Genomic DNA, 72,089 nt, shown 5'->3' with positions numbered 1-72,089 from the left:
AGAACAGCTGAATTTGTTGTATATATCAATAATATAGAAAAATTATGCATATTACCATTTATTGAAAACTTACTTTGCAGTAGACACTTTACTAAGAATTCATGTGGATAATATTGCAAACTAGAAGCATCTCTTTAATCTCATCAGTGCTTATAGATTATAGAGTTCTAGTGAATTTCATATAATCTTTATATTTTTATATAAAAATAAGCAATTAGTTTTCAAACAGGATAGTTACAAGAAGTTGACATTGTTATGATGAATTCCTGATAATTCCTCTACAGCACTTTATGGGCTAAACTTGCCAGAAAACTTCCAGAAGCATAGTCCAGATGTGTGTGTGGCTAAACCTCCTGTCTCTCATTTAAGTATTTGTTTGATGAAGCCGTGAGATGAAATACCGCCCTTTGTGACATATCATGCAAAGCAAAATAAGTCAGACAGAAAAAGTCAATAACCATATAATTTTGTGGAATATAAAACTGAAAGCAACAAATGAACAAACAAACAAAAACTCGTAGACACAGACAACAGTATGGTTACCACAGGAAAGGGGAGTGGGGTGCAGTAGAGGGGGTCAAATATATGGTGATAGAAAAAGATTGACTTTGGGTGGTAGGCGCACCATGCAATACACAGATAGTATGTTATAGAATTGTACACTGGAAACCCTAATAATTTTATTAACCAATGTCTCCCCAATAAATTTAATGAAAATATTTGTCTGATGAGACTTTCAGGCGTCTTGAAATTTATAGTAAGAAGGAACTTAAATAATATTGTCCTCATTTTATTGATGAGGAAACAGACGATCAGAGCAAATGATTCATTTATCCATTCCATTGTCAGTCACAAAAAACCATCTACATGCTTGATTATCTATTAGCTCCTGTGATAAAAAGCAAATAAGTCATGGCTCAGTCTAGTGTCCAGAATTTAAGAATTATTTCCTTTAGTCGGGGAGGGAGCAGAGGCAGCATGAATATGTTGTCATGGGATTGGATATAGCCTAATTCTATTTGGGGGTAGAAGCCACAATTCACCATTAATTTTTTGAGCCCCTACTATGTGTCAGGCATAGGAGAATACAGGGTAAAAGAAAAACATGTCAGGCCTCTGCCCTCACTCAGCTTATAGTTGAATCGAAGAGAGAGTCAAAAGAAGCAAACAGACAAATGAAAAATTACAATTTGTGAAAATAAACAAGATGGTATGATTGAAAACTAGAGAGCAGTTTCTAATTAGATGGTTTCCCTGAGATGTCATTGAAGAAAGCTGAGTCCAAATGATGAGAAGTATCAAACCAGGACTAGCATGTGATCGGGTGTCCAGGTTGTGGCAAAGAAAAGTATACTGACCAGAGCAGGCAAGGCCTAGAAATCCATGCCATGGAGTCAAAATTTCATTTGAAGAGCAATGTGAAACTGTCAGGAGGTGTTTAGTAATGGGAGACACACTTTGTATTTTTAAAGGACACCCTGCCTGTTGAGTGGGGAATGAATAGGAGTGCAACATGCAGGAAGGAGGGTCTATGCAATAGTCCAGGTGAGAGATTGAAGTGAACTGACAATGGCAGCGGTGAAGAACAGTGCATGGGTTGAGATATTTTGGGGAGCCTTACATGAGAACTTGTTTCTGGATTGATTGTGGGAAATAAGGGACGTTATCAAGGTTGATATCCAGGTTTCTGGCTTTGAAACTAAATGGATGACAATGCTGACGCATTTACTAGAAAATTAGGGAAGCCAGGGGCTGATTAGAGTCTTTAGAGGTCTGATACAATAAAAATATTGCATTGCTTTCTCTCTCTGAACATAATAGAAAAATAAAAACAACACTAAGAACAAATGAAAAGATGTCTAATCAAGTCCTAATCCTGATGACTACTTATAGTTTTTTTTTTTAATATTAAATTCTTTGCTTAAAAAATGGGTGTGTTTTTTGTTTGTTTTGTTTTTTGGTGAAGGGGGGTTCTCCTGTTTTGTTGGTGCTTTATCCATTAGCTTAGTTCTCTCATTAAATTACCAAGCCCTGGGAAAAATCTGGAGTTTTATTTTGGAATGTTGAGATGCATGTAGAACTGTAAGAGATATCAAATAGGTAGTTGGATATACAACTGTGGAGGCTTAGAGGGTGAAATAGTTACATAAATTTGGAAGTTGTCAGCAAATAGATGGTTTTAAAAGCTACATAAATAGATGAGATCACCAAAAGAAAATGTGCTGAGAGAGGAAAAGAGGTCCAGGTGAATTTCTAACATTCAGATGAGGAGCAGACAAAGGAGATTGAAATGGAGGGGCCAGACTAGGGTCAGATAATGTCAGGGAAGCTAAGAGGAGAGTAATTCAGAAATGAGACAGCCTACAGTGCTGTCAGTGCTTCTGAGTGGCCGAGTAAGGTGTTGGAGAAGTGGATGTACTGGTAATTTTAGCATGAAAGAGTTTGAGGCTATTGTTGAGACTAAAGTAGATTGAGAATGTAATAAAAGGTGAAGAAGTAGAAATTACATGTGTAGAAAGTTTTTATAATCTGTTTTGCTGTGAAGGAGAAAATAATATTGGTGTAATTGTTGGAGGGGATTATTGGGTAAGGGGTGTTTTATTTGGTCTTGTTTTTACAGTTGAATGGTCATAGCAGATTTTTGCATGGAGGAATAATGCAGAGAGGAGAAGTTGATTGATCAGAAGAAAGAAGGGATTACTGAAGGAACTAAGTTCTTGAGAGGGTGAGAAGAGATGGGATTCAGAGCAGGAACATCAAAGAAGATGGGGATCTTAGTGTCTGATGCTTAAGAATAGGAAGAAAATATCTTAAAATATTGATCTTTATGCTTCCCCCCCCCCCCAGCCAAATTCCTTGTATGAAATATTTTTCTTGATCGGAACATCCAGGTTGCCTTGAGAAATAAGAATTTTATAGCATAAATAAAATGCTAGTAAATCATAAAGAGTAAAAAAGGAAAATGTGAAGAAGGGTACAGAATTTATGTCAGAAATTTATGTCTTTCAACTGATGTCAGAAAGATGTACCTGGACAGTAGTAGATGATGAGCCTGAGTTTCTCCATCTTCCTGAGGAAATAAAAAAAGGACTGAAGCCTGAGAGGAGGTCTGTGGGTAAGACACAGGAGAGGAGACCTCAGAGAATCACATAGAAGAGGAGCAGGTTAGAATTAGGAGACTGCTGAACCCGCGCTAACAGCCAGCATCAAAGAACTTTGTGGAAGCTTAGATAACACCTACTAATAATGATAACTCATATTTATTAAGCATTTGCTATGTGGCAGGCAGTATTCTAAGTGCTTTTACATATAATAATTAATCCAACCAGATGATTTAGAGTGAGGTGTGAAGAATTATTTCTCCATTTTATACACGAGGAAACTGAGGTGTAGAACTTTCCCAAAGGCACACAACTTTAAGCGGGGTCAGAAATTCAAATCCAGGCAATCTGGGTCTGGAGCCTCATTCTAATCACTGTTGCAAATGTTTGCAGATCATTTGTTAACAGAAGGAAAAATTTCTGCCTGATGGCCAAGCGATAACTAAGGTTAGCCATTCATCATTTTAGTGTTGGGTGAGGACTTTCTATCAAAAGTTACTTATATGAGCTCTAGCTCATATAAGTAATATGTTTTTTGTTTTCCAAGCTGTCTTACCTGGGAATAAATATCACAAATATAAGTGTTTAGGGTCCAGAAAGGTTCAACTCCCTTCCTAAAAATGAACGTGTTTATTTTTCAGGTGCTAGACAAGGTGATATTTACTTTAGGTAGTGAAAGAAGGAAGGAAAGAAGGAAGGGGGAAGGGAGAAAGAGGAAGAGAGGGAGGAAGAAAGAAAAGGGTGGGTAATCCTATCTAATAATAGACAAACATGGTAATTGAGCATACCTTCACTATACCTCCCATTGGCTAATCAGCACCATATGCAAATTAACCGCCAACAAATATGGTGGCTAATTTGCATACTGTAGGCAGGGCGGGTCAGTGCCATCCCGCCTGCCCCTCTGCCATCCGGGCCTGCTATTTGTGACCCAGGGCAGCGGGTGTCCCTGGGCGGCTGGGCGGAGCAGCGGCGATTGGCTGGCCCGCCCAGCCTCTATCTGGCCCTCCTGCGGGGGACCCAGGGCCACTGGGTGGGACCACAGGGATTGGCCACCCACCCGGCCTCCATTTGGCCCTCCCACGAGGGCTTTGAAGGCAGCTCCAGCCAGCACTGGTTTTCCTCCGGCACCCGGGACATAGGCCTAGTGCACAAATCTTTTCGTGCAACAGGCCTCTAGTGAAGTTATCTACTTATATAAAAATCCTGGGTGTAACATCATGGCCAGAACCGCGACCAATCGGAAGGAAGTCAGTCCTGCAGGGGTCATCTTAGAAACGGCTGCACCCTCCCCCAGCTGTTTCCTGGAGGGTGAGGTTTCAAGCAGGAACCTGCCCTCAGGATGAGGTTTCAGGCAGGAACTGGCCCTCAGGGCAAGTTTTCAGTCAGGAACCCGCCCTTGGAGTGGAGTGTGGAAGTGAAATGATTTGTAATGGATCTATTATTGAAGCTACCTTTGGAAATACTATACCTATACCTATAGATCAGTGGCTGCACATTAGAATCACCTGGGAATCTTTTTAAAATCCTGGTTTCTGGGCCTCATCCTCCAGAAATTCTGTTTCTTTGTTACTAATGTTGTGGTCCCACCCCATAACAAAGAAACAATTTCTGGAGGATGAGGCCCAGGAATCAGGATTTAAAAAAGATTCCCAGGTGATTCTAATGTGCAACCAAGGTTGAGAACCACTGCTATAGATAATATTAAAAATATATCTAAACATGCAATTCTTTGTCCAAAAAATGGGCATGTTCAAAAATTAAATGAAGAAAATTTGGATATACTCAATGGAGATTTTCACACATATTTGAGTGATGATTCCATTGATTCCACAGATGATGCTGAAAAGGAAAATTTTCCCATTGAATTTCTTAATAGTATTACTCCTTCGGGAATGCTGTGTCATAAATTAAAATTGAAAGTGGATACAATCATCATGCTATTGAGAAATCTCAATAGTAAATGAGGTCTTTGTAATGGTACCAGGTTTATTATCAAAAGATTATGACCTAACATTATCGAAGCTGAAGTATTAACAGGACCTGCAGAGGGAGCAGTTGTTCTTATTCCAAGAATTAATTTGTCCCCATCTGACCCTGGCCTCCCATTTAAATTGATTCGATGACAATTTCCCGTGATACCAGCATTTGTGATGACTATTAATAAATCACAAGGACAAACTTTTGACAAAGTAGGCATATTCCTACCTGAACCCATTTTCCCACATGGTCAGTAATATGTTGCTTTCTCTTGAGTTTGAAGAGCATGTGACGTTACAGTTAAAGTTCTAAATACTTCATCACAAGGGAAATTAGTCAAGCACTCTGAAAATGTTTTCACTCTTAATGTGGTGTACTGGGAGATATTAGAATAAGTTTAATCACTTCATCAGTCATTGTTTGCATCACTGTTGTTTTTATATCATGTTTCTGTTGTTTTCATATCATGTTTTTGTTGTTTTTATATCATGCCTCTGTTGTTGTTATATCCTTTTGTTACTGTTTATTTATTAATAAATTTATATATTATTTTCATATATATTTTACTAATTTCCTTTCATCTCTCACAGTTCTATTATAGAGAAAGGGCAAATAGCAATATGAAAATACCTCCACTAATTAATTCCCTTTTTTTAAAAAAAATATATTTTATTGATTTTTTACAGAGAGGAAGAGAGAGGGATAGAGAGTTAGAAACACTGATGAGAGAGAAACATCGATCAGCTGCCTCCTGCACACTCCCCACTGGGGATGTGCCCACAACCAAGGTACATGCCCTTGACCGGAATCGAACCTGGGACCCTTGAGTCCACAGGCCAATGCTCTATCTACTGAGCCAAACCAGTTAGGGCAATTAATTCCTGTTTAATGTACACGAATTTCATGCACCAGGCTACTAGTATATACATAATTTCTAGTTTTCAGTACACCAGGCCTCTAGTTATAAATAATGCTGCTATGAACATAGGGGTACATATACTCTTTCTGATTGTTGTTTCAGGCTTCTTGGAATATATTCCTAGAAATGGGATTACTGGATAGAGAGTTAGAAACACTGATGAGAGAGAAACATCGATCAGCTGCCTCCTGCACACCCCCTACTGGGGATGTGCCCGCAACCAAGGTACATGCCCTTGACCGGAATCGAACCTGGGACTTTTCAGTCTGCAGGCCAATGCTCTATCTACTGAGCCAAACCGGTTAGGGCAAAAATATGTTAATTTTTAATAAGTATTGATAGCCAACAAAAGTATTTTCATGAATATTAAAATTCTTGGAAAAAAATCACATGTTACAATGTTTTTCAATACTTATACTTTGGCTTTAATTGTAGTTTTGATCTTGTACTGACAAGAAATTAAAAGAACGTTTTTGAAATAAATCCATCTTTTATCAAGCTAAATGAAATAATAGTTTTAAAATAAATACACACCAAAAACTCTTTTCTTTTCATCTTCTAAGTCATGTGTAATAGTTGAAATTACAAGAATCTAAGCTAGAAGTGTCCAGTCATATTAACATGGTCTTTTATGTAAACATAAATCGACATACCCAACAGACTGTAATATTCAATTTGGAGAGATGAAAGTTCCTGTTTCAATGGATGAAAGATCCATGCTTTTGAAAAATTCAGGGTAATGTGAACTTTTTTGTTGATAGTCTAAAGAGGAATTTCTTCTGATCTAAAAAAATAGCAAAGAGTAGGTTAAAAGTTTGCGTGAGAATGTACACCAACTCTTTAAAAGGCAAAAACCACAGTTGATAAAACATGGTTTTTAGAGAGAAAACATTTATTGTACAGCCTTGTGATTGTTTCAATTCACATGGAACAACTCCAGCTGCTTTTAAAAATCAACACATGATAAGCAGAATGAAGATGGGAAGAAACAGTAGCATTTTTATGTCCAACTGATAAACACTGGGCTGCATATATATTATATTAAGCATAATTAAGTACAAAATTAACATCATTTGCAATGCAATAAAATGAGGCAGCTGAGACCATTGCAAAAGCATCTCCAACACATTGCTTTATCTAAATTGACACTGCCATCTGGGATGGGAAGGGGTGGGTGGAGGGGGCAGGATAGAAGGGGTCAATGGGGGACAAAGAGGGACATATGTAATACTTTCAACAACATAGATTTTAAAAAATAAAAATAAATTGACACTGCCAAGTTAAATATTTACAAAAATATGTACAAAAGGTCACTTTTCTCTGAATATATGTGCATAGTCTATGCCTAAAGGTCTGAAGCTATTTTCATCCCATTATTCATCAAGTTTGATAAATTTTATCCTTCCATGAACCAAGCCTATCACAGTATATCTAATTGCCTAGAATGGATCCAAAAACAATCCTAACTCTGCATTTTAGTAGTTAAAGCATCACAAGCAAAAGATAAATCTTTCCCTTGATAAAACTTTGGTGACATAAATTTGCAAAAGAAGTCAAGAACAAATTATTGGCCCTAGCTGATTTGGCTCAGTGTATAGTGTTGGCTTCTGGACTGAACAGTCTGTTTCGATTCAGGTCAAGGGCATGTACCTTCAGGGAGCATCGGAAGGTAACCAATCAAGGTGTTTCTCTCACATCAATGTTATTCTTTGTCTCTCCCCTCCCTTCCACTCTCTCTAAAAGTCAATAGAAAAATATCCTCAAGTGAGGATTAAAAAATAAATAAATAAATAATAATAATAATAATAATAATCTCTATATATAAAAGCCAAGCAACTGGAACAACCAGAATGACTGGAACAACCTGTTGTTATGATGTGCACAGCAGCCGGTCAACTGGCCCGATCGGGGTGGGGCTGGCCAGCCAACCTCCTGTGGCCCCTCCCACCTGACCCGCTAGGCCCCTGATCAGTCCCTCCTCCCCAATTGGGGCAGGCTGGCCAGACCCCACCTGTGCATGAATTCATGCACGGGGCCTCTAATAATAATAATAAAAGAAAATGAGAGGGAACTATTCTTAGAGTATAGGAGATAAAAGCCAGGCCAGTGTGGCTCAGTGGGAGCATCAACCTATAAACCAAGAGGTCACAATTCAATTCCTGGTCCAGGCACATGCCTGGGTTGTAGGCTATATCTTCAGTAGGGGGCATGCAGGAGGCAGCTGATCAATGATTCTCTCTCATCATTGATGTTCTATCCCTCTGTCCTTTCCTTTCTATAAACAAAGGTGATATGTCCATACAATGAAATATTATTCAGTAATAAAGAGATATAAAATATTGATATATTTTAATTAAAAATAATTTTATTACAGTATCATTTACATGCAGTAAAATTCACATATTTTACTCTACAGTTTTTTGAGTTTTGACATGTGTATGCCTGTGTGACCACCACCACAATCAGGATATAGAACAGCTCACTTCTCCCAAAAATCCATGTCCCTTTTGCCATCAATTGACTTCCATCTCTGTGCAAGGTAACCACTGATGTGATTTCCATCACTGGAGATTAGTTTTGCCTGTTCTAGAATGTCATATAAATTCAATCATACAGATGTATCCATTTATATCTTACTTCTTTCACTCATATAATATTTCTGAGATTCATCCTTGTTGTTTCACGTACCTGCAGTTTGTTTCTTTCTGTTGGTCAGCAGTTGGTGTGGGAATTATATATCAATAAAGCTGTGTTTTGTTTGTTTTTAAATTTTTTTGAAGAAATACTTAACTACTCACCCTAGACACTTAAAATAGCACCCCTGATAGTGTTAGTCAAATAAAAACTTTTCTGTCTCCTCATCCTGCATCAGTCCCCAGGAGCTTAAAACCCCAGTTAGAGAGCTGAGTAATGGACAGGTAGAGGCATTAGATGAGAAGATAAGCCAACCATGTACCTCTTCTTGACTGTAGGCTTTCCTGCCTGAAACAAACCTCAGGAAGAGAGGGGAGAACCTTTGATTTTTAACTCAAGTTTGAAATTTGTACTATTAAGTGGAAGTAGACATGTTAACTTCTGAATGTATTACCTATGAAGGATCAGAAATACTTTAGTGCAACCAAAACTTCATTTAGGGGAAGGGAAAGGAGAAACTTTAATGAATAAATGTAATGAAGTAATTGAAGACAAATTAATAAAATAATTGAAGACCAATTTTGGTTATATCCTCTAGGTTATGCTGCTTCAATGTCCCACAACTGAAAGACGTAACTGACAATTCAGCTGTCAAATAGCATAAAACACAATAGTCTTTTACTAGACTTGCTCAGAGACTCTCTTCTGCGCATCTTGGTTATGATTCTACTTCCTGGACTAGCTCAAGACAGTCTCTCTAATGAATTCTGTAACAATAAAACATATACACAGTGTGGTGATGATGATTATACTAACACTAGAGGCCTGGTGCACACAAATTTGTGCACTCAGGAGGGAGGGAGGGTCCCTCAGCCCGGCCTGTGCCCTCTCACAGTCTGGGACCCCTCGGGAGATAACGACCTGCTGGATTAGGCCCGCTCCCTAATGGCAGAGGGCAGGCCCAATCCCTAGGTGCAGCCCCTGGTCGGGCTCAGAGCAGGGCTGATTGGGGAATTGGGCGCCGCCCCCTGTCATGCACAGAGCAGGGCGGATTGGGAGGTTGCGATGCCACCCTCAGTCATGCTCAGGGTAGGGCTGGTTGGGGGATTGGGGCACCGCCCCTGTCACACTCAAGGCAGGGTCGATGGGGAGGTTGTGGCGCCACCCCCTGTCACGCACAGAGCAGGGCCGATCAGGGGGTTGAGGAGCTCCCCCCTGTCACTTACAGAGTAGGGCCGATAGGGGGGTTGGGGCACCGCCCCCTGTCACACACAGAGCAGGGTAGATCAGGGGGTTGGGGTGCCGCACCCTGTCACACTCAGGGCAGAGCCGATGGGGAGGTTATGGCTTTACCCCATCACACACAGAGCAGGGCCCGTGTGTGGGGGGGGTTTGGGGTGCCGCAACCTGTCACACACAGAGGAGGGTCGATCAGGGGGTTGGGGAGCTCCCTCTTGTCACGAACAGAGCAGGGCCCATCAGGGGGTTGGGGAGCTCCCCCCTGTCATGCACAGAGCAGAGCCGATCAGGGGGTTGATGAGCTCCCCCCTATCACTCACAGAGTAGGGCCGATAGGGGAGTTGGGGCACCGCCCCCTGTCACACACAGAGCAGGGCGGATCAGGGGGTTGGGGTGCTGCACCCTGTCACACTCAGGGCAGGGCCGATGGGGAGGTTATGGCTCTACCTCGTCACACACAGAGCAGGGACCGTGGTGAGGGTTGGGGCGCCGCGCCCTGTCACACACAAGAGCAGGGCCGATCAGGGGGTTGGGGAGCTCCCCCCTATCAGGCACAGAGCAGAGTGGATAGGGAGGTTGTGGCCCCACCCCCTGTCACACACAGAGCCACAGGGCGATCAGGGGGTTTGGGCGCTGCCCCTTGTCACACTGATCCCGGTGCTGGGAGGCATATTACCCTTTTACTATATAGGATAGAGGCCTGGTGCATGGGTGGGGGCCAGCTGGTTTGCCCTGAAGGGTGTCCTGGATCAGGGTGGAGGTCCCCACTGAGGTGCCTGGCCAGCCTGGATGAGGGGATGATGGCTGTTTGCAGCTGGTCACACACCCTTCAGGGTGGAGGTCCCCACTGCAGTGCCTGGCCAGTCTGGGTGAGGGGCTGAGGGCTATTTTCAGGCTGGCGGGTGACTGAAGCTCCCAACCACTTCTTTTTTTCTTTTTTTTTTTTATTCTGGGCCAGCTTTAGCTCTGAGGCTTGGCTCCAGCTATTAGGCCTCCGCTGCTGAAAGCAGATTTCTGGCCTTTGTTTACCTTCTGTATTTGAAACAATGTTGCGATCCTCCTGGCTGAAGCCCAGCGACTAAAGCAGGTTTCTGGGGTTTTGTTTAGCTTCTATATTTGTAACATAGTTGCTTAGAGTTGCAGCTTAGAGGCCTGCAGCGGGGAACGTTGAAGTCCTCCATCACTGAAGCAAGCAAGCCTCATGTTCGCTTTAAGCTGCCTGGCTGCCGGCCGCCATCTTGGCTGGCAGGTAATTTGCATATTGCCCTGATTAGCCAATGGGAAGGTTAGCGGATGTACGGCTAATTACCATGTTTCTCTTTTATTAGATAGGATATATTCTAACAAATAGAATGGTCAGATATTAAAAATTCATCTTTTGATTAACATAAACATTTTGACATTTAATATTTTCTCTATCCACTTCAAAAAGGGAGTTTTTAAAAAAGTAATGATTACAACAGCATGTGCAAATTGCTATAGGGGAGAAGTTGTAATGAGAAAAAAAATCTACTGCTAAACAAGACAGACTTGGATTCAAATCCTGCCTCTGATTCCTAAGAGAGTGGCCTTGGGCCAATTCTCTGTCTCTCTGACTCAGCTCTCTCTCCTGTAAGCACAACATTCCTTGTTTAGTTCTATCCTATATAGTTCAGGTTTGTTACAGACTTTTTTCTCAGAAACAGTTTCAAAGAGAAGAATGTATTTACTACTTCACTGAGCAGTAAAATTAATATATATATTCTCATGACCCATCAACCAGCACACAGAGTAAGCAATATCATATGCTCCAAGCCAGTTTATTTGCTTACTCTGACATGATATTTCTTTCTGCCATTTTATGTTTTGTTGAGCAGTGTGAACTCTTAATGGCTGATGAACAGCAAGCAAATTGGTGAGTGTTGGCGCTGCTGCAAGACGCTAAGGCAGAGTTTCACAGTAAATTTTAAAATGCACATTTTATGGCATTGAAGCACCTTCAAAAGTGCTGATGGTAACTAATGGTAAAACTTGGTGGTCAGTCAGGGGTTCGTGAAGGTCCTTTGAGTTGAAGTTAATTTTAAATAGCCTTAGAGAGAGTGGCCAACAATTAATTATATGGTAGTCTGTAGAAATTATGCTTGGAGATATGTCACAACTTCTGATTTGAAAGGAAGTAAATGATGATTACCAATATATGATATTGGGAAAAACATTCCTGTGGCCCTTTGCTGTTCAGATCCCGTATAGTACAGATTCAGTTAGCTTCTCCTTGTCAAGTGGCATTACCCTGTGCTAAATGGAATTTGTCTGTAATAATTCTTGTATTGCAGTGTTGTGTACATTAAAGAAAATAGTCTAGCCCGGCCGGTGTTGCTCAGTGGTTGAGTGGCGACCTATGAACCAGTGGGTCACGGTTCGATTCCCAGACAGGGCATATGCCTGGGTTGTGGGCTTGATCCCAAGTGTGGGGCATGCAGGAGGCAGCCCATCAATGACCCTCTCCTCATTGATCTTTCTGTCCCTCTTCCTTCCTCTCTGAAATCAATAAAAATATATTTTTTAAAAGAAAGAAATAGTCTATAAAATATCCAACCTAATGTCTGGCACATAGTAAGTTCTCAATGAAACACTTTTTATTCCTATAACAAAGGATTTTGCCAAGAGTTATGGCAGGAGGCAGGAAAACAAAGACTAAAGAGGCCTAACACACTCTAAGAATCAGGTGACAGCCCTGGGCTGTGTGGCTCAGGTGATTATCATCCCGTGCACCCAAAGGTTGCCAGTTTGATTCTAGTCAGGGCACATGTGCGGGCTGCAGGCTCAATCCCCAGTAAGGGGTGTGCAGGAGGCAACCCATCTCTCTCTCTCTCTTTCTCTCTCTCTCTCTCCCCCTCTCTCTCTGATTAATCATAATATTTAAAAACTTTTTTAAAAAAAGAATAAATAAGAGTTAACTAAAGTAGCAGGCCCTGACTGGGTAACCTGGTTGCTTAGAGCATTAGGCCAAGGTTGTGGGTTTGAACTCCAGTCAGGGCACATACAAGAATCAACCAATGAATGCATAAATAAGTGGAACAACAAATCAATGTTTCTCTCTCTCTCTCTCTCTTTCTCTCTCTCATAAATATTTTTTAAAAGTTTACCAAATAAAAAAGCTGGGTGACTGCATTCAGTGGGTGTGGAGAGAACAGCATGAGCTATGGATGGAATCTGAGAGCACCAGACACATTGAGGCACCTGCAAGTAGATTGGAATGGCTGGACAAGTGGCAATGAGGAGATGAGTAAAGGGAAACAGACCATGGTAAGATAAAAAGTATTGGGTCTTACGCAGAAGGGCCTGAGGAATGGTAGAAATATGGTAAGTGGGAATGATCAACTTCATGTTGTACACTGGCTAGAGCCTGGAGATTGTATGGAAGTGGAAAACATTGCACATTGGGAAGTCTATAACTCAGGTAAGATGTAAGGAAGGCCCCTTTTTAAGGTCACGTGAGTAGTTGGGTGAATGAACAGATATATACAAAGGATATTTTAATAGAATCGTCATAATTTGGTAGCAGTATATAGGGGGTGAGGGAGAGGCCAAGGATGACCTCAGGATCCTGGCTCATTCTACTGAGCTGATGCTGCAGCAACTATTGAGAATGCAGGATAAACCATATGCATACGGTTGGAGTTCACAGGTACATTTGAGGCTGGGCAAGATTCTTTAGCACACAAGTCTTACCTACTCCATGTTGTCTTCTCTGTAATTCCCCTGGATCCATTTGCCTCTCTAATTCCTAAGATACCTCCCAATTTTATCAATTGGATGTAATTTCTCTGAACAATTCTCTATCTGTTCCAGGCTCTGAGGAAGGTCATTTCCCTAACAGCTAGTGCTGTCTTTCCCTTTAACAGAACACCAGTTTTGTTAGGGCGGATGACGTGCTGAGCCATTTTCCCTTTCCCTCAACTTGTCCCTTCATTCCTGCTTGAGGTGCCAATGGTGAGGATGATTCTTACAACTGCAGAAGCCTTATTGTCAGCATAATAAAGCAAGTGAAAGCCATGTGCTCATAACAGCAAAGCAGACAAGCATAACATACTGATACCTCGATACCCTGTTAAGTCTCTGCCCCTAACTGGGAACTACCTACCTCCACATTGTTGATGTCATAAGATAATGAAAGATGATGATTGACAAAGGCACTGGGTGTTCTGATATTTACAACGAAAAACATTCCTAAATGATACAGTTGTCTAAATCTATGCCTCAGACTTTGGAGGCAAGAATCAGGGGCTTGGAATCCTTCAATTTGGACTTAACTAACTTATTGACATGATTCCTATTTCCCTTTCCCATGAACATTTGTCTAAATTTACCTCCAGAGGACTGCATGGAAAACCATCTAGTGAGTCTTGGGTATATTCTGAGGCAGAAATTGGCATCTTTTCAGAGGAAGCATGGGAAGTAGTTTTGCTTCCCCACAATGGCTGAGACTCAAAGAAGTCAAATACCTCTATAAACTAACCATGTCTGTTTCCCTACTTTCTGGCAATAATGAGTACATCTATAAGGCTAAAATGTATGCAGCACTTTCAATGTGCTAGTTCTTCCAAATTTTATCTTCATAACAACATAATGACATCAATATTTTTAATTCTTCCATGTACAATGATAAAACTGAGGCACAGGGAGGCTAAGAAACTTGCTGACGTCACATGATTGATACGTGTTAGAGATGGGATTTGAGCCTAGGCATTTTGAAACTGGGTGCTAGGCCACATACTGCTCAGTTAGTTACAGAAACAGCTTCCTATCTGTAGACTCCAGTTTAGGGGAACTAATGCAACCAGTATTTCCTTTCACCCAAAATACACACTGAATAGTATTTTCTTTTAAAAAATATATTTTTCTTTATTTTAGAGAGGAAAGGAGAGGGAGAGAGAGATAGAAACACCAATGATGAGAGAGAATCATTGATTGGCTGTCACCTGCATGCCCCACACTGGGAATGGAGCCTGCAACCAGGGAATGCACCTTGATTGGGAATCAAACCATGACCTCCTGGTTCATAAGTTGACACTCAACCACTGAGCCATGCAGGCTGGGCCTGTATAGTATCTTATAAGAAAATCCACAGCACACATTCATAAAAGAGGACCAGTGAGAAATTGAACATGACATTATTGCTAAATAGGGGAGCTCAATGTTGTTCAAATCATAATTTACATTACATTTATAATTATTTTGATAAGCTTTTATGATGCTACAGCATTATTCTGAGAAGTATATCACTTGTAAGAGGAATATACAGATATATGATCTAGTGAGCCCTGAGCATATTCTGAGGCAGAAATTATATATCTATCTCTATCTCTATCTCTATCTCTATCTCTATCTCTATCTCTATCTCTATCTCTATATCTATCTATTATCTTAATAGATAGATATAGATATATTTATTTTTACACTAGCGTCCCTTGCAGCTAGAGGTGGCCATATGTACAGTTTTCATCAACAACTAATAGGCAGAAATCTGTTGTAATTTTTATGATCGTTTTATCACATAGGCATATATTAACTCCAATTCCACCCTCGTCCTCTTTCTAGAGAATGGGGTTAGAGCTAAATGTCCCAAAGTTGCAATCATGGTATGGTCTTTCTAGTGACCAGACCCCATCTGGGAGCCCACCAAGTGACACCTTATTAGAACAAGAGGAAGTAAGATGTGGATACACATCCTTCGATTAAATGAGCTAATTACTGAAACAGAAATCTCAGCACATCAGGTTACAGAAGACCGGGCAGGCAGCCCCAGGGGGTCACAGCCATTCCAGTGGAAATGGTGATTGGTCTGGGTCTTTAAAAAATCACCGGAAGTTAATAAAATGGAAGAAAACCACTTTTCACAAAGCAGCTCTGCAATGGCCTTCTTCAGAAAAGGTCTTTCCTACACAATCTTATTTATGCTTGATAACATCAATCCCATTCTGCCTCGAAGGTTATTTAAGATTGTGTCTTCCTTCTTTTTTTTTTTTTTTTTTTTTTAGATGTGTGTGTTTTTTTTAAATTAAATCTTTATTGTTCAGATTATTACATTTGTTCCTTTTTTTTTTCCCCCCCATAACTCCACTCCTCCCAGTTCCCGCCCCACCCTCCGCCCTCACTCCCCACCCACTGTCCTCATCCATAGGTGCACGATTTTTGTCCAGTCTCTTCCCACATCTCCCACACCCCTTTCCCCCCCAAGAATAGTCAGTCCATTCCCTTTCTATGTCCCTGATTCTATTATAATCAACAGTTCATTCTGTTCATCAGATTATTTATTCACTTGATTCTTAGATTCACTTGTTGATAGATGCATATTTGTTGTTCATAATTTGTATCTTTACCTTTTTCTTCCTCTTCCTCTTCTTAAAGGATACCTTTCAGCATTTCATATAATCCTGGTTTGGTGGTGATGAACTCCTTTAGCTTTTCCTTATCTGTGAAGCTCTTTATCTGACCTTCAATTCTGAATGATAGCTTTGCTGGATAAAGTAATCTTGGTTGTAGGTTCTTGGTATTCATCACTTTGAATATTTCTTGCCACTCCCTTCTGGCCTGCAAAGTTTCTGTTGAGAAATCAGCTGACAGTCGTATGGGTATTCCCTTGTAGGTAACTGAGTTTCTTTCTCTTGCTGTTTTTAAGATTCTCTCTTTATCTTTTGCTCTTGGCATTTTAATTATGATGTGTCTTGGTGTGGTCCTCTTTGGATTCCTTTTGTTTGGGGTTCTCCGAGCTTCTTGGACCTGTAAGTCATTTCTTTCACCAGGTGGGGGAAGTTTTCTGTCATTATTTCTTCAAATAGGTTTTCAATATCTTGCTCTCTCTCATCTTCTGGCACCCCTATAATTCTGATGTTGGTACGCTTGAAGCTGTCCCAGAGGCTCCTTACACTATCCTCGCATTTTTTGATTCTTTTTTCATTTTGCTTTTCCGGTTGGATGTTTTTTGCTTCCTCGCATTTCAAATCATTGACTTGATTCTTGCGCTCCTCTGGTCTGCTGTCGGGCCTCTGTATAATATTCGTTATTTCAGTCCGTGTGTGCTTAATTTCTAGTTGGTTCCCCAATATAAGATCGAAGGTCTTATTAGTTTTCGTGTAGATCTCATTAAGTTTATCGGCAGCTTCTAAACAGTTCTTGAGAGACCTTAAAAGTGTGGTTCTGAACTCTATTTCTTCCATTGACAATTTTGTCTTGTTTCTTTGTCTCCGCATTTTGTTATGCTTCCTTGGTGCACCCCCTAGTGGTCTTTGTTCGCAGTCTTATACATAAATCTTGATTGTTGTAGCTAATTCCAGGGAGGGTTTGACCTCCAGGCCAAGTGGCTATGAGAATCAGCTGTGTCAGCAGTGAGAGAACTTCTGTCCTCTAGGGAGGTGCTAATCTAGCCTTTGCCTGAGGCTATCCGGCAAATGCCTCTGTGCAGGGCTTGGGCAGGGCGGGTCACACAGGATCAACAGGGTGGGCCGGAGAGAGCAGTTATGGCGGCTCTCAGTCCTGTCCCAAGGGGCTCTGCCTCTCTGAGTCCCAGCACCCGCTGCAAAGCTCGGAGAGAAAGCTGCACTCGCTCTGACCGAAGCCAGACAGTCCCGCTTCTCCCGTTTGAGTCTGGGTCCCTAAAGACTCGCCCGGATCTGGTGCTCAGAGTCTGCGACTCCCTCCCGATTGAAAACAACAACCACGCCCTCCGCCGCCAGCCCGCTCCGCGCACTCCGCACCTCAGAATTTGACTTCAGCACTGCGCCTCCTCTGAGTGTCCGTATGCGTTTCTCTTTCCTCCTAGTTGTAGGACTTCCACTCAGCCAGCGTTCCTGTGGTTCTGGGTGATGTCCCTTCCGTTTTTTGGTTTCACTTTTGAAGTAGTTGTTCAAAGCAGCAAACTCCGGCGTTAACCTATGCCGCCATCTTGGTTCTCCTCTGTGTCTTCCTTCTTTACAAAACTTAATAACCCTGAAGGCAGGAACTACAGCTGACAACCTCTTATCCTCCTGTGGTGCCTGGGACATCTTAGATTCATGATACATTATTAGTAAAATTTAATTTAAGAAAAAGGAAAACAATAAAACAGTTGAATGGGCATTACTGATCTGCTCATTGATATTAGACAACCAGTCCCTCAGGTGCAGATTCCCTCAAATCTGGCTTATTCCTTGGAGGAAATGATCTCTTCAACTGATGTGTGTTAAATTAATAACCTTTGTCAAATTAAGAAAATCATTAAAAATGCAAAGCATTTTTGTTTTGCACGTAAGTATTTAGAAGAGTGTTACCTGTTTACTGACAATACTCTCTCCTGAAGAGAATTGGACAGGAAGCAGAAAGAAGGTGGACCCAGCTGGGTGGGGGCTCTGCTGGGGAGAAACTAGGGCAGTTATGTATTAACTTCCTATGGATACTGTAAGAAATTGCCGCAGACTGGGTACCTTAAAACAACAGAAATGTGTTTTTTCGTAGTTCTGGAGGCCAGAGTCTAAAATCAAGTTCTTGGCAGGTTTAGTTCTTTCAGGAGGCTCTGTGGAAGAATCTGTTCCATGCCTCTCCTTTAGCTTCTGGTGGCTGCCCCCAGTCCTCGGTGTCCCCTGGCTTGTCTGCATTACTCTGATCTCTGCCTCTATTATCACATGACATTCTCCCCAGTGTGTTTCCTCTCCTTCCCCAAAACTTATAAGGACACTTGTGATTGGATTTAGGGCCCACCTGAATCCAGGATGATCTCATCTTGACATCCTTAACTTAATTACAACTCCCAAGACCCTTTTTCCAAATAAGGTCACATTCACAAGTTCCAAGTTGACATATCTTTTAGGGGATACCATTCAACCCACCACAAGTTCTGCTGCTACTCTTCCTCCCCCAAGAAAAGATTGACAAGACTAGATGTAAAGAAGGATCTTTCCTCAAATAATCATCTTTTAAAGCTCTGAAGGGAGCAACCACAAGGCTCCTAGGATGCAACCAAGGAAGAGAAGTATTCTAGAAATGGGTGTCATCTCTGCAGAAACCCAACCAGACAAGGTTCTTTCCACTGAATAACTTTCTCTATCCTAATTTATTTCAACTGCACAGAAATAAATAGGCTATAGGAAAATTATCTACCTAAACACAAACCATCTCTCTTTCATGATTTTTAAAAGAAGTCATTTTTCACACTAAAATTCTCAGACCTAAATTGGGGGCAGGTGTTCAAATCTGAGTCTGTGTGCTCATAGTCTTCAGTCTGCATTTCTAGCGTCCTGTGTCAACATTCCTATAATAGCACCAGACACAGTCTTCTAGGTACATTATAACTTTAATAGGTCACCTCTGTTGGATGACTTTTTCCTCATTAAAAATGAATTCTCTAATATAAGAGCTATGAAATTACATAGTTCCTGCGAGAAAGAATGATTTTTCTCAAGGGGCTTTTAATTAAAGAAAACACATTTTCTTACAATAGGCCTGATTATAACCACAATGTGTGTTTATTATAAACCAGATTGGACTAAGAATGGGGTCTCTGAATTTACCACTAAGAGATAATTGCAAATAGCCTGAAATTGACCAACTGCCATTTATTATGACCGAGGTACCATATCCTCCCAGTTAAGCCTGCCTATGGTCACATCATTACCTTCTGAGGTTCTGTCAATTGACACATGATTATTTTTATAAAGATTAATTAAATACAAAGCACTCAACCTTTCCACCAATTCTTTTTTAAAACACTCTCACATTAAAGCAAGGGTTTGGCATCAACACTGAGAAACCAGTACTGAAAACTGAATTGTTTATTTTAATAATATTGTCTAATCTCTCTTTTGCCTCATTTCATTCTTTGTAATGTATTTACATTTTAGTAGCAATACTTCTATATGGTTCATTATGAAAAGCAATAACCTCTTTTCTTCCATCCTCTTCTACAGAGGCAACCATTTCCAACTCTAAATAATATATTTATAATGATAGTCAATGTTTTCAGTTTTAGCCATTATTTATTGAATTTTCTTTGTAGGACATGAGAACTTAACTCCTTTTTATGTTTATTCATCCCCTAAGCACAGACTTTTCCCTTTTATCCTTCCAATAATTTTAATTACATATTCAGTATCTGCATTATGACTATGTAAACACTATCCAAACCTAGAACATGATGCTTTTAATTTTTGTATAACTTCATTGTACATATATTTGATAAGCATCCATTTTTAATTAACCCGAATTTCTATGTACCTCTCTGACTCAGTTTCCCTGGCAAAGTACATTTTATCAGATTCATCTTCCGGTGTTGCTCTGCCCTCCTGGTCAAGCTGGATTGCTTCCTTTGGCTCCTGCCCAGCCATCATCACAGCATCTTCCTTACCCATCATTCAGAGGATTTCCTTTCCCTCTCCCTCATGTTGGATCTCCAGAATCACATATTTTTTTTTATCAGCTTACGTTCTCCTTTTGGGATAGTGCATTTCCCCCATGGCTTCCTAAGAAATGGTACATTATAAGTTAATTTTGTAAAACACTTATTTCTGGAAATAAATGCCTTATTTGTTCATTAGACAAATCTCTACTCATCTCCCAAGAAAGTCAGTTTTTACCTTCTCCAGAAAAACCTTTCTGACTGCCACAGGCAAAAGAAGCTTTCCTACCTATGTGCTTCTGAAACCCTTCACTTATTAATTAATTCATTCACCAACCCATTCGCTCATTCATTCACACATTCTGCAAATAGTTATTGAGTGCTTTCATAGGCTAGGCACTGGGATAGTCACAACAATTAAGGGAACAAACTTGATCTGAGTTTGTTCATGCAGGAGAAGCAGGGAAGAGCCTGGAAAGAAAGGCCAGTTAGAAAAGAGGCCAGCCTGAGCCAGTTTGTCTCAGTGGATAGAGCATCAGCCTGTGGACCAAAGGATCCAAGTTGGATTCTGATCAAGGGCACATACCTCAGTTGCAGGCTCCTCACTGGCCTGGGCCCTGGTCCCAGCATGTGCAGGAGGCAACTAATGATGTGTTTCTTTCATATTGATGTTTCTCTCTGTCTCTCGCTCTCTTTTCTGTTCTCTCTAAAAATCAATGGAAAAATATCCACAGGTGAAGATTAACACAAAAGAAAGAAAGAAGAAAGAAAGAAAGAAAGAAAGAAAGAAAGAAAGAAAGAAAGAAAGAAAGAAAGAAAACAGGCAAATCAGTCAAGAATGATGTTATAAAAAAAAAAGGGAGGACGGTGCTGAGGGGGCAAAGTGGGGATAAAGTCACATATGTAATACCTTAATCAAAAAAGAAGAAAAAATCCTATCTAATAAAAAGGTAATATGCAACTTAACCATCACTCCAACACACAAGATGGCCACCCCCATATAGTGAAAGATGGCTGCCCCCATGTAGACACAAGATGGCCAGCAGGAGAGGGCAGTTGGGGGAGACCCAGGCCTTCAGGGAAGGGCAGTTGGGGGCAATCAGGCCTGCAGGGGAGGGCAGTTAGGGGTGACCAGGTCTGCAGAGGAGGGCAGTTGAGGGGGACCAGGCCTGCAGAGGAGGACAGTTGGTGGTGGTGGGGGGGGGGACCCAGGCCAGCATGGAAGGGCAGTTAGGGGCAATAGGGACAGCAGGGGAGTAATTAGGCATTGATCAGGCTGGCAGGGGAGTGGTTAGGGGCAATCAGGCAGGCAAAATGTGAGCTATTGGGAGCCAGCAGTCCTGGATTGTGAGAAGGATGTCTGACTGCCCGTTTAGGCCCGATCCCAGGGGGATCGGGCCTAAACGGGCAGTTAGACATCCCCTGAGGGGTCCCAGATTGGAAAAGGTGCAGGCTGGGCTGAGGGACACACGCCCCTAACCCCGTGCATGAATTTCATGCACCAGGCCTCTAGTATATATATAAAAGGGAGGAGTGTTGCATTAAGAAAAAGATCATCAGCCTTGTTAGATGATGTTGAGAAGTATAATAAGACAAGAACCAGAAATATTTTTTAAATTTAAATTCTTTATTGTTTAAAGTATTACATATGTCTCCTTTTATCCCATTGGCCTCTCCCTGGCCACTCCCACTCCCCAGCACATGCCCTCACCCCCCTACTGTCTGTGTCCATTGGTTATGCTTATATGCATGCATACAAGTCTTTTGGTTGATCTTACCCTCCTCACCTACCTCTGCCTTCCCTCTAGGTTGGATGGTCTGTTTGATGCTTCTATATCTCTGGATCTATTTTTGTTCATCAGTTTATGTTGTTCATTATATTCCACAAATGTGTCAGATCATGTGATATTTATTTTTCTCTTACTGGCTTATTTAGCTTAGCATAATGTTCTCCCAGTCCATCCATGCTGTTGTGAATGTTAAGAGTTCTTTCTTTTTTACTGTAATGTAGTATTCTATTGTGTAGATGTACCACTGTGTTTAATGCACTCATCTGCTGATGGGCACTTAGGCTGTTTCTGAATCTTAGCTATTTTAAATTGTTCTGCTATGAACATAGGGGTGCATATATCCTTTCTGATTAGTGTTTCTGATTTTTTGGGATATATTCCTAATAGTGGGATCACTGGGTCAAATGGCAGTTCCATTTTTAATTTTTTGAGGCAACTCCATACTGCCTTCCACAGTGGCTGCACCAGTCTGCATTCCCACCAGCAGTAAAGGAGGGTTCCTTTTTCTTCACATTCTCGCCAGCACTTGCCATTTGTTGATTTGTTGATGATAGCCATTCTGACAGGTGTGAGATGGTACCTCATTGTCATTTTGATTTTCCTCTCTCAGATGATTAGTAACTTTGAGCATGTTTTCATATGTCTCTTGGCCTTCTGTATTTCCACTTTCAAAAAGTGTCTATTTAGGTCCTTTGCCCCAGAAATATTTATTGAAGATGACAAGGACAACACTGGTGACTTTGGCAAAGGCCATTTCTGTGAAATGTCAATCAAGAAACCCAACTAGAGTGCCATGATCCGGCAAGAGCTCTCCACATCCTACCAGGAGCTGAGTGAGGAGTTGGATCAGGTGGTTGAGAACTCAGAGCGGGCAGACAAGCAGGAAAAGGAGGCAGTCAGAGTCCAGGGTTCAGGAATCTTACCAGAATCCACTCCTGGCTGTGTGGCCTCAGGCAGAGGCTGAATTAGCACCTCCTTAGATCCAGGAGCCACTGTACCCAGTGGTCAGAGGGGGACCATCCAGAATGCAACTCCTCAGATCCATAAGGGACACACTCAGGGAGCAGACTCAGTGAGCACCAAAGCCCCACTGAAGCAAGTCTTGCCCCAGAACGGTGTCTTCAGCACAGAAATTCTCCCACTTCAGACACAGCTGATTCTCACAGCCAATTGGCCTGGAGGTCAATTCCTCCCAGTGATCCTACAACAACCAAGGCACCAAGAGTGCACCAAGAGTGTCCACCTCAGGTAACTGGGGAGGCTGAGCCACTGGGCCCTACAGGACACCTGGCGCGCAGGACCACTCTATCAACACAGGGAAGCAGCCAAAATGTGGAGACAAAGAAACAGGTCACAAATGGCAGAAATGGAGAAAAGCAAACGACTGGATATAGAGTTCAAGGCCACGTTTATAAGGTTTTTCAAGAATTTTATGGAAACCGCCCATAAATTTAATGAATCCCTCAATAAGTATAGTGAGACCATGGAGGACATGAAAAAGGACCAACTAGAAATTAAGCATACACTGACTGAAATAAAGAATAATTTACAGAGATCCAAAAGCAGACAAGAGGATCCCAAGAATCAAGTCAAAGATTTGAAATACAAAGAAACAAAAAATACCCAACTGAAAAAGAAAAAAGAAAAGAGATTCCAAAAATATGAAGATAGTGTAAGGAGCCTCTGGGACAACTTCAAGAGTACCAACATCAGAATTATAGGGGTACCAGAAGGAGAGAGAGGGCAAGATATTGAAAACCTTTTTGAAGAAATAATGACAGAAAACTTCCCCTACCTGGTGAAAGAAATGGACTTACAAGTCCAGGAAGCGCAGAGAACCCCAAACAAAAGGAATCCAAAGAGGACCACACCAAGACACATCATAATTAAAATGCCAAGAGCAAAAGACAAAGAGAAAATCTTAAAAGCAGCAAGAGAAAGAAACTCAGTTACCTGCAAGGGAGTACCCATACGACTGTCAGCTGACTTCTCAACAGAAACCATGCAGGCCAGAAGAGAGTGGCAAGAAATATTCAAAGTGATGAATAGCAAGAACCTGCAACCAAGATTACTTTATCCAGCAAAGTTATCATTCAGAATAGAAGGTCAGATAAAGAGCTTCACGGATAAGAAAAAGCTAAAGGAGTTCATCACCACCAAACCAGCATTATATGAAATGCTGAAAGGTATTCTTTAAGAAGAGGAAGAAGAAAAAGGAACTCTTACCATTTGCCACAGCATGGATGGAACTGGAGAGCGGATAAATACCACAGGATCTCACTCATTTGTGGAATATAATGAACAACATAAACTGATGAACAAGGACTGATCCAGAAATGGAGAGGCATTGATTGGACTGTCGGGCCTTGGAGGGAAGGTAGGGGAGGGGAGGGGTAAGGGGGAAAGATCAACCAAAGGACTTATATGCAAGCATATAGGCCTAACCAATGGACACGGACAACGGGGGGGTGAGGGCATGAACAGGGGGTGGGGTAGAGGGTAACGTGGGGACAAGGACACATATGTAATACCTTAATCAATAAAAAATATATTAAAAAAAAAAGTAACCCAACTAGAGTGAAATGAAAAGAGAAGTCAAGGAAATAGTGATAGTAAGCGTAGGCAGCTCTTTAGATATTTTTTTTCTGGCAAGAGGAGCAGAGAAATGGGGTGTATCTGAAGAAGAATGTGCAGCTGAGAGAGGGATTAAAATCATGAAATTTACTGTGGCATGCTGAATGCTCCTGGAACTGATCTGACAGCCAGAGAGACTGATGGGTAGGAGAGAGGAGCCCCAAAGAATTTTCTTGCTCTCTGTCACTCTCTATTCACCCTTATCTTATTTGAATGATCTGTTTTTTATTTTGCTCATTGTTAATTAATAAGTGGAACATTTAATAGATATCTCAAAATCCAAATTAGGTTTATTTTTGCTAATTCAATACTTGATTATTGGGGGGGTTTTTTTGGTGGTTTTTGTTTTGTTTTGTTTGTCTCATGGGGATCTTAACTGAGGGGGTCGGGGGTAGGAGGGAATTCCTGGTCTGCTGAGAAGTTGTTTATCCTGAAGGCAAAGTTCTCATACCACTTAAAAATTATTTCAACTTGGGCAAGTTACATAGCATATTTTACTAGTTTCATAAAAATGGGTTTAATAGCAATACTCAACCCACAAGCTGTTTTAAGGATTAAATGAAACACTAGCCGAAACCGGTTTGGCTCAGTGGATAGAGCGTCGGCTTGTGGACTGAAGGGTCCCAGGTTCGATTCCGGTCAAGGGCATGTACCTGGGTTGCGGGCACATCCCCAGTGGGGAGTGTGCAGGAGGCAGCTGATCGATGTTTCTCTCTCATCGATGTTTCTAGCTCTCTATCTCTCTCCCTTCCTCTCTGTGAAGAGTCAATAAAATATATTTAAAAAAAAAAAAAAAAGAAACACTAGTAAAGCATCTATAATAATCTATAATAATAAAAGCATAATATGCTAATTAGACCAGACTCCTTCTGGATGTCCTTCCGGACAACCTTTCAGACAAAGCCAGGGCTGTGAGGGAAGCCTGGGTCCAGGGTGCCAGAGGGAAGCCAGTGCCAACAGCTGGGAAAGGAAGGCCTACTCTTGCACAAATTTCATGCATCAGGGCTTTAGTCCTACATAATAAAAGGCTAATATGCAAATAGACCAAAAGGCGGAACAACTGAACCAGTCACTATGACATGCAGTGACCACCAGGGGGCGCACGTGGAACATGATGGGCATTGGCTGTGGCAGGATGATGGAGCAGGTGAATGGAGGCACCAGACCAAGACGGGGTGCCAGGCACTATAATTGGGGCAAGCCTGTGGTGGTCATGAAAATTCTTTGCTCCCACGTGCCGTAGTCCCACCCGGCACTTGCACCCACTGCCAGCACCAGAGCCACCACTCGCACCCGCTTCCGGCACCCAGCACCAGACCTGATCGCTTGGCACCATCAGCGGGTGCAAGTGCGGCTGCCTGCCCTGATTGCCCCCGGAGGCGCCACTTGTACCCACTGTTGGCACCGGTCCTGATCTCTCAGTGCTGTCTTCAGATGCAAGCAGCAGCTGCCGGCCCTGATCATCTCTGAGGGTTTCTCCACCTCCCCCTGCACCTGAAGGGTGATCGGTGCAGCTGCCGCCACTTGCACCCGCTGACAGTGCCAGCCACAATCGCTTTGTGCCATCAGTGGGTATTAACAGGGCCGGCACTGTCAGCATGTGGGAGCAGTGGAGGAGGGAGCAGGGCTTCTGGCCAACAGGGAACTGGGGGCCATGGCGGGAGGGGCCAGGTGGGGGCACAGAGGATGGGTCAAGATCTGCCCTGTGTCCACTGCAGCCTCGAGACCCACAGTTCCTTTCCAGGTGCACAAATTTGTGCACTGGGCCCCTCATATAGAATAATGCCTGATACACATTAAAGCCTCAATACGTGTATGTTAGCTGCTATAGTTATTGTTGCTATCATTATCTTTATCTTCATCATCATCAATTGAGGCTGAGAGGGGAGAAGGATGACTCAAATAAAATGTCATTTTTGCCTAAAACTTGGTCCCTTAGGTGGGAATCGGGGTACATTGTCACTTTAGTTTCACCTATTACACACACATGCACTTATAGGATGCTTATGTGGCACAAACTCTGGTATTAGAACTAGAGGCCTGGTGCACCAGTGGGGTCCCTCAGCCTGGCCTACATCCTCTTGCAATCCGGGAGCCCTCAGAGGATGTCAGACTGCCTGGCCTGCAGGGATTGGGCCGAAACCGGCAGTTCAACATTCCCTGTGGGATATAGCAGTGCATGAAGCAGCAAACAGCTGGGGAGAAACCTGAGACAGCACGGGTGCCATGCTGCTCCCGCTCATCCTGGCCCTGCTGCACCTGCCGCCACTCGATAGCACTGCCATGGAGGTGGGAGAGGCTCACGCTGCCACAGCTGTACCAACCATGAGCCTGGCCTCTGGCTGAGCAGCTTTCCCATTGTGGGCATGCACTGACCACCAGGGGGCACCTCCTGCATTGAGTGTCTTCCCTCTGGTGGTCTCTGTGCGTCATAGCGACCGGTCGACCTGTCACTTAGGCTTTTATGCATATATGCCGGGGTCCAACCCCAGCAGGTCCAGGGGTCCCCAAAGGTGTGGACGGAGTCGGCGAAGAAGGAAGGACATGGAGACAGCGTTCAGTTGATCAGCAGCCTAGCCAGGATCTCCAGCCAAGTTCTGGTCTCGATCTCCAGAGAGGTTCTGCTTTGGATCTCCAGCGAGGTTCTGTAGCCATGTTCCCTCGCTAGGTTCTTCAGCCAGGTTCTGTGCAGGTTCTCCAGCCAGGTTCAGTCACCAGGTTCTAGTCAGGTTCTCTTGCCATGTTCTATAGTCAGGTTCAGTCCAGGATCTTTTGTCATGTTGTCTCCAGCGAAGTTCTTCTGTCTCTAGAGAACGTTCTGTGTAGGTTCTGTGCCTAGGTTCTGTCTCTCTTGGTTCTGTCTTCTTCTGTCTCTTTCTATCTTGTTACATCTGTATTTATACCAGTTGATTCAATCCTATCAATCTCTATTACAAAGGTTAGGGCGTTTCTTATCTCCATTCCAGGGAGTAAAGATTATGTAGCTTAAGCATGATTGTTCGTAGTTAAAGTGATTAATTACCCACCTGGCACTTAGTTGAGGGGTTTTATTCCCTCCCTAACTTCAGGGGAAAATCCCTACCTGGGGAAACAACCTTTCTCAGAGAAGAGACCTTGGTTAAAACACATAGTGCCAAGAAGGTGAGCAAACATATTAAGAACAGTATGCCATATATGCCAGGTCCTTTGAAACAGCAAGGATGGACCGGCTCCCGGCACATATAGATGTTAGACTTTTTTATTTGGGGTTTTTATTTAAAATATTAGGCCAAATATAATTTTCTATAAAAATGCTTATTAGCTATTTCTGAAGTCCCCATAAATTTTGCATAGGCAATAAAAGTTAGCTTTTGTGTTTATTACTTTTAATTGTAGCTGAAGAAAATAGCAAAACTAGGATGGTTTCTTGTCATTGTCCTTTGCTCTGTGGAAAACCTACTTGTCTCACCCCTGCATTTTGCCTGTCAGTGCAAGTCTGTTTCAGGATGTCTGCTTAGGCTCCCAACCCTACTCTGTAGTTCACTACAATTCCATCTGCTGCCAAAGCACTTCTTTTTCATAATACACAAAAAAAGATCAATTAAGTAATGCTAACTAACAGCAGACAATTTAATATTTGAAAATGTGAGAGGAGCCCTAGCCAGTTTGGTTCAGTGGATAGAGCGTAGGCCTGCAGACTGAAGGGTCCTGGGTTCGATTCCAGTCAAGGGCACATGCCCAGGTTGTGGGCTTGATCCCCAGTGGAGGGTGTTCAGGAGGTAGCTGATCAATGATTCTCTCTCATCATTGATGTTTCTATCTCTCTCTCCCTCACCTTCTCTGAAATCAATAAAAATATATTAAATAAAAAAAGAAAGAAAATGTGAGAGTAAAAGTTTGAACAAAAGATAGCATGTGGGATTTTTCAGTGACATATTTAAACATGACTTAGAGAAATGCAAAAGATGGAATTGTATAATGTTGCCATAGAAAGTGAAAAAGAACTGTAACAATGACATGAGCTAAGGGATGAGCACCTGACTCGTAGTCAAACCAGTGTGTTTCCCAAATGGGTAATGAATCACATTAGCTGTACCAACAAATTAAAATAAATTTAATTTACTTATCTGCAAAAGGTGGTTTTAAATAATTTTTACTATCTCCACACTACTGTGAAGTGTTTAGTTAAATATCCTTTAAGGAGGTCAAGTACAAAAATGCTTGCATTCAACTATGACAATGACAAAAATGACAGAGCCAATTAGAGTATTAGACTATGGAAGATTAAACATGAAAGAAATCTTAGAAATAACTGCAATGTAATATCTTAAATTACATAGAGGAAAATTGAGTGTCAAGAATTGTGAAAGATCTGAGATTTTGCTCTGCTTTTAACCTAATGCATTAGCTTGCCCACAGTTGCATATATGCTGGCAGGAGGCAGGAGACTCCTGGGTCAGAGACAAAGGACTTCAGTATACAGGGCACAACAGGCAACTTGACCTTCATGTTCAAACTTGTTCCCACTGCTTCTCAAGTCTTATCTTGGGATGAGGTTGTGAGCATAGGTAGATGCTGGACATGCAGTGGATTTGTGCTACAGCTAAGGAATTTCAAGTTTAGAAAATCCTTAATTTTATAGAGAGGATGCTACCAAAACGGCCTAATGTTCTCTAGGAAGAAAAAAAAAATGTCTTTAGCACCCAGGTCAGGAAACAAATCTTTTATCTGCCCTGGAAGGAGACATTAGCTCTACAAACATCTGGGCAAGCAGAACAAAGATGCCAATGCCTCCTGCTCAGATGTGCAGAAATGTGACAGGCATATAAAGAATTATTTCTCAACACTGAAATGTAGTGAGAAGAGATTATTCATCACCAACTAAAATATTGAGTTCTTAGCAAGTACAATAAAATATGGTAGAAATATAGTATCTAATATTTGATGATGGACACATCCTAAGGTGACACCTAATGAGTTAGTCTCTTCTCTTCAAATGCAGAAAGAATCTGTGATTTGGCTTTACCAAAAGAATATGCTAAAGGCCCTAGCCGGTTTGGCTCAGTGGATAGAGTTTCAACCAGTGGACTGAAGGGTCCCAGGTTCGATTCTGGTCAAGGGCACATACCTTGGTTGCAGGTTCCCTGGTATGGTTGGGGTGCATGCAAGAGGCATCGATGTTTCTCTCTGTCTCTCCATCTCCCTTCTATGCCTCTTAAAAAAAAAAATCCATGGAAAAACATCCTTGGGTGAGAATTAACAAACAAACAAACAAACAAAAGAATATGACAAAGGTGATAGGATATCCGGTGGTAGGTTGGTTACTCTATCTATTTAGCTATCTATCCTTTTCTTAGAAGACTTATGACAAATATATCACCTAAAACAGATTATATATATATATAAGTGTATATATATATATATATATATATATATATATATATATATATATATATATATATATATATCTTAGCAGACCCAGGCCAAGGCCTGCTGGTCTTGAAGCAGCACATTTCACATTTCTGTATGATAACTGCTTATGGAAAGGTTTATGTATGCAGCAGGAAATTATGAGTGTCCTCTAAGACCAAAGACAGCCTCTAGTCAATAATTAATAAAAAGCTGGATTCCTCAGTCATTCAACTGCAAGAATCAGAATTCTTCCAACAGCATAAATGAGTATGGGAACAGGTTCTTCCCTACTTGAGCCTCCAGTAAGAATGCAGTCTGGTGAACATCTTGATTGTAGGCTTTTGAAACCCTGAGCAGACAATCAAATTAGGTTATGTGCAGACTCTTGATCCAGAGAAGCTGACTTTTTTTCAATGTATTTTTATATAAAACTAGAGGCCCGGTGCACAAAAATTTGTGCACTTGGGGGGGGGGGTCCCTCAGCCCGGACTGTGGTCTCTCACAGTCTGGGACGCCTTGGGGGATGACCACCTGCTGGCTTAGGCCTGCTCCCTGGGGGGATTGGGCCTAAGCTGGCAGTCAGACACCCCTCTGGCAGCCGGGAGCCCTCGGGGGATGTCCACTTGCCAGCGGGGAGCAAATCTAAGCTGCAGTTGAACATCCTTAGAGCTGCTGAGGAGGTGGGAGAGGCTCCCACCACCACCGCTGTACTGGCAGCTGTCAGCCTGGCTTGTGGCTAAGCAGAGCTCCCCCTATGGGAGCGCACTGACCAACAGAAGGCAGCTCCTGCATTGAGCGTCTGCCCCCGGTGGTCAGTGTGTGTCATAGTGACCAGTCATTCCCAGTCGTTCTGCTGCTAGGATCAATTTGCATGTTGCCCTTTTATTATATAGGAGTGCCTGGCCAGCCTGAGTGAGGGGCTGATGGCCGTTTTCAGGCTGGCTAAGCCCCCCAGCGGGGACCCTCACCCCATGAGGGTGTGGCCAGTCTGGGTGAGGGTCTGATGGCTGTTTGCAGGCTGGCCACAACCCCCAGCCACCCAAGCTCCCAGTGGAGGCTGGATAGAAGCAGGTATCTGGGATTTATTTGTCTTCTATAATTGAAACTTTGTTGCCATCAGCCGAGGCCACAGCCAGCTCAGGCAGGCGGGAAGCTTAGCTTCCTCCATCGCCCAGGCAACCAAGCCTCCTATTTGCTCCAGCTCCGTGGCTGCCGGCTGCCATCTTGGTTGGGTTAATTTGCATATAGTCATTTTGATTGGCTGGTGGGGGTGGCCTAGGGCATAGTAAAGGTACAGTCAATTAGCATCTTTGTCTTTTATTAGTGTAGGTAATATTTTAATTGTTGTCCTTAGAAACTATAAAGACTATACATGATTTGGAAATGAGACTATACCAAACACTGACCAAAGAAGAATGGTCTGCTCTATGCCTTCTCTTTCATCTGGTCACTCAGAAATATAATGTTGTCAGCTATGATTATTGTTGCTTGTCTCCTCACATTATTTTTAGCCATGTATTCACCATAGTCTACTTTCCCTTCCACATAAATTCGAGAGCCCTTTTTCACATACTGATATGCCACATCTCTGAGGTCTGATCGGAATACTGAAATTCTGTACCATGTTGTCTTTTGACTGATGTCACGCATTTGGTATGCTTCATTGTCTCCTGATTTCCACATCTCATTTGTTGCTGGAGAAAATAATGTGACTTGTTGTTTTCCTTCCACGTGTCTCATGACAGGGTCCTGATCAACTCGCCCAAGTAACTGCACATGATTCAGAAATCTTTTGAAAACCAAGTTGCTTACTATTTCAGACTCATGTATTACAAATGTGTGAAGTACCTGCAATACAGGTCTTTGAAACATTGCTTCTACTTTTCCTAAAATCTAATCTTTAGTCCTTTCCTGATGCTCCAGCCAGACAGCTCTGGGCCAGGAGGTCATTTCCTGACCTTAAGTATTTTTTAAAATATATTTTTATTGATTTCAGAGAGGAAGGAAGAGGGAGAGAGAGATAGAAATATCAAGGATAAAAGAGAACCATTAACTGGTTGCCTCCTGCATGCCCACACTGGGGATTGTACATGCAATCCACTCATGTGCCCTGACTGAGAATCAAACCATGACCTACTGGTTCATAGGTCGATGTTCAACCACTGAGCCATGCTGGCTGGGCTACTTATATACTGTTTTAAGTTGCTACATTTGTGGTGATTTGTTGTAGAGCAATAAAAAACTAATGTGAAAGAAAGAAAGAAAACTAATGCAATTGCTAATAACTAATGCAGACCAGAATTTAATCTGTTGAACACCTCTTCTTTTATCTCAATGAAATAGAAATAAGATCTTGACATTTACCTGTAACTTTATTGATCTACTAGAGGCCTAGTGCATGAATTTGTGCACCTTGAAAGGAACTGTGGGCTGTGAGGCTGTGGTGGGCACACGAGCAGGTGTCAGCCCCTCTCACCATGGCCCCTGGTCCCCTGTCTGCTGGAAGCCTCACTCCTGCTGCCACTCCCATGCACTGACAGTTCCAGCCCCACTCGCACCTGCTGATGGTTGAGTGATAGGGACTGGCATGGGGCGTTGGCAGCAGGTGCGAGTGAGGCGGTGCCAGCAGCAGGTGCGAGCACCCAGTGGGACCATGGCACATGGGAGCAAAGAAATTTCAGTAACCACCAGAGGCTTGCCCCGATGACAGCGACCTGTGCCCCACTTTGATCTGGCTCCTCCGCTCACCTGCTCCACCATCCCTCCGTGTCATGATGCCATGTTCTGCACTCTGCTGCCTGTATTCGATGCCCACCACGTTCTGCATGTAGCCCCTGGTGGTCAGCACACGTCATAACAACAGGTTGTTCAATTGTTCCACTGTTCAATCTATTTGCATATTAGGATTTTATATATATAGATTCCTAGTAGGCTTAAGATGACCCTATGTAAATCATTATAAGTCATTTCCACCAAAACAATCTTTTTTGTTGTTTGTTTTTGCTTTATAGTCATCCTACCTAAAATAGAACCAAGGTTAATAAGCCTTCAGTTGGTTCCACATTTCCTTTGGTACAGCCTTATTAATTATTCCAATCCACACAGTCTCTCTTTATTGAAGCTATGATTAGTATATTACTACAAAGTTTAGTATTTAATTGTTCTTAACAATTATATTGTTTCTCCAGCATGATTGTGGGTCCTCTATTTGTCTTACAGGTATTTTTATATTTCCCAACAGCATCAGGCAAAAAGGAGATGCTCATTAAATATCTCTTGATTGGCAAGCATGATCTGATATCTCAGATGTTCCTGCTAACAACTGATCTGCCTAGATACTGAAGAATTATGAACTTTCCCTGCACTACCCTCCACCCTCCACCCTCCCCTGCTCTGGGATGTTTAACTCATCCCAAAGCCCCAAACTAAAATAACCTCTGGAAAAAAAATGAGGTCTTATGTCAAAATCACTTTCCGGGTTAGTTATATTTTCAATCACTATGTGGCATAATTTATCCCCATGTCAGAGGACACATCCATTTGAATACTCAGGATTAGTCTTTATACATAAATTAAATCAGAATATCAGAATATTTGCCACAAAAAGAATAATGGAATGGATAATTAGGTAATCATAAAAATAAGGAGAAAAGAAATTTCAAAGATCCTTCTAGAAATACAAACTTTGGCCTTAGCTGGTTTGGCTCAGTGGTTAAAGCATTGGCCTGCAGACTGAAGGGTCTTAGTTTCAGGCTTCATCCCTTTTCAGGGCTTCATCCTTATTGAGGGTGTGTGCAGGAGGCAACCAATCTATGTGTCTCTCTCACATTGATGTTTTTCTCTATCTCACCCCCTTCCTTCCAGTCTCTATAAAAAATCAATGGAAAAAAATATCTTCAGGTGAGGCTTAACAAAAAAAAAAAAACCCTACACTAATAAAAGACAAAGATGCTAATTGACTGTACCTTTGCCACATCCATCAGCTAATCAGAAGAGTATGCAAATTAACCCAACAAAGATGGCCGTTGGGGGTTAATGGGGGGGGGGGAATGAGGACACATTTGTAATTCCTTAACTAATAAAGAATTTAAAGATTAAAAAAAAAAGATGGCCGTTAAATTTGCATACTGCAGGTGGGGCGGGAGATCGTGATCCACCGCCCGCCCAGCCCCGGCCTCCCAGGAGGGCCTGCTCCCAGGTTGCCGTGGCAATCCGTGAGTAGGAAAGCATGGCCTGCAGGCAGCCCCCAGCAGGGTCTGCTCCTGGGTTGCCGTGGTGATCCACAAGTAGGAAAGCAGGGCCTGCAGGCAGCCCCCAGCAGGGCCTGTTCCCAGGTCACCATGGCGATCCGAGAGCAGGAAAGTGCAGCCTGCAGGAAGCCCCCAGGAGGGCCTGCATCCCAGTTGCCATGGTGATCCATGAGCAGGAAAGTGCCACCTGTAGGCAGCCCCCAGCAGGCAGCACCCAGAAGGGCCTGCTCCTGGGTTGCCAGTCACCATGGCAATCCTTGAGCAGGAAAGTGCAGCCTGCAGGCAGCACCCAGGAGGGCCTGCTCCCCACCCTGGCCACAGCTCTAGGGAGAGAACAACATGCAGTGGAGGCCAGGAGCCTGAGAGATCAACAAGCCTCCATGGTGTGGCTGGGGCAGGCCCCCAGCACACACACACACACACACACACACACAGGGCAACTGCTCTGAGCCTCTGATGTGGCTGGGGGCAGGCCCCCAGCAGGGACACACACACACACACACACACACACACACACACACACGACAACTGCTCTGCACCTACATGGTGCGGCTGGGGGCAGGCCCAGCAGACACATACACACACACACACACACACACACACACACACTCACACACATGGGACGCCTGCTCCGAGCCTCTGCTGCCAGACTGTGGCCGTCAGTAGGACATCCACTGAGGGTTCCCGGACTGTGAGAGGGGCAGGCTGGGCTTAGGGAACCCCACTCCCCAGTGCACGAATTTCATGCACCGGGCTTCTAGTAATAAATAAAAGTACAGACATTGTTGTAAGTAAATAAGCATGTGTCTATGATTATTGGATACTGATAGATTTAGGTTATAATTTTATTAGCCATAATTTTAAGCCAGTCACTTCTCATTCCTAAAACTCTCTCTAATGGGAAGCAGCCATCATTCTTGGAATGATATATAAAATGTTGTCATTAGAAACCTTTTGTATTTTACCTCAAAAGGGAATATCTCTGACAAGATAAAATAGCAGATAGTTTAGGTTTGGCTTTATGCATTAATAAAGACTAATTAGACCCTAGTCGGTTTGGTTCAGTGGGTAGAGCTGACCTGCAGATTGAGGAGTCCTGGGTTTGATTCTTATCAAGGGCACATGTAGGGGGCATGCAGGAGGCAGCTGATCAATGATTCTCTCTCATCATTCATGTTTCTATCTCTCTCTCCCTCTCCCTTCTTCTCTGACATCAATAAAAATGCATAATAAAATAAAATAAAGACTAATTATACCCCCCCCCAAAATGAGTTACTGCTATATGTGTGTTCATTTTCTACAGAGACTATGAGGGGATAAAGCCAAACATTTGTAAAAGTCTATTTTTTAATTGATGACAGAGAGAGAGAGAGAGAGAGAGAGAGAGAGAGAGAGAGAGAGAGAGAAAGAGAGAAAGAGAAACACTCATGTGAGAAACATCAATCAGCTGCCTTCTGCATGCCCCCTAATGGGGATCAAGGCCGAAACATGTCGGGCATGTGCCCTCTCAGGGAACCGAACCAGCAACCTTTTGCTGCATAGAACCATGCTCATTCAACTGAGCCACACAGGTCAGGGCTGTAAAAATCTGTTTATAAAACAAGCAAACAAACAAGCAAAAAACAGAACAAAACACAAAAACATAACTTTATTAACCTGAAAAATATTTTCGACCCATTCATATTGGAGAAGAAGCTCTCTGTCTCGGTATCTCTCACACACATAATTGGAAATTTCTGCTTATCTTTTATTTACATAAGCCTGTTTGAGGAATTTTTAAATTGTAAAAACATTGAACCAATCACCTACCATTTTAGCTTTAAACCAGTAGCTACTTACTGCTTCCTTTTGAAAATAACTTTGTTAAAACAATTGTTATAATTCTAAATTACAGTCTATGTATAAAGAAAATGATAATGTTAACTTAGTGGGATGTTTTGTTACTTACATTTCTTTACCATGGAATTACTTGAATTTCCATTTCTTCAGTGGTGTTTAGTATTCGCTGATACTGATTTGCTGCTAACACCTATTGTTCAGTCTATACTAAAAGCAAAGTATTAAAAAATAGAAATCCAAAAGTTTGAAAACAATCACTTCCTTTATTAAGAACTAGAGGCCCAGTGCACGATATTCATGCACAGGGGTGGGGGGAGGGGTCCCTCAGCCCAGCCTGCATCTTCTTGCAATCCGGGACCCCTCTGGGAATGTCGGGCCTAAACTGGCAGTCAGACATCCCTCTCGCAATCCAGGACGCTGCATGCACCAGTGACCATACTTTTCATACAGGTGAAAGGCATCTTTTTTTTTTTAAAAAATATATTTTATTGATTTTTTACAGAGAGGAAGGGAGAGAGATAGAGAGTTAGAAACATCGATTAGAGAGAAACATCGATCAGCTGCCTCCTGCACATCTCCCACCAGGGATGTGCCCGCAACCAAGGTACATGCCCCTGACCAGAATCGAACATGGGACCTTTCAGTCCGCAGGCCGACTCTCTATCCACTGAGCCAAACCGGTTTCGGCAGGCATCTTGTTATTGTATGGGCAGCTACATTTTTTTGCCCTGATTATAAAAAGTAGTACATAACATGATCCTTCTGTGGCAGTAGTACCATTTTACCCATCTTATGGGTGGAAAACTGAAGCAGAGAGAAGTTAAGTAATTGGCTTTGTCACACAGTTATAAGTGTCAGAGTCAGGGCTGACCACAAAATGTGCAAGCCAGAGTCCATGCATGTCATCACTGCATCATCCTGCTTTTTCAGTGTTAGAGTAGCCTTGCAAGGTTTTAATTTTTAAATCTAAGAGACTGTTCCCAATATATAGGGTAGGGTCCCTAGGCCTGGCCAGTGATCAGGGCTGATCTGTGGGGCGACTGGTGGGTGGGGGGATCAGGGGGCCTCCGCTGGCACCTGTCTTGGCTGGTGGCCTGGTGCCACCCACTGGCTGGCTCTGATGCCCCCCCCCCCCCCCACGCCCTATCAGTCACCTCCCTCTCTGGGGCCAGACACTCAACGCAGGAGCTGCCCCTGGTCGGGGGCAGCTCCTGCATTGAACATCTGCCACCTGGTGGTCAGTGCACATCATCGCAGCAGGTTGTTCCACCAGTCATTCTGCCGTCGGTTGATTTGCATATTAGGGTTTATTATAGAGGATATATTAGGTAATTATTTAGTGCCTGCTCATATTTTATCCTCGGTAAATATTTGGAGAATTAAAAATAGCCAAAAAGAGCACAAAACTGGGATAGTTCATTACAAGAAGACCTATCTTACAAGAAATGCTTAAGGACATTTTTCAGACTGAAGGGCAATGACACAGATAGAAAGTTAGTTCTATAGGAAAAAATTAAGAGCACTGGAAATGCTCTTTTTAAAAAGACAACAGGTTGTTCAATATAAATATTATAATACTGTATTTGGGGGATGATAACTTTTGTAGTTTTAAAATACGTGGCAATAATACTGCAAAGAATGGAGGCAGTAAGTGGAAATATAGTGTTATATGGTTCTTATATTACGTGTAGCTTAGTGGTTTGTAGTTCTCTTCCATCTTTAAGCTGGCAACGACCAGTCAAGTCTTCCTCATGCACATCACTCTGCCTCTGCCTACCTCGTCCTCACATAAGGACCCTTGTGATTACATTGTGTCCTCGTGATTAATCCAGGATAATCTCCTTATTTTAAGGTTAACTGATTAGCAACCTTAATTCTATCCACTACCTTAATTTCTGGGCATTAGAATGTGGACTTCTTTGTGGAGTCACTATTCTTCCCACCACAATCTATATGTTACATATTAGCAACCCACCCCCTAGATTATTTCAGAACAAATCTCTGACATTCTATCATCTCATTTCTTAGCTATTTCAGTATATATATATATTTTTTAAATCTATATATTTTAACTATATTTTTATTGATTTTAGGGAGGAAAGGAGAGGAAGAGAGATCTAGAAACATCCAAGATGAGAGAGAATCATTGATCATTTGCCTTCTGCACGCCCCCCACTGATCGAGCCTGCAACCCTGTCATGTGCCCTGACAGGAATCGAACTCTGACCTCCTGGTTCATATGTCTATGCTCAACCACTGAGCAACACAGGCTGGGGATCAGCTTATATTTTTAAAAGATAAGAATTATTTAAAAGGAGCCCTGAATATCCCTAGCTAGTTTGGCTCAGTGAATAGAGCATCAGCCTGTGGACTGAAAGGTCCCAGGGTTCAATTCTGGCCAAAGGCACATGCCTGGGTTGCAGGCTCAATCCCCAGGGCAGAGCGTGCAGAAGGCAGGCAATCAATGATTCTCTCTCATCATTTGATGTTTCTCTCTCTCCCTTCCTCTCTGAAATCAATAAAAATATATATTTTTTAAAAAGAAGCTGTAAAGAATAAGAGGAGAAGGAGAAGGAGGAGAAGGAGAAGGAGACGGAGAAGGAGAAGGAGATGGAGAAGGAGAAGGAGAAGGAGAAGGGGAAGGGGAAGGGGAAGGGGAAGGGGAAGGGGAAGGGGAAGGGGAAGGGGAAGGGGAAGGGGAAGGGGAAGGGGAAGGGAAAGGGGAAGGGAAAGGAGAAGGAGAAGGAGGAGGAGGAGGAGGAGGAGAAGGAGAAGGAGAAGGAGAAGGAGAAGGAACCCTGGCCAGGAAGCTCCGAATGGTTAGAGCATTGTCCCAATACTCCAAGGTTGTGGGTTCAATCCCCAGTCAGGACACATATAAGAATCAACCAATGGATGCATAAATAAGTGGAAAAGCAAATCAATGTTTCTATCTCTCTAAAAAGAGAGAGAGAGAGAGAGAATAATTTCTTTAAATCATCAAATACCCAGTAATTATTTATATTTACCTTATTCTGTCATGATTTAAAAAATACTTTGCAATTTGTTTGAAAGAGAATTTAAATGAAATCCATAAATGGCATTGAATAATTGTCTATTAAAAGATAATATTCTTGAGGATTCCTAATATTTCTTTAAATTATTTTAATTTCAGGTATACTGTTGGTTAAATATATACAAATATGAAGCCAGATCTAAATTCCTCAAGTGTATGGTTGCCATATATGTATAAAATAAAATAATATTCTTGAAGCAAACTTGTGGAACCAGTTTGAGAAACATACTTCCCGTATCATTCTCGACATAGTTCATTTTACATAATTTTTAAATTATGTTTTTATTGATTTTAGAGAGAGTGTAGAAGGGAGAGGAATAGAGAGACATAAACATCTAAGAGAGAGAGAAACATCATTGATCGGCTGCCTCCTGCACACCCCTTACTGGAGATTTAGTCTGCAACTTGGGCATGTGCCTTGACCAGGAATCAAACCAGTGACCTCTTGGTTCCTGGGTTGACGCTCAACCACTGAGCAACACCAGCTGGGATCTACATAGTTCATTTTAAAGTTAGCTATATCATGTCCTGTGAGAGTTCTTCATTATTGCCTAAAACTGCTGCTTAATATTCGTATTTAATTACCATTATTCAGTATATAATTTGCTCACCTGCTATTTGCCAGTCACTTTCCTAGGTAGGAAAACAAAAAGGTGAAGAAAACTTGACCAATGGCTCAAAGTGAATTTTTCAAAAGGTTGTGTATTGTCAGAACAACTGGAATATAAGTTCTGTGAAGATGGAAAGCAGGTCTTATGCATCTTTATATTCCCCCAGGGGCCTGAGTGCTTTTATAAAGTAGTACCCAACCAATGTTCAATAATTGATTAGGCCTGAAAGTCTATATTTTATTTTTTTTAAATATATTTTATTGATTTTTTTTACATAGAGGAAGGGAGAGAGAGAGTTAGGAACATTGATGAGAAAGGAACATCGATCAGCTGCTTCTTTCACGCCCCCTACTGGGGATGTGCCCGCAACCAAGGTACATGCCCTTGGCCAAAATCGAACCCTTCAGTCCGCAGGCCGACAATCTATCCACTGACCCAAACCTGTTAGGGCTGAAAGTCTATATTTTAGTCACTCGGTTAAATTTGGCAGGCAAGCCTGGAAAGAACCATCCCTCTGTCTTTCTGTTTAGAATGAAGAGGTGAGTGTGCATGCTCGTGTGTTGGCAATTATGGTGAAGGGAAGGATGCTTGGAGAGAGCATCGGCGTGACAGCCACTGTGGCTAATATGAAGCCAAGCAAGTCATAAAACTGACCTCTTTGGGGGCAGCTGCTTACCAGTCAGTATAATAGATGGATAGCTATTATGGGTCAACAGTGATGGATGGAATTTGCTCAAAATAGCACAACACATTCAGCTCTTTGGGGACCATGAACATTTATCACTGATGATTAATCCTTTCATGAGTCCATTTTGAGGTTAGCAGAGCTCTCTTCTCGCATTCTTTGTTCTCTGTGTATCAGGCCCACAGTCCTGCTCGTTCAGGATACGTTTACTTTAGGGGCTATGCTATATGTAGAACTCCTGGACATTTAAACATGGACCTGCATGGCAGATTTGTCCCAGCTCCTTGAACTATTCCATGATCTATTTTCCCAGTCCTTAGAATTTCTCCTACAGGACACAGTCTTTTGCTTATGTCAAGTGATAATACATAACACTTAAATTCACTAACTTTTCACTAGCAATTAACCAACTTTTATTCACCTGGTACAAATTTCAATATAATATCTGAAAGGGATTAGACATTAATAGATATTAACATATTTTAAAGCAATAGAATAACATATTACTTATCAAAGAGTGAAAGCCTCAGAAAGGGTATACTCAGGGAGGATAGGTAAGTTTTAAAACACATGGCACATGCTGCTACTGTCCAAGAAAGTAAGTAAATTTGGTGACCTTGAGAAGAATGGGACTATACACACACTAAAACAGGAGAGCTATACCACACTTACATAAATCTGGGGTGTCTAATTACTCAGATCCATGCTCATTTCTGGCTATATTACTGTATAAGTCCCTTAAGGGTGAGACCAGACTGTGTACATCTTTGCATTTATCAGAAATGCAGGCCCCATCCCAGACATAATGAATCAGAATCTGCAAGTAATTTTAATGTACATTGAAGTTTTAAAAAACACTGTCCTACCAAAAGAAAGGGTTGCAGGGCTGTGAGACTCTCTTTTTAAAAAAGATTTTTATTTCTTTAGTAATAGAAGGATTTAGAAAATATGTTACCTTCAGATTCTAAAGTTCAATGATTCTATGACCTTATATATTACAAAAGGTGTTATGAATTTTAAAAATGTAGTTTTGAAAGTAAATTTATTTCAGCAAAGAGAATAATTGATTCATGAATATAAAAAGAGTGATCTGTAAAGGCAAATGGAATTTTTCATTTTGAAGGAATGCTTCAATTCTTTTTTTTTTTTTTGAGGCTTCAATTCTTAATTTGAAAATACAAGTCATTTTTGTTCATATCAAATAAATGCACTTAATTAGGAAATATAAGTAATTTTTGTTCTTATCAAATAAATGTAAAGTAAATGCATCTAATATATTGCTATGATTTATTCATAATTGTTATATGCTTTTGTAATTTATAAGGGTAAACATACAATAAATGTTCACAAAACAAACAAACAAAAACATTGTTCTACCACCCTAGCATGGTGCCTTCTGGACTGCTAGATTCAATACATGAAAGTAACCCCCAAAAAACAAACGCTTCATAAATTGCAAATATATCAAGTGTATAGGTCTGAGACAAAACACATATGATAAAAGTTTGAGAAAGATTCTTTTAAAAGCATGATAATAACATGCACAAATAAGAAATGTACTTTTAGGGAAATCCATAATAATTACATGTTGAAAGAATGGCATATTCTAGTGTACTTGTCTTCAGGTGTTTGGACCTGAATGCGCGCAAAGCAATCCAATAGCGTATTAGGAGAAAAATTACAATTATATTTACATTTTTTATTTTAGAAAGAGCTACACTAATATTTAATATTCAGGTTGACATTGTTACCTACCTCATTATGCTAGAAAGTCCATTAGATTAGTAGTAGCGATCTCAGTTTATTGAAATTTTCTGCAGTATATGCATGCCTTGTTAAGCCAATGTAACTAGTTAAATGATTTCAAAGCATACATTTCCATGGAAATGTAGATAGAACATATCTTGGTCCCCACTTATTCACGGTAGATGCTTCCAAGACACCCCTTACCCCGTGGATACCTGAACCACAAATAGTACCAAACCCTATATCTATGCCAGAGACCACCGCATAGCAGCGTTGGCATGAAAGTGCAACAAGGAATTTGGAAGGCCGTAAACCTTGGGCGTTCAGCAGGACTGACACAAGCACAGATTGCTCTTGCTGAGAGTTCGGGGATTTCCTGACCTGATAATCTTTGGGTAAATGTTTACTGAACTTTACGGACCTCTACTGACCTCTGATACTATCAGCGTACTAGGTGCTCTGGCTACATGCTTTGCTAAGGGCAAACGTGTAACCAAGTTGAATAAAAGCAGGCAAGACAAAGGCCTGTGGTTCCTCCTCTTCACAAAGGAGGCTCCACCTGGCCCCCATGCTTAAAATTCATTTCTTCTGTAGTGTCTTCATTGTGTGTTGGCACTCCTACAAGTCCTCCTGAACCCGCCGTGCGGGTTGCGGCATATCTACTATGTTTTTCCTATACATGCATATGGAGCATAAAGTTTAATTTATAAATTTGGCACAGTAAGAGGTTAACAACCATAAGTAATAATAAAATAGCACAATTATGACAAATTCTGTAATAAAAGTTATGTGCATGTGGTCTCTATTTCTCTCTCTCTCAAATGTCATATTGTACTGTTCTCATCCTTTTTCTTGTGCCTATTCCTGAAACTGTGTAACCAATCCTTTACTTTCAGTAAATGGCTTGGTGTCACTTGTTTCAAGGTATCCCTTGCTGAAGTCTTATAGACTCAATGCTTTCTACCACAACAGGTTGCCATCCATCAGAAAATGTTTTCTGTTTAAGTCTTTCATTCACAAATTTAAGGCTTTTTTCATCTTAACACTTACCATTCATTGGGGCCAGGAATTCTGTAGTTTGCGGTGCAACAGCAAAACTAGCATGAATTTATTTTAAGGGTTCGATTTCAGTCAAGGGCATGTACCCGGTTGCAGGCTCCTCCCCGGCCTGGGCCCTGGTCAGGGCACATGCAGGAGGCAACCAATTGATGTGTTTCTCTTAAATCAATGTTTCTCTCTGTTTTCCCCTCTCTCTGATGCACGTATTTACTGTATATAATTTTTTCATTATTTGTTTTTCTAAATATGTATTTTAAATTGTTTTGATCATTTAAAGATACCCCCAAACCTCACAATCTCTCCTTATGAGATTGCCCTAAGAGGACGGTGCCATCTCTGCATACAGTACTGTGCTTTGTGAGAGACAGATCTTCCAGCAAGGACAGCCGACATGCTGAGATCTCAGTAAAAAACAAACAAACAAACAAACAAACAACAAGCAAGAAGAATGGTGCATAACGTGAGTTATATTTCATAGAAGAAAGGAACCCACAATTTGTAAAACTATTTTTTTTAATATATTTTTTTATTTCAGAGAGGAAGTTGAGGAGAGATAGAAACATCAATGAGAGAGAATCACTGATCGGCTGCCTCCTGCACGACCCCCTTGAAGGGACATTTGAGCTGTGCTTTTCGGTGTTAGCCATATTTCTTTTAAAAAAATCTGCAGCGGTTGTGCTGTGACTTCCTGTGACCTGCAGTCCTGGTCTGCACTCGCACAGCCGCCAGCCATGGAACCCCACCCCCGCCCCGCCTTCTGGCCCCTGCCCTCCGCGAGGGCTGGTTCTGTGAGATGTGCAGCCTGTGGCCGACCTGGCCCTGTCCCTGCAGCTGGAGCCACTGCTACACCATCAGCACTCGCGGTACCAGGATATCCTTGTCTTCTGCAGTGAGAGCCATGGCAAAGCCCTGGGGTTGGACGGTGTCATCCAGTGCGCGGAAAGGGACGAGTTCTCCTCCCAGATGATAGCCGACCTGCCGCTCTGCAGCCACCGCAACCCACGCAAGGTGCTGTTCATGGGGATGGGGGTGTCCCGCAGGAGCTGGGGAAGCATTCCTCTGTGGAGTCCGTGGTCCAGTGCCACATTGACGAGGATGTCATTCAATTCTCTAAGATCCTGCCGGGCATGGCGGTTGGCTACGCCAGCTCAAAGCTGACCCTCCACGTGGGTGAAGGTTTATAGTTCATGAAGCCGAACCAGGAAGCCCTCGATGTTATCACTGACTCCTCGGACCCCATGGGGCCTGCTGAGAGCCTCAAGGAGTTCTGTTAACAGCTCATGAAGACGGCCCTCAAGGAGGAGATGCACGCAGGTCACTCTTAGCCAGGGTGGGCTAGCCTACGGCACCATCCCCACTTACCCCAGTGGCCAGATCACCTTCATGCTGTGCAGCAAAAACCCAAGCACCAATTTCCAGGAGCTGGTGCAGCAGCTGATGCAGAAGCAGGGGGAACAGATGCAGGTAACACTACAACTCTGATGTGCACCGGTGGCCTTTGTTCTGCATGAGTTTGCCTCAGGGCCCTGAATGATGTGAGGTGAGCCCAGATGCCACTGCTGACACTGCCCAGGACCTCAGGCCAGGTTGCCAGCACACCCACCAACCAAGTGTTATAGGCCCCAGAATACTGCTTGGCCTGCCCTGTTTGCTGAACTGTCTCTCTCTCTCCGTGGTGTTCAGCCTCCAAGCCTATACCAGCTGTGTCTGTCACCCTCTGTCACCCTCACTCACCAAACGCATGCATTTATAACAACAAAATGTGCAGCCATGGTGCACATGCAAGCATGCCATTTTCCTACTTACCTGTATTCTGTTTATTTCCACATTATTTTAATATTAATGAAGTGATTTTACATTCAAATGAGTTTAATATTAAAATTACTACTATCTATAGTTAATGTCAAAACAATATAAAAGGATGCTGTTGCCCTCGACTCCCTTTCTAGAGAAACCACAATGACCAGTTTCTTGCATATTCTTTAAGCAATAGCCTATAGATTGAATAAGTTAATATACGTGAACTGCTTAGAACACAGACTGTCTAACTCAAACCAAATCTCATGTTTGCTGTACTAGTGAAAGAGGAGGTGGTAGTACTGGCAGTAGAGTGATGGAAGGTGTGCATTTACCAACCTCAATCTTTTTTTTCTAAATATATTTTTATTGATTTCAGAGAGGAAGGGAGAGGGAAAGAGAAAAGGAAAGATCAACAATGAGAGAGAACTATTGATCAGCTGCTTCCTGCATGCTCTCTACTGGAGATTGAGCCCACAAACTGGGCATGTGTCCTTGACTGGAATTGAACTCGCAACCCTCAGTCCACAGACCAATCTTCTATCCACTGAGCCAAACCAGCTAAGGCCTCAATCTTTTTAGTTGCTAATTATAACTATAATATAGCACCTTGAACATTCCCTTACAGAAGGGACAATGAATAACAAGTTACTGTGATTATCATAATCTCCTAAACTAATATAAGAAACAAATGCAGAAATTAGATGTCAAAAAACAAATTATTTATAAAATGCTGCATACCCCAAGATCTAAATTAGAGCATTAGTGAGAAATGGGAAGGCTTGTGCTAATTAGATGTTAAGTGTGGAGGAGGAGTCATAATATTATTCAGCTTTTTTTCTAGTTAAGGGTAAATACTAGAAACTTAACACTTAGCAGTCACTGGCACTTCCAAATGAAGTCTCTGCTCAAAGGATGAGGCAGATGACACTGATTACCTCAATATTTTGTATAGTATATGCTAAATAGTGGAAGTAACTTAATTTCAGTAACTTATCTCACAGATATTCTTTCAGCATAGGTTTTAAGAGAAATAAATTTGGGTCCATGATGCCACAATTCAAACTCCAAGGGAACCATAACTCTTTTAGTTGGTGGCTCAGTTAGTTGGAGTGTCAACCCATGTACTGAAGTCTCGGGTTTGATTCCTGATCAGGGCACATACCTAGGTTTCGGGTTCTATCCCCAGTTGGGGCAAGTACAGAAGTCAACTGATCAATGTTTCTCTCTGTGTGTTGAGGCTAAAAAATAAAAATGGGTAACATGTTCAGATGTTGGGTCTCAACATTAGAGTTGCATCATTGCTTTTATGCATCCTGTATTTGCCTGTAGACTGAAACTTTGGTACTGAGAAATTACAATGTCAAAATTTCAAATAGCAGCTTGCCCAATAGGGGGTGCTCCCGAAATAGAATTATTTACAGTAAAATAATTACTTGGAAAAAATAGCATTTGAGGCAGAAATACCTGAGGGAACTGCAGACTCATGTGATTTTTGGATAAGTCCTAATTCTTTGGATGCATTATCAAAATTATTACTGAAGTTGTCATTGAACTTGCAGACTCCTTTTACAGAATTATCTAAAGAACATAAATCACAGATGTTAGCATCTTGGTGGGACACCAAGAACTATAACAGTACAATCCACTGCCTTGAGGAAACACAAGTGATACCCTTAATGCAAACTTAAATTACAATAAAATGTAGTATTTACAATGAGAATTCAGACAAGACAGGCAACTCTCAACTTATGTGGGGAGTGCTTTGCTGTTTGGTCTTTTTATTAGAGGGGATGGGGTAGGCAGAGAAAAGTACATGGAGATGACAGGTCAAGATGAGAGGACAACTGGAACTAAAGCCTAGCAGTGAACAAGAGAAAGATTTTCTCACCTGGCTAGTGTGGCTCAGTGGTTGAGCATCGACCTATGAACCAGGAGGTCATGAGTTCGATTCCCGGTCAGGGCACATGCGTGTTGCAGGCTCGATCCCCAGTGTGGGGTGTGAAGAAGGTAGCCAATCAATGATTATCTCTCATCATCGATGTCTCTATCTCTCTTTCACTCTTCCTGTCTCTCTGAAATCAATAAAAAATATATATTAAAAAAAAATGAAAAAGACCTCTCTACTGCCAGTCAGGATTAGAAATTTGAAAAATAAATTTGAAAATAAAATAACAGATTATGAACAGACATGAACTTCCTATTAAGACAGTGGCAGAGGAAGACAGATTTCAAGCAGATGAGCTAAGTAAGGAAGAAAGCTCAAGATTCTTTATTTGACAATAGAGACACTTTGGAGAAAATTTCTACTAAACGTAAACCTTTCATAATCTTCCAAGGTTCCTGCCTGATAATTGTATAGATTCTCCTTCCTTTTCTGCACTTCTCCTGTCTACTAAAAATAATAGCTACTTTTTATTGAAGATCTGTTTTCTGCAAGGAGTTTTATAGGCATTCTCTCACCAAACAACCACCAGCCTGGTAAGAAAGCTCACTGTAGTTTTACTGATGAGGAAGAATTCACAATTGGCAAGTGGTGAAACCAGAATTTTGTTGGGAGCCATGGCATAAACAATTCCATCTTAGAAGTAAAAGTTTCCAGTTCCCAGTTACTAGAAACCACGTGTGTCCTGCGGTTTGGCCAGCAATTAAGAATAATCGGGACACACTACCAGCAGTTAAAGAATAACCGTCACACACCACTTGTCACACACCACAAATAGCTGCCACTTGCTGATAGGCTATTACCATAAGCTTTGCTACTCACCCCCGTCCCTGGAACAATATATATTCTGCCGCTGTAAAAATAAAATTTGAGGCTTGATCAGAATCCTGTCTTGCCTCCATTTCTTTGAGTCTCCTATCCTCTCATTCCCTTACAGGCACCTTCACGGCACCCACGTTGCATGCCCCGCAGGTCCGGGCATAATTTGCCCACTGCTCTGTTAATTCCAACTTTAATATCCTTTTCAGTATGCCTTTAGAATTCAGAGAGACCAGCCTGGCTGGCGTGGCTCAATGCTTTGAGCATCAACCTATGAACCAGGAGTTTGAGGTTCAAATCCCTGTCAGGGCACATGCCCCGGTTGCAGGCTCAATCCCCAGTGCGGGGCGTGCAGGAGTCACCTGATCAATGATTCTCTCTCATCACTGATGTCTCTCTCTCCCTTCCCTTCTGAAATCAATAAAAAATAAAGTAAAATTCAGAGAGTCTAAGGACAGGCATGGGAGATCCTAATCTTCAATAGTGCCAATGGGAAAAGTTCTCGGATGCCCCAATAACACATTTATTTATATGCAGTGAGCAGTCATCTGTACATTTCATGACCATTGTCTAAGTTGAAAGACAAGATTAATTTTTAAAAATAGGTATATCCCTAGCTAGTTTGGCTCAGCGGATAGAGCACAAGCCTGCAGACCAAAGATCCCGGGTTCAATTCCCATCAAGGGCACCATACCTTGGTTGCTGGCTCCTCCCTGGCCCGGGCCTTGATTGGGGCACGTGTAGGAGGCAACCAATCGATGTGTTTTTCTCACATTGATATTGCTCTCTGTCTTTCCTTCTCCCACTCTCTTTAAAAATCAATGGAAATATATCCTCAGGTGAGGATTTAAATAAAATAAAAATAGGTATAAACCCTAAATCCCATCATTTAGAGTTCCAAAAAGTACATTTTCTAACAAGAAAGTGCCTGTGGCCTTTTAGGAAAGTCTTTTTTTTAATCTAAATAACTTTCAAATAATGTTATATAGTTTATAATTTTGGTCATATAGCCACTAATTTGCCTTTGTATAAGAGATGATAAATAGCAGAAGGTAAGGAGTGTTTTTCATCAAGTTGTATATTCTCCCCCACTACTGCATGCTTAGTATAAATTAATATCACAACTCTGAAACCACACTATCAATTGATGACGCTTTTATTTTTATTTATTTTTTTAATATATTTTATTGATTTTTTACAGAGAGGAAGGGAGAGAGATAGAGAGTCAGAAACATCGATGAGAGAGAAACATCAACAGCCGCCTCCTGCGCATCCCCCATCGGGGATGTGCCTGCAACCCAGGTACATGCCCTTGACCGGAATTGAAACCGGGACCCTTCAGTCCGCAGGCCGACGCTCTATCCACTGAGCCAAACCGGTTTCGGCCATGACGCTTTTAAAGACAGACCTGATAGCACTTTGCCCTAAGTCTATTTTGCCCTGAGAGCCTAGCTAAGCACTCTCTTGGGAAGGCTTTTAAGTGCCATTTGATCTTTCAGTTCTAGTCTCCCCGCCAGTCTGGGCTCCCTATAAAACACCGATGATTGGACAACTGTGCCGTTAGCCATCAATAGCCTGAGTTCAGGGTAGCCTCACTTTGGTTCTACAAAATATACTGCAGGTCACAAATACTCATATTCGCAAGCTTGTAGAGTTTGAAATGTAAGTAATAAAAGTGTCAAGCCCTGCCAGCATGGCTCAGTGGTTGAGCATTGACCTATGAACCAGGAGGTCAAGGTTCCATTTCGGGTCAGGGCACATGCCCAGGTTGCGAGCTTGATCCCCAGTAAGGAGCATGCTGGTTGATGTACTTTCACATGGATGTTTCTCTTTCTCTCCCTTGCTCTCTCTCTAAAAATCAATAAAAAAATTTTTTTTAAAATAAAAGAGTTGTTGAGCCCTAGCTGGGTTGGCTCAGTGTATAGAACATCGGCCTGAGGACTGAAGGGTCTCAGGTTCAATTCCAGCCAAGGGCACATGCCCAGGTTGCAGGCTTGATCCCCAGTAGGGGGCATGCAAGAGGCAGCCGATCAATGATTCTCTCTCATCATTGATGTTTCTGTCTCTCCTTCTCCTTTCCTCTCTGAAATCAATAAAAATCTTTTTTTTTTAAAAAAAAGAGTTGTTGGGAAGGGGCAAGATAATCAGATAATGTCAAAGTATCATCCTATGAAGTAATTACAAATTTCAAAGTGAAAACTGAACCTCAGACTTGGAAGAAATAAAGTGTTCATCACTGTAATAAAGTCATAACATATATGTAAAAAGCCAGCAACCACAACAACCAGAAAGACCAACGACTAGTCACTATGATGCCCACTGTAGCCAATGAACCGGCCTGATCAGGGGGTAGGACCTGCCAGCCAACCTCTCATGGCCCCTCCCCGCCCCCGCTGGCCTGCCCCTGATCAGACTCTCCTACCCCAATCAAGGGTGGGGCCAGCCGGTCAAATGCCCCCCTAGGCCCTCCCGCCCTTCCCCCCAGCCAGCCCCACCCCATCCGTTGGGCCCGCCCCCAATCGGCCCGCCCCACCATGATAGGCCTACAGCCCCTCCCCTTGGCCGGCCCTGCCCTTGATCACCCCCCACCCTGCACCCCATTAGCGGGCAGGGCTGGCTGGCTAACCTCTTGCAGCCCCTCCCCCTAGCCGGCCCCACCCCCGATGGGCCCCCCACCATCCTAATCAGCCTTGTCCTTGACTTTAGGGTAAAAACTTTCATCCTTTCACCACTTAGTATATTAGCTGTGGGGTTTTCCCATGTGATCTTGTTATCACGTTGAGGTTGTTACATTCTAGTCTTTTTTTAATCCTCACCAGAGGATATCTGCGGATTTTGTTTGACAGAGAGAAAAAGAAAAGTCAATTGATTGCCTCCTGTTATGTGGCCCGGATAGAAACTGCAACCTAGGTATGTGCCCCGACCGAGAATTGGACCCATAACCTTTTGTTTACAGGACAATGCTCCAACCAACTGAGGCACCCAGGCAGGGTTTCATTCTAATATATATATAAATTTCAGAGAGGAAGGGGATTGAGCCTGCAACCCTGGGCATGTGCTCTTAACTAGACTTGAACCAGGACCCTTCAGTCTGGAGGCTGACGCTCTGTCCATTGAGCCAAACCAGCCAGGGCCATTCTATTCTTTTTGTGTTGTGTTTCCATCATAAGATTTTGTTATATGCTTTTTCTGCATCCAGATGTGTTTTTAAATTCGATTAATGGGTATCCATTTTATTAATATCTAATAAAATGTTTCAATTAGAACCAGAGAAGGGAACAAGAGAAAGACAAAAAAACAAACAAAAAACAAACACTAAAAACGGGGGAATGAAAAATATCTCAATGCATCTCTATTAATCACTTTAAATATCAATGATTTAAATATACTAATTAGTCAACAGAATGAGAGGACAAGCCAAAAACTGGGAAAAATATTTGCAAAAGGCATATCTGATAAAGGAATGTCATCCAAAATATAAAAAGAACTCTTAAAACTTAATAAGCCTTGCTGAATAGCTCAGTTAGTTAGAGTGTCATCCAGATATGACAAGGTTTTGGGTTTGACCCTTGATCAGGGTACATATAATCAACCAATGAGTGCATAAATGAGTGTAACAATGAACTCATGTTTTTATTTCTCTTCCTTCCGCTTTCTCTCAAAGCAATCAAATAAAAAAATTTTTAAAATGTATTATAAAATATTACTAACCTTCAAAAATAAAACAAAATGAATAGCCAGGTTAAAAACAAATGGCAAAAGACCTGAACTGACACTTCACCAAAGGTATACAGATGACAAAGCATATTAAAAGCCGGTCCACATAATATGTAATTAGGAAACTGCAAATTACAACAATGAGATATCATTACATACCTATTAGAATGGCTAAAGTCCAAATCACTGAATTCTAATTCATCATTGGTGGGAATTCAGAATGATACAGCTACTTTGGAAGAAAGTTTGGCAGTTTCTCATAAAGCTATATCCTCTTAACATAAGATCCAAAAATCATGCTCCTCCAAATAAGTTGAAAATGTATGTCCACAAAAACTTGAACACAAATGTTTACAACAGTTTTATTCATAATTGCCAAAATTTGGAAGCAACCAAGATGACTTTCAATGTGTGAATGGATAAATTATGGTACACCCAGACAATTGAATATTTAGTGCCAAAAAGGAGTGGGCTACCAAGCTGTGAAAAGACAGGGAGGAACCTTAAATGCACATTGCTGTGAAAGAAGTGACTATGAAAAGGCTACGGTATGATTCCAATTGTATGACATTTTGGAAAAGACAAAGCTATGGATACAGTAAAAATATCAGGGGGTCAGGGATTGGGAACAGAGAATGTCAAATAGGAGTACAGGTTGTTTAGGGCAGTGAAACTATTTTTGTATGATTCTATAATAGTGGATACATCTCTATACATTTGTCAAAACTCAGAGTGTGAAAGAGTGAACCCTCACGTCAACTACGGGCTTTCAGTGATAATGATGGGTCAATGTAAGTTCAACAAATTTACCATTCTGGTGTAGGGTGTTGATAGTAGGGGAAATGGGGGGGATGAGAGACAGAATTTGGGAACTCTTACTTTCTGCTCAATTTTTCCAAAAGCCTTAAAGCTGCTTTAAAAATCTATTAATTACAACAAAACCGTATTCTACATAGCTGAACACCTGAGGCAGCAGTGGCAAACCTCCAATATAGAATCTAACATTCACATCTGTACTCAAGGCATCAGGAATGCTGAGGGTGTCCAGGGCAGAGCACAGCCATCAGTGGGACACAAGTTAATTTAGTTGTGAGCTCTCCACCATTTCTTTTGTGTTGAGAGTGTTCAAACCAGGTTACTTTATCTCTTCCTCATTTTAGCTAATTTCTCCACCATCCTTTTATTCCTAGAAAACAAGTGAGAAAAGAATTTTTAAAAACTTAGACTAAGATAACCATTCCATACGAACCCCTTGGAAATGAGCAATAAAAGAAGGAATCTACTTCTGGAGTTCCTAAGTAGTTAGCACCCACACCCTCACCTAAGAATGGTGAGTGAAAGAATTCTACGTCTTAAAGAAACAAGATTGTCCACTTAATATCAAGCCTCACATTCTGTACACTACAATTGGTTCCACTTCCTTTATACTGTTCCTTCCTTCCCACAGTTTCTCCCACATCCCCTCTCTGTTCACACATGCTCATGATTTTCGCATTAAAAAATACAAAGAAAAAAGAAGGGAGGGAGAAAGAAAAGAAGGAATGCAGGAAGAAAGGAAGGAAGCACCCTTGATCTTATTATTTCAGCTAACTGCCATCTCCTTCTCACTCAGGTGGTACAGATTGCCAGTATGTTCTGCCATAGTCCTTCACATGCTCTAACTTGTCACTATCACATTTCTGCATATACTGATCCTCTCAACCTACTCTCAAAAAAGGCATCAGTTATGTCCTAAACTGACATTCTCAACAGCACTGCAGCTGTGGCCTGTGTGGCACAGGTGGTTGGAGTGTTGTCCCAAGCACCAAAGCGTGGTGGGTTTGATTCCCAGTAGGGGAACATACCCAAGTTGCAGTTCGATGCTAGGTCTGGGAATGTGCAAGAGGCAACTGATCAATGTTTCTCTCTCTCTCTTCCTCTCCTTTCCTCTAACATCAATTAAAAAAACAAAAAAACATCCAGCACTGCATTATTCATAATCTTACATGGCCATCTCACTGCCAACCATGTTCTTCAGAAACTCTGCCCATTGCTTCTTTATCTTACTTGTTTCCCAACCTATAACTGTACTTTTAGTCTCCATTGTTCACCTGCCACTGACTCTCTTTAGGGTTCTTTCCTATGTCCCTTTTATTTCCTACATACTCTTATGTACAATTTAAATGCTAATGACTCCCAAAAATGTTTCTCTATAAACCCATTCTTATCTCAGACATCTAGGCCCATGTCAAGCATGTCTCACATGTCATATTCTTCACCACTGAACTGGGGAGACTTCTGCCTTTCCTCTATCTAATAAGATAGCACCCTTCCTTATACTCTTTTATCTCTTAAATTTGTCCCATTCCTCTTTAAACTTTTTGCCAAGTTTATAAATTATATCTTTTCAGAATTATAGTAATCTCTTACTTAACCTCCAACCTAGTTTTTGTTGCAAGATTACAATCCATGTCCTTACCTCCACCCAAACCCATCACCAAAAGCTGTTATTAATGGGTGAACATTAAGAGTTCTATAGTCTAAAAAAATAAACAAAAAAGAGTTCCATAGTCTATAGAAAATCTAAACCAGTGCTTGTGTATGCCCAATGCATATTTTCCTGAACAGTGGGTATATAACTATTATTATATTCTCAAGGGAGTCTATATCCCAAAAGTGACTGAGAAATTATGACTCACCAGATAATATATGAGGCCATCATTATAGAAAGAAACCCATCATTGATCTACCCCTCTCTTTCTAGACTTGTCAATATAGCTTCAATCATATTGACCTATCTGCTATTTTTAAGTATGTCATGTTCTTTTATTTTCAGGTATTTGTATGAGCTGTTTCCACTACCAAATGCCCAAATTATTATTTTCTAACTGACAAGATCTTCCTCAGTGCACGTAATCCTTTCTGAAGTTTCCCTAAGCTACTCCATTTATTTCACAGTATCTTTTTTTTTTTAATTTAAATTCTTTCTTGTTTAAAGTATAAGTCTCATTTCCCCCCACATGCTACATGGATTTTGCCTTACTAATTTTCTTAACCCCAGCTAAATATCTGGCATAACAACTTTGTTTCTTAAAACAGATCTCTAGCCCTAGCCCGTTTGGCTCAGTGGATAGAGCATTGGCCTGAGGACTGAACGGTCCCAGGTTCGATTCCGGTCAAGGGCATGTACGTTGGCTGCAGGCACATCCCCAGTGGGGGATGTGCAGGAGGCAGCCGATCGATGTTTCTAACTCTCTATCCCGCTCCCTTCCTCTCTGTAAAAAAAATCAATAAAATATATTTTTAAAAAAACAAAAACAAAAAAATAAAACAGATCACTAAACTTGAGAAAATTAATATTCTAACTTGTCACATACTTTAAGATTGCTAAGAAGCACATACTTATCTGAGTTCTAATCCACTATCAAGTTCTTTTTCCTTCCTATGTTTGCCTGATCTATATGGCAAATTAAGAAAACAGTATGTTTGACCATTTGCTTTCTCCTACCATCTAGACATATAGAAAACGTATTTAAGGGTTACCTCTTAACACAGTCAGGGCATAACATGTTATCTTCTAGGTCTGGGGATGGGAATGTACAGGCCGGTAAAAGTAAGAGAGAAATCATCTTCGTGGGAGTGTCAGGCACCCAGGTCTGACCTGCGTGGAACTGCAGGCGAACCCAACCCTTTTTGTCTGCCAAGAGATGTCTGCCATGGACCACACACCACCTGACACCTGGGGAGGAAAGAGAAGCAAATATAAACAGTGAAGATCAAGTAATTGCACCCCAATCCAACCTCTCAGCAACTCACTCTTGACTTGGCTCTTATTTTCTGTTGATGGATTGATTGAATGAGAAGCATGAAAAATGTAGACCAAAAGACAGTATACTCTAACTTCACAAATTATATAGCATGAGTGATAACAATTACCTTTTTAAATGCTTGCTAAATGGTTTACATGTATTCATAAATTTATTAAGAACATTTATATTTACATTCTATTCACTTTTCTTATTTAAAAATGAAGTAACTGAAGCTTGCAGTGTTAAATATTATAATTTTCTCAGAACCAAGCTATGGATCCAGGTATTGATTCATAACCCATTTGTCTAACTCAGTGGTTCTCAACCTTCCTAATGCTGTGACCCTTTAATACAGTTCCTCATGTTGTGGTGACCCCCAACCATAAAATTATGTCTGTTGCTACTTCATAACTGTAATTTTGCTACTGTTATGAATTGTAATGTAAATATCTGATATGCAGGATGTTATTTTCACTGTTACAAATTGAACATAATTAAAGCATAGTGATTAACCACAAAAACAATATGTAATTATATATGTGTTTTCCGATGGTCTTAGGCGACCCCTGTGAAAGGGTCGTTCGACCCCCAAAGGGGTCGCGACCCACAGGTGAGAACCGCTGGTCTAACTACTACATTGTACTGCTTTAAATATAAAAAACAGGCAAAATGATCTTTGTTGAAAGACCAAGGAACAATCTAATTGGGGAGAGGGACATTTAAGACAAAACAAGGTAAGATAGAGTGTTTGAAATTGAGAAAGAAGCAGTCACCATGAGCTCAAATATTCATAAAAACTCCCATCAGACTGTGAAACAATAAAGATTATGTTTAGCACTATATACCCAGTGATTAGACACACTCTTGGATCACAGTAGATGCTTAATAACTGCTAAATAAAGAGGTACTAATGCCCTAGCTGGTTTGGCTCAGTGGATAGAGCATCACCCTGCAGACTGAAAGGTCCCACGTTCGATTCCAGTCAGGGGTACATGCCTAGGTTGCGGGCCTGATCTCCAGTATGGGGCAGGCAGGAGACAGCCGATAAACGATTCTCTCTCATCATTGGTGTTTCTGTCTCTCTCCTTCTCTCCCTTCCTTCCTGAAGTACCTCCCTTCCTTCCTTTTAGTACTAAAAGGATGAATAAGTGTGGAATGCTACTAGGTCATATGGCACATTCATGAAAATTAGAAAGAGGTGTTGCTGTTGGGTAAGCAGTTCTTCAGAGACAGATATGTAAGTGGACAGTGCTTTTGGAAATTAGCAAAACAGTGCCCATTCCTTTTCATAGGAGGGAGTGCTACTTGGACAGCAGACAGTAGGCCAATTTCAGCTTCTGTCTGTCTTCCTTTGGCTGGGTTCCTTGTGTAATGAACAACGTGCCTTACAAGTCAGCCCTGGATAAAAGAGGAGCCAGAATACTTTTGGAAATGATGTGGAGAGGAAAAGAACTCAAGCAAAAATGAATGAGGACTTTTGGCTGACCTGAGCTAGGGTCAGCTAGAGATGAAAACAAAAATATCAAGGAGAGGAGGAGTTGGAGGAAGACAAGGCTAAGTTATTCTCAAGATTTCTTAAGAGGACAGGGGCCCCAAACATTTTATTATTGCCTGCTTTTTAATGTGCCAAGTTGTATCTCCTAAGTCTCATAATCATTCTATGAAATACAATAGTTGTAATCTTCATTTAATAAAACCGGATACCAGGGTTTATGCTCACTAACTTGCCAATGCGACAAACCAAGAAAGTCATAAAACAAGAATCTGGCCTGGGTGCTCTCCCTTCTGGAAGCACGCCTGTGCCTTTTTCTTTCCCTTTCTCTTCCTCATCACCTCCAGTCATATTAGCATTAGCTCCCTCACTCCCAAGCTCCAAGGGTCCGACCTTTACCTCTATAACTTATTTCCAAAGCCCAATTCTTCTAGAAATTACTTTTTCTACCTCTGTAATTTACCCAATAGTTGTTCTCTTACAAAAACAAAAAAGAACCTGGTCCAGCTGGCATAGCTCAGTGATTGAGATCCGACCTATGAACCAGGAGGTCATAGGTTTGATTCCCAGTCAGGGCACATGCCCGGATTGCAGGCTCGATCCCCAGTGTGGGCCCATGCAGAAAGCAGCTGATCAATGATTTTCTCTCATCATTGATGTTTCTCTCTCTTTCCCTCCCTTCACTTCTGAAATATATAACAATATCCTAGCCCTAGCTGGTTTGGCTCAATGGATAGAGCGTCAGCCTGCAGACTGATGGGTCCCAGGTTTGATTCCGATCAAGAGTACATGCCCAGGTTGCGGGCTTGATCTCATTGTGGGGCATGCAGGAGGCAGCCGATCAATTATTCTCTCTCATCATTGATGTTTCTATCTCTCTCTTCCTCTCCCTTCCTCTCTGAAATCAATAAAAACATATTTTTTTAAAAATCTTAAAAAAAATAATCTGAACCAGGGCTGTTCAAATCCCCACACTATGCTATGAAGAAAGCCTTGAGGAAAAGGAGAGAAAAAGACCTCAGGCTGGCCCTAGCTGATTTGGCTCAGTGGATAGAACATGGACCTATGGGTTGAAGGGTCCCAGGTTCAATTCTGGTCAAGGGCACATGCCTCGGTTGTGGGCTCAATCCCCAGTGGGGGCCATGCAGGAGGCAGCAGATCAATGATTCTCTCTCATCATTGATGTTTCTATCTCTCCCTCTCCCTTCCTCTCTGAAATCAATAAAATTATTAAAAAAAATAAAAGACCTCAGGCTGTGGCTGACCACATTATCAGATTATGCTTTCCCCCCACCTTATACTTCTGCTTAGTGATCAGAAAGGGTCAGCACTCTATCACCTGGCTTAGAAGTTCATCCAGCAAAACTTGACTATCAATCAAAAGGTAACTTTTCTATGAACCCAATATCCAATCTACAGATATTTTAACTAACTCTTTTCCTTGTACTACCTTTCAGTATTGGACTAATAAAAGTTAACCTTCTTTCTCTGGAATGGCGCTTACTGTTTAAAGTTGATCTTACCAGATGTTTGCAGCAGAAAATTCTCAACAGAAATAGGAATGCTGTATGAATTCGCAGCCTTAGATAGCGAGCCTCTTGCAGCAATTCTTGACCATGCTGCCAGCATGGCCTCACGAGCTGAAGTTATCACTTCCACTGTATTGGTCACTTCAACGGTATTGGCCACTTCAACTGTACTGGCCACTTCAACTGTATTGGCCACTTCAACTGTATTGGCCACTTCAATTATACTGGTCATCTCAACCGTATGAGTCTCTTCCTCTCTTTTGTTCATCTGATGACTTTTCTTACTCCTTGATCTCTTGGTCAGTTTCCCCGAACATGACTGCAATGTGGCCTCCTCTGGTGTTTCAGCAACATTCTGCAAATGGCATTCATGATGAGTATTCTGTGAAGTGCTACTACCGTAATGACTTCTATATCAATTTGATCATTCTTTATACATTTACCCAAGTGGGTCAGCATGGGGAAGGTTTAGAAATGTTAGTTCCCTTAGGGTAGTGGTTCTCAAATGGAAGAAATTGCTGATTGCTAAAACTGTGAGGGAGGAAGCATTGCTATTAACATCAAGTGGATAGAGGCCAAGGATGTTTAGTCTGCTAAACATCCTAAAATACACAGGACAGCCTCCAAACAAAAAGAACTTATTTGGCTCAAAATGTCAATAGTCTTGGTTGAGAAATCTTGCCTTAGAGCAAGCAAGGTTGAGAAGAACCTTTTTTCGATCAAGGGCCATTTGAATATTTGTAACATCATTCTCTTAATATAATTCACTTAATATAAATTCATGTTGTTATGAAACAAGCTCCTAGACAACCTGCAGTTGTCTTGGCATGGCCAGATGAAATGATATCGTGGGCCTTAGATGGTTGGACATTCCTCACCCCTATCTTAGAGGTACAACATACTAGTATGTGGAGATGCTGGGAGAGGAGGAACAATTCACAGTCAGAACTCACCTTTACATTGTCTCCATGCTTCCTATTCACTCGCTTTTTTTCAAAATAAGCGTGTTCGCTGAGCCTCAGATAAACCTCTATTTTCTAAGGAATTTAAGAAAGAGAGAAAAAGCAAAGTTGGCAATACTTTGAATATTTGCTCTGAGTGGCAGAAATTCTCACCAATGTACTCACCCTACCATCGGTACTCAAATTCAATTGTTGGCACCAGTTCCGCAAAGTGTCGTGACGCACTTTATTAAATGATGGCAAATTGGTTGGCAAGGGAAGGATTGGTTTTGGGCCATCTTTGAATTGTTCATTCATTTGAGGAAGATTAACTGAGAAAAGAAGAAAATCAAAGTAGTAATAATTTAAAATTTGTAAGATTCTTTATAATTTTACCAAGTTCTCACTTATTTCTTACAACCCAATTTATACATATAGGTACCAAATATTTTTTCTCATATTACAAATAAGATAACAGATTCAAGAATAAAGGACTTGTCCAATACCACATATCCAATAAAATGACAGACTTGAGACTCAAATGTACATTTTGATATTCAAAATTCCATATTTTTTTAAATATTATAATTGATTTCAGAAACATCAATGATGAGGGGGAATCATTGATTGGCTGCCTTCTGCACGCCCCCTACTTGGGATGGAGCCCAAAACCCAGGAATATGCCCTGACTTGGAATTGAACCATGACCTCCTGGTTCATAGGTAGTTGCTCAACCACTGAGCTACACTGGCCAAGCTCCATGCTTTTTACACTAACATAGCAACCTGCTGTGTTTATGGCCATCAACACAAGCTGAACAGAACATTATATTGGATGGCTCCTCCAAAATGTCTAGATCTTGGACCAATAAGAATCCAAGAAAGCATCCCAACCAACAATGGTCATCCTGTTTTATTTTTCTCTACTCAATCTGCTTAGCCATAATTTGTCATTATGTACTTCATCATCTGAAAATACATATTCAATGCCTTATATGAAGCACTAAGGAGATAAAGGGTTATGATATTAAGAGCTGCTAGATATTTGATCAGTAATTACTCAACCTAGCAAAATATTACATGTTTTTCAAAATGATTTTATCTTCCTAATACTCTATGATCTCACTTGTATATGGAATTTAAAAAAGCAGAACTCACTCATAGAAACAGAGGGTAGAGTGGTGGTTCCCTGGGGTTTGGAGATGAGAAAAATAGGGAGATGTTGATCAAAGGGTATAATTTTTCAGTTAGAAGATGAATACGTTTTGGAGATGAATGTACAGCATGGTGACTACATTAACAATATTGTATTGTATGCTTAAAAGTTACTAAGATAGAAAATCTTGCCCTGGTCGGTGTGGCTCAGTTGGCTAGAGTATCATCCTATATGCAGGTTCCTAGTCAAGGCACATATCCAGGTTTTGGGTTGGATACAGGAGGCGATCAATTTCTTTCTTTCTTTCTTTCTTTCTTTCTTTCTTTCTTTCTTTCTTTCTTTCTTTCTTTCTTTCTTTCTTTCTTTCTTTCTTTCTTTCTTTCTTTCTTTCTCTCTCTCTCCCTCCTCTCCTTCCTCCCTCCTCCCTCTCTCCCTAAAAGCAATAAAAACATCCTCAGCCTTAGCTGGTTTGGCTCTGTGGATAAGAGTGTCAGCCTGTGGACCAAAGGGTCCCAGGTTTGTTTCCAGTCAAGGACACATGCCCAGGTTGTGGGCTCGATCCCCAGTAAGGGGCGTGCAGAAAGCAGCGATCAAAGACTCTCTCTCATTGATGGTTCTATCTGTCCCTCTCCCTTTCACTCTGAAGTTAATAAAAATACAATTAATTAATTAATTAAAACATCCTCGAATGATGATTAAAAAAAGAGTAAATCTTAAATGAATGTGTTAATTAACCTTATTTTTATAATCATTTTACAATATATATGTGTACCAATCATTACACTGTACACCTTAAAATTATAGGATTGTGTAAATATGTCAATAAAGCTAGAAAAAATTAGTCTTTGTAAGAGGTATATAAAGTATGTATTAACCAAAATGAAGAGAAGGGTGAGGGTCAGGGGTTGGAAATTTGAACTTCTAGCCAGTTGCCCCATAAGACTATGCTCTGCCCCAAACACTCCACATGCTGATTTTTGTGTCTTAAAAGCAAGGCAGTACATAGTGCTTAGCAGATAACAAGCATGGGAGTTAGAGAAATCTCTTATTATGGGTAATTGAGGTGAGTTGGGCCTTGTATGGTCAAAGAAGAGAAAAGAAAAATCCCTTTTTCCTGACTTCCCAGAGCTGGAGGAGCAGCACACTGAGCAATCCTTATCATCTCACCTTTATCGTTTGTCCCAGGCGCTGTCAGTTTGCTGTCTGAGGTTGAAGAAACACTTGGTTCCATTTGATGTTCATTATGTTCCTCGCTTATTGGAACCAATGTGAGTATCACATTTTCTTCTTCTAATTCATCCTGAAAGAAATCCTGAAAAGGGTCAGTTACCAATTTTCATTTGATGCATACAATTAAACTGCTTACTTTCAAATCACACCTAATGAATACAAAACTGAGAAGGTGATGGAAAAAAATTACCAAGATTTCCTTAAATATGGTGTTATTAGCAGACCTTTTACTACATTTTTTTAAAAAATGAGAAAATGGGTAAAAACAGATTTACAAGTGATAAAGAGGAAATGGAAAGACCCTACCCGGTTTTGCTCAGTGGATAGAGCTTTGGCCCGCGAAAGGGTTCTGGGTCTCATTAGGACCATGTGCTGGAGGCAACCAATCGCTGTGTCTCTCTCACATATCAATGTTTCTTTCTCTCTCCCCCTCTCCCTTCCACTCTCTAAAAATCAATGGAAAAATATCCTTGGGTGAGGATCCTAAAAGAGGAAATTGAAGGGGTTTTCGGAAACCATTCCCCTTGTGGTCTTCCTTTCCATCAACTAAAACACTAAATACTTTCATTTTATCTCCGAAATCCATGTGAGACGTGTTGCTGCCTTCCCATCTTCCATCACATGATTTGCAACTCAAGCTATCATTAGCTCTCACTGGAAGATGCAAAAGTCTTGTTATTAAAAACCTATTCCAGCCAGGCCGGCGGGGCTCAGTGGATAGAGCATCGGCCTGCGGACTGAAAGGTCCAGGGTTCGGTCCAGGGTTCGATTCCGGTCAGGGAACATGCCCAAATTGTGGGCTTGGTCCCCAGCATGGGGCGTGCAGGAGGCAGCCGATCAATGATTCTCTCTCATCATTAATGTTTCTCTCTCGCCCTCTCTGAAATCAATAAAATATATTTTAAAAAAAAACAAACCCATTCTAACTCTACTCTTTCTTTAGATTGCTCTCCTGCCTGCTTAAAATACTCCCATCGCTTAACATTGCTTTCTGAGTAAATGACAAAACTCTCTCATGTAGCCTACATGACACATCCCTGAACAGTGTAGCCCTGCCATTCAAGCTTAAAAGCTTCCTGAGCTCCAGCCATATTGGCCTTATTTCAGCCCTGACCTGAGGAGAGAGCATGCATCTGTTTTCCTCCCTTTGCTATCACAGTAACTAACACAGTGCCCAGCACGGATTGGGCACTCAATGTTCTTCAATGATCTAAGGACTGAAAGGTGAACTGGACAGGCAGGAAGTAACATTTACTGGTTTTGTAAACATGCACTATGCTAGATGCTTTCTGTATTTTCTTGTTTAATCCTTATAACATACTTGTAGTAATTTATTAGTTTTCCTATTTTACAAATTAGGCCACTAAGTCTAGGAATTAAATGACCAATGCCACAGAGTAACACATGCTTCAGTAAATCTCTGAACTTAGCTTTTTCTCTCAAAACCATCCCAGCCCTAATGGAATACATTTTTCCCACAGCAGCCTAGTGGCATCTGAAGCAGCCCTCCCTTTTCCCTATTTAAATAATCTCAATGACTTCCTGTAGCTCTCAAACTCCTAGCTTGCATATAGGGATTTTACATTTGTATGCCGCTTTTTCAAAGCACTTTCACACACATTTAAAAAAGCATTGACATTATTACTCCACTCTAGAGATAAATGGGGGCTCAAAGCAGCTCTATGACCTGCTTATAATCATATATTTAATGTTGGCCAATTCAGTCCTCGTCTAGCCTGGTACAGCAGCCCTGAAAATACCCATGAAACCTCAATTATATCCTCTCCTCCAGTCCAGGGTGACCCAAGCCTGGTCTGGAAACCCATTTGATACCAAGGCCACTGGGATTACATTACTTCTCACTCCTGGAAGAAATGAATTGGTCCCTTCCTGTTTGTCCTTATCCATGTTAATCTTTCCCATGTTCTTGGTACACCAGCTCTCCTTCTTTTCCGTCTTTATCTTGTTGACCTACAACATGCCTTTCTGCAAAATAAATCTCTTACTTTGCTCTATGAAAAAGAGTCTTTGCTTCTCCTTTCTACTCTCGCCCAAGTAGACAGAGCCACAATCACGTGAAAGAAAATAATTAACCACAAAGAATGTCCTTACACCCAGAAGATTCGTGCATGGCAAGAGCAAAACATAAGTGAGCTCCAGAAAGGTCTTAAAAAGTGAATCTGCGGAAAATTAATTTTATTTGAACTAAACTTACCTTTTCGCTTCTTGAGTTTGCCATTTCCAGGAGCACTCAGGGGAAGGCAATGCCAGCAGTGCTGAGGGTACGTGCGGTTTACTCCATTTAACCACAGGGTTTCTAGTCTGATTTCTCTTTTTATAAGCAAATGTCTCCTTCTACTTCCTGTTTCTCAAGAGCTCTTTTCTTTCTCTTCCCAAGCTCCGCCCTCCCACCATTATCTGACCGGATGATGTTTTTATCAGTTTTATGCCCTATCTTATCTTACTAGGTGATCTTGGAATTATTGGGTAATTAATAGCATTCAGGAATTTTTAAAAAGAGAGATTTTTACTTTTAAGAAATAAAGACTTGGGGTGAAACTGGAAAAATTCTTAAAGACAAGTTACAATTGACCAGAGTAGTTTCAGACATTTCTCAGAGAATAGTGGTGATGGATTGAATGACATTATTATGGAACGAATAAAAAAAGATTCAGAGGTATTTTGTAACTGATTTATGCCCAGGGGTGTGTCACTCACTGGGTGATTAGATTTGAATTGTAGGGCTTGAATAACATAATCCCTTCTGGATTTAGTTCTAGATGCAAATATTAAGCTTGTAATACTGGGGAGCTGGGTATAGGAAAGGGTATGGCTGTTTAGAAGAGGAGCAGCAAGAGCCAAAATATTAAGGCAAGTGATGGACTAGTGAATACTGAAGGAACTGCAAGCACATGGGAATCGCTGGAGCATAATGTTGGAGGCAGATGTGACAAGAGGTGACCCTGAAGAAGCCACTCCAAGGAGCCAGAGCCACTAAAGAAATTATTAGCAAACATTATGGCAGCTTTGTCATGCAGGGGTCTCACGGGGCGCTTTCCCTGCCCTAGGAAAGTGGTTCAGTCCATTAGTCTCAGGACCCATGGAGCCCAGATCAGTTTAATTTAGTTTATATGCACTAAATTCAAAATGTGGTCTGCAAGGGCTCGGCTTCAGTTTACTGGAGAAATGATTGAAAAAATAAATATGAGACCACCCCCCAGATCTTCAGGATGTGTGCTTCAAGCCTTCAAGGTAAAGAATTACTTAAAGAAAAGTCACTTAAAAGTCTGGAAGCATAGTCTAGATCAGGGTGTGACCAACGGTTTTGGACTAGGCAGATAATGGTTGGAATCCTGACTCCTTTCTTTCAGATTAGAAACTGAATCAACCCATGGAAATTCAAACAGAAAGGCACTCCACCTATCCACTGGAGGAGGGGGCGGCGGGGGGCGGGGGGGGGGGGGGGGGAGGGAGGGTGGCCTGGTGGGCTTTACCTCAGTAATTTAGAGAGGAACTGACCTGGTAGCCTGAATTTATCTCAGTGCCTTAAGCTAGTGAGAACTTCAAGTGGGAAAACTATTTTATTACCACTTTTTTTTTCTTAGCATTTATTACAACATAATTATCTGATTTGTTTCCTTGAGGTTTGTGTGTTGGGTTTTGGGTTTTTGTTTTTGAAAATATTATATTATGGAAAAGTTCAAACACGTACAAAGCAGACCCTCTGTATCCATCATCCACCATCAACAACTATTGAGTTCTAGCCAATCTCATTTCATCTCAACCATGAAAGGAACTACCAGACCTCAAATCATTTTATTTGTCAATTTGGGGGCAGGAGACTTTTTCTACATATAATTATTGGTAGGCCCACGGGGCAATACAATCCTTAATGGCCATTTGCAAGCTTCCCACCACAGAACCAAAAAACCAGGTAAAACTTGCTGGACACAGGAATCAGGCCATACAAGGAATGGAAACTGTCCTGAAGGCACCTGACTGCACACCTGCATTCCATCCGCATTCCAAGCAGCCTAGGCCCCAAACCCAACTGACCACCAGTTTCCCGCCAGTGACTGCAGAAGGATGGAGCTCCAGTTCCTGGGGGCTGCCATCATCGACCTAATGTCCCCTTGGCTAGGTGCTGTGCAGCCCTTCCCTTTAGGTATCCCATCCCCCACCTCCTTTCCCCACATAACTTCCATTTTCTTTAATCACCATCTGAGATGGCTAGTTAGCCTACCTGGATGTGTTAACCCACCACAATGCTAACCCACCATGTTCACCTTTCAATTACAATATCTTTTTTATATCTAAAAATAATGTTATATTTGCCCTACCCAATTTGGCTCAGTGGACAGAGTGTTGGCCTGTGGACTGAAGGGTCTGGGTTCGATTCTGATCACGGGCATATACCTCAGTTGCAGGCTCCTTCTCAGCCCGGGCCCTGGTCACGGCTCATTCCGGAGGCAGCTAATAGATGTGTTTCTCTCACATGGATATTTATCTCTGTCTTTTCCCTCTCTTCTACTCTCTCAAAAAATCAATGGAAAAATATACTCGGGTAAGGATTAAAAAAATAAATAAGTAAAAATAAATAAATTATTTTATTTTTTGTTTAATCCTCACCTGAGGATATTTTCTCCATTGATGTTTAGAGAGAGTGGAAAGGAGGTAGAAGGGGAAGGAGGGGAGGGAGAGAGAAAGTGAAACACTGATGTGAGAGAGACATATTGATCAGTTGCCACCTGAATGTGCTCCGACTGGGTCAGAGATTGAACCTGCAAACCAGGTATGTGCCCTTGACCAGAAATTGAACCTGAGACCTTTCAGTGCATGGGCCAATGCTCTAACCATTGAACTCACTGACCAGTGCAGTATCTAAAAATAATTTTAAATAATTATTTAATATTATCAAAACATCCAGTTTGACAAATATCCAGCAGCATTATAGAAAAGTAAGAAGTTAGGAAAATTTCAGGACAAGTGGAATGGGGAAGCTGAGACAGATATTAAATGCAGTTTGTATCCATCAAGTAAATCCTATCTTCCCTAAATCAAGGACACTTAAGAGTAAATGGTTTGCACTCTCCTCCCCAACCAGAGGGTAAATAGCTTAAATCACCCTACTCAGGGAGACAGATAACAAAAATCCAATTAAGTCCCATTTGCCAACCACACCCAAGGACAAATTAAAAGAATAAATCTCGTTTTGGTTATCAGCATAAAGCCAATGAATATTTTATTGATTCTATCCCAAGACCTCGCCTAAACGCCCAGCCTTTAGAACCCCTGAAAATGAAGGTCCCAGGGACCTTCTATGCTGTGACTGAATTCTGGCTATTCAGGTTTGCTACAGCTTCTTCCTGTCTTCCTCATCCCACCCAACCCCCTTTTGAGTAGAAGCCCCTATCAGCGCTGCTGCTAGAGGAGTGGTGTAAACACTGATCACAGACTCACGTGACTCTCTTACCAGTCCATGACGCTCTTTTGAGTTAGCAAAGTCATCTTCATTCTCTTCATTCTCAGCATAGCGCCTGGATGATAAGGCTCTTAATTAGGTGCAACAAATTTCTCTACGTTGTATTACACAAACTTAAGTTTGGGGCTTCAGTATATACCTAAAAGCTCAAAAGCAGGATGTAAAGCTATTTTTTAAAAAATGACCTAGGTCTGGCCGGTGTGGTTTGGTGGTTGAGCAACAACCCATAATGCAGGAGGTCATGGTTAGATTCCCAGTCAGAGTGCATGCCTGGGTTGTGGTCTCAATCCCCAGTGTGGGGCAGGCAGGAGACAGCAGATCAATGATTCTCCCCCGTCATTGATGTTTCTGTCTCTCTCTCTCTCCCTCTCCCTTCCTCTCTGAAGTCAATAAAAATACATTTAAAATAATAATAATCTAGGCTGTAGGGTAGATATATTAAAAATAAAGAAAAATTGTTTATGAATACTTGCATTTTAATATTTATTTCAATAACAGGGTTCTGAAAGAAAAATGCATTACCTATTTCAAATATTTGCTAATGTATTATATTTTCAAAATCCCTTTTTAAAAATAATTAGAGGAACATATTTTAAAGGGTAAATGTTTATGGAGCACCAATACATAACAGGTCAAAGTGGAATGACTCTAGCTGGGAAATAAAACTCATAAGACATCTGCAGAGCCCTAGGGTTCCGAGAAACAGTTTGGCAACGATGATTCAGTCTCACTTCCAAATGGAAGGGACCGCTACTGAGTTCTTTAGTTTTCTGGGGAGCAAAATGAAATTGCACTGAAAGGTGTTCCCAACTTTGGCCGCATTCTTCATTTCAAGAAATTCCCACTTAAAAGGACTATTGAACTCATTTCTACTTCAGAGCAATAGTTACAAATCTTAACCTTCTGACTGAGAATAAATGGGCATTTTTGCTTTTTGTTTTTTTTCTTTTGAAGAAAAAAAAAACTCGTCTGAATCATGGAACAACAGTGTTTTGCTTTGTCTATTGTTTCAAGGGGCAGCACAAGTTATGCTCAGAAACTGAATTGTCTTTGCCAGCAATTTACTAGTATTTAGCCCGGGTTCTCTGTGGAAATTACAATTAATTTAGACACACATTTAATATGAGGTGTGTCTTTTTTTTTTTTTTTTTTTTTTTTAGCAGGGGTAATCAGCATAGATGCTCTTTATTGAGAGGTATATGATCTGCATGTTAACAGTTGCTGAAGTTTGGTATTTTTGTACAGCATTTCCTTTTTGCTTCGATCACAACATAAAGCCTTTAAGGATATGAAATTCAGTAAGTTAAGTACAGTGACATATTACTTTAGCTGATGAATCAAGTTCATACATAACACTATAGTACTTAAGAACCTTAAAACTTGAAATCTGCGCCAGTATAGACTGTTCCTTTAAGGATAAGACTACTTGGGAATAGAAAGGATAAAGACAGCTTTGAGTTTTGGTGCCTATGGGAGGAAAAATGCTAAATTGCCTCGTTGCCTCTCCCTCATGATGGCAATTTGGGGTAATACCAGAACAAACATTCCAACTCAACAACTCTAGGTAGCTTTATGGAGATGGGAGCTGGCTTAGCTAATACTAGGTGGCCACAGCACTGACTTGTGTGCAAAGCACAAAATTTGCATACTGTGATCTAGATCTTAATTGCAAGCTGTACTGAATTTTTTTTTTTATGTTTGGCTATATTTCATTCCAAAATAAGAGTTGATTTGATGCTTGAGTTACAGTACCAGTCTGTTGTTACTTGTTAGTAAAATGAAGTACACTCCTGCAGGTAAATACTAGATTTAAAAAAGAAACAACAACTTTCAGTAAGATTAAACTGTAGAAATCTAAAAAATAAGTTATTTCTACAGAAATCTGTGAAGGGAGCAAAAAATCAAATTATATACCTAAATAAAGGGAAATAACCCAATCATCTTCTGATTGGGCTAAACAGTATTTGCTATGTTGTAATCCTGTTCATTAGACTGCAGCTAGACCACAACACTATGTTCGTTAATTTCGTTTTCTGCATCACTACTGTCAGGATCTTCATTGTCATCTTCTTCATAGTCTGAAGATTCTGTCATGTTTTGATGTGAGCGGGATTCCGACAGAGTCCCAAATGACTGGGTGCTGACAGAAGCCAAAGGTCTGAGTAAAGGGGTATGTTCTGACACCTCGTTTTCTTCTTGACTGCTGTCTGTGTCAGAGTCTGAATCACCTTCAGAAGAAACGACTTTTTGCTTGCAGACTAGACAAGTTTTTTTGGTTTTAGTTAGCCAAGGGTCTACACACTTGCAATGATAAGCATGAGAACAGGGAAGGATTCTGAGCTTATCTCCATCTTCATATTCATCCAAACAGATGGCACATACATCATATTCATCTCCTTTTTTGAATTTATGTATAGGGAGTTTCTTAAGTTGATCTTTATGAAGTCTGTTTCTTCTAGCTCTATGTCTATCCTGGAAAAATTTTGTGATCATGAAAATGACTATTAAGATGAGACAGATGCCCACTATGATAAGGAAGGGAATTAGGTAGTATTCCAGAGGAAGACTAAATTCTGGAACTAAGATAATGTGGCCCCTCAAAAAAACCAAAAACACAAGAAAAATTAACAGCAAACCATTTAACCCTACAACTCAAAGAATTAGAAAGAGAACAAAAGAAAAGCCCAAAGTAAGAAGGAAGGATATAACAAAGACTAGAGCATAAATAAATGACAGAGACTCGAGGTGTGTCATTTTATACTAGAAGACACTTCAGAGAAATGGCATCCAAGTTAGAGCTGGCTTTCCAGCTGCCAGCACAAAGGTAAAAGTTCCTTGTTGCTAGAGCACGTGGCTAGGGAATGAAGACTTCAGTATAATAGGCAGGCTGATGTCTTTCACCTGGATTCTGGGGTGGTTTATCACCCACTACCACCTATGTGAAATGAGAGATGCTCAAAGAACCTTTGGAGTTTTTAGGTTAGGGAAGAGTCATTTTGTCCAAATCTAAACTCTCAGATAGACCTCATAAATTCTAAACATTCAGTCTAAATGTCCCCTTGCCAGAGTTGCTTCTCCACTTGTATTTATCCAGTAGAGGCCTGGTGCATGAAATTCGTGCACTTGGGAGGGGGGAGAAGTCCCTCAGCCTGGATTGCAAGAGGGTGCAGGCCAGGCTGAGGGACCCCACTGGTGCATGATCAGGGCCGGGGAGGGATGTGGGAGGTTGGCCAGCTGGGGAGGGACCACAGGAGGGCTGCAGGGCATGCCTGGCTTGTCTTGCTCAGTCTGGATAGGCTGGACCCCAGCAGTAAGCTAACCTACCGGTTGGAGCATCTGCCCCCTGGTGGTCAGTGCACCTGATAGCGAGCGGTTGAGCGGCCTTAGCGTATCATTAGCATATTATGCTTTAATTGGTTGAACAGCTGTCCGACCTACCGGACACTTTGTACATTAGGCTATTATTTTATAGCATAAACCCCTTTAGCTGTTGGGCTGCTGACTGCTTATCAATGACAACAAATGAAAAATGAAGATGTCTATACTTGTGTCAAAACAACTTCGCTTCTAAAGAAAAATGAGTTTTGCCCTGGCCATTCTGCCTCAGTGGATAGAGCGTTGGCCGATGGACTGAAGGGTCCTGGGTTCGATTCCAGTCAAGGGCATGTACCTTGGTTGCAGGTTTGGTTGCAGTGCCTGTAGGAGGCAACCAATAGACACATTGATGTTTCTCTCTGTCTCTCCTCTCTCTAAAAATCAATGGATGAGGATTAACAGAAAAAGAAAAATAAAGAAAAATAAGTTTTTGCCCTAACTGGTTTGGCTCAGTGGGTAGAGCATCAGCTCATGGACTGAAGGGTCCTGGGGTCGATTTTGGTCAAGGACATATACCTCGCCATCCTGCAGGAGGCAATCGGTTGATGTCTTTCACATCCACGTTTTTCCTTCTGTCTCTCCCCTTCCCTTCCACTTCCATCTTTTCCCCCTTCTACTCTTTCTAAAAATCAATGGAAAAATACCTTTGGGTGAGGATTAACAACAAAAATTTCTCCCATCTTTCTTCTCCTTTCCACCTCTGCTCTCTAGGGTTGGGGGATCTTTGAAGATGTGGTCACTTCCACTTTTGCTTCCTGTCAGTGAGTTCAGATTGCCAAAGTCAGCAATGTCTTGGCAGGACTTTGGACTCCAGAGCACCAACTTCAGCACCAACTCTTAGTCTTTTATGGCCCTTTGGAGCCAAGGAAAATTTGGAGGGCTGGCCCGATTTCTATTGCACGCATACTACACACACACACACAAACACACCACACATGTGCTTATGGGCACAGACATATTTTTGTGGCTGTTAATTTTAATTTCCAAATGGGAAAAATGGCTCTTCTCTTGCCCCCGCCCCCCCCCCCTCACCAAGACCATATCACAAGGCCCCTTTGCCATGGAGTTATAGAGTATATAACTTAAATTTGTCTCTTCCTTGAAACATTCTAGGAGCTTGGGACAGAGACAATGAAGGGGGGATAGTTAAAACTTTATAGTAATTTTGGGGAGGTTTGTGAATTTTATGGAGGATTGGGGAATGTGATTAGATTTTATTCTGCCAGGGGCAGTAAGGAGGGGTAACTAAGCAATCTTAGTGATAGGATTTATGCAAAGAGAATTTTAAGTTTATTTTAGTGGGTTAGGGACAGGGAACTGTCTATAAACAGACCTGGAAAGCAAAGTAAAATTCCCAAATTAATAAAGAGAGGAAGGAAATAAAATAGAAACTTGAGCAATCCAATGTAAAAAGGGAAAAGTTAAAAAAAGAAAACAAAATAATATACATATACTAATAAGAAATAAAGTGTATATTATTTATTGCACTGAAACAAAATCATGCCTTTTGGCTTAATCCTCCCGAGTTAAGAACATTA

General features: G+C 41.5%; 3 protein-coding genes and 1 pseudogene across 3 annotated transcripts; 1 reads left to right on the top strand and 3 right to left on the bottom strand.

Annotated features, from left to right (window-relative positions):
• Positions 1–31,392: 31,392 nt before the first annotated feature.
• LOC132229282 (single-stranded DNA-binding protein, mitochondrial-like) lies at positions 31,393–31,979 on the bottom strand. The gene has a single exon (XM_059686006.1). It carries the CDS (start codon positions 31,906–31,908, stop codon positions 31,462–31,464), a length of 447 nt encoding a protein of 148 aa, XP_059541989.1. The 5' UTR covers positions 31,909–31,979; the 3' UTR covers positions 31,393–31,461.
• A 10,521-nt stretch (positions 31,980–42,500) lies between these two features.
• On the top strand, positions 42,501–44,815 carry LOC132229626 (spermidine synthase-like; annotated as a pseudogene).
• Positions 44,816–52,699: 7,884 nt separating this feature from the next.
• DPPA2 (developmental pluripotency associated 2) lies at positions 52,700–63,933 on the bottom strand. The gene is made up of 8 exons (XM_059686176.1): positions 63,910–63,933; positions 61,632–61,776; positions 59,496–59,641; positions 59,322–59,405; positions 58,594–58,723; positions 58,363–58,509; positions 55,082–55,277; positions 52,700–52,745 (listed from the first exon to the last, which is right to left on the bottom strand). Exons 1-8 carry the CDS (start codon positions 63,931–63,933, stop codon positions 52,700–52,702), a joined length of 918 nt encoding a protein of 305 aa, XP_059542159.1.
• Positions 63,934–68,836: 4,903 nt separating this feature from the next.
• LOC132230432 (E3 ubiquitin-protein ligase RNF13-like) lies at positions 68,837–69,776 on the bottom strand. The gene has a single exon (XM_059687885.1). It carries the CDS (start codon positions 69,667–69,669, stop codon positions 69,175–69,177), a length of 495 nt encoding a protein of 164 aa, XP_059543868.1. The 5' UTR covers positions 69,670–69,776; the 3' UTR covers positions 68,837–69,174.
• Between the last annotated feature and the right edge of the window lie 2,313 nt (positions 69,777–72,089).

This window comes from Myotis daubentonii, chromosome 3 (assembly GCF_963259705.1).
Source record: "Myotis daubentonii chromosome 3, mMyoDau2.1, whole genome shotgun sequence".
Lineage (NCBI taxonomy): Eukaryota > Metazoa > Chordata > Mammalia > Chiroptera > Vespertilionidae > Myotis > Myotis daubentonii.
Note: the sequence above shows the minus strand (reverse complement) of the source record. Positions and strands in the feature narration are given on the sequence as shown.

Excerpts from the sequence above, each read along its gene's own strand:
- LOC132229282 (XM_059686006.1), bottom strand. The coding sequence starts at position 31,908 with ATGTTTCAAAGACCTGTATTGCAGGTACTTCACACATTTGTAATACAT.
- LOC132230432 (XM_059687885.1), bottom strand. The coding sequence starts at position 69,669 with ATGATCACAAAATTTTTCCAGGATAGACATAGAGCTAGAAGAAACAGA.
- DPPA2 (XM_059686176.1), bottom strand. The coding sequence starts at position 63,933 with ATGGCAAACTCAAGAAGCGAAAAG. Across the intron at positions 59,406-59,495 it reads ATTTGAGTACCGATGGTAGG|AAAATAGAGGTTTATCTGAG; the intron begins GTGAGTACATTG and ends TAAATTCCTTAG. Across the intron at positions 55,278-58,362 it reads TTTTCTGCTGCAAACATCTG|GTGTCAGGTGGTGTGTGGTC; the intron begins GTAAGATCAACT and ends TTTCCTCCCCAG.